Raw genomic sequence first — 72089 nt, 5'->3', positions numbered from 1 at the left:
GCTCGCTTGTTGTATTGTAAAATATAAACCATGAAGTCATCAAACATATTTATTATACCTTATGTAAGATTCTCGCCTTATTATTGGTCAATTCCTAATCACATGACCTGAAACAATATGCAGTGTCAGAAACAGCGGTCAACATTGCCGTGGGATATTGCAATGTTCCCCGCTCCGCCCGAAAACGCACGATTGTTTCTTACGGAAAATCCCGAACATTGAGAAGGGAGACAATTCTTACAAACGCAACAGTGACACAGACAACTTGTAAACATGGAGCAGACGTCCAAGAGGATTGCCTCAATATTTGAGGAGGATATCGATAAATTGATATCTCTTCGGTATAATAAAATAAATAGTGCCCTTGTCTGAGGGGAATATGGAGGATTGTTTCCCCTCGAGAACATTATCTTCCCTCGCCTATCGGCTCGGGAAGATAATGTTCCCTCGGGGAAACAATCCTCCATATTCCCCTCAGACAAGGGCACTATTTATATAACATACACACACCACATTTCTCCACTAAGTTGATAGAGACAGTTACAATTGTAGGTTACCCGTGCCCAAGAATTTCAAACCAAAACAAAAATGTTAAAATCGTGTTAATTAACAAAGCCATATGATACGACAGAACACAATATCTTTGTAAAAAACGTTGTTTTTTTTTGTTTTTTTTGTTTTTGTTTTTTTTTTAATTTTTATCAAGTTTTGTGGTGTAGAAAATTGGGGGATAAATAATTAATCCTAACAACATATATATTAATTCCTTTTAAATGTATATCATTCTTAGAAAATTCTAGTGTCCAGAAGATGTGATACAAAATCCGTTTGACTATACGCCGGAGTAAAACTGTATTGAAATATTCGTGGAACCAGGATCAGGTTAGTTTTGCAGACAGGCAGCTTTATGGTTTAGTGTTTTACTTTGAGGACTGAAACGATTGTTCTTTAATGTTTTCCTATATAAACAATTCCTTCTCCGCTCTTGCATGATTTGTAGAGCAGTAGTATATTTTTCTGTTCCGCCAAGTACAATATGTTGGTACACACACGTAAATACTGTAAAAAATATAGTTAAACAAAAACAAGTGTTTATTTAAGGATTGAAAAAAGTTATGTTGAGGTGTATGGGGGTATAAACCTCAATAGGTCTTGAGACAAATTCAATGAACTGCGAAGCAGTTCATAATAAATTTGTCTCAAGACCTATTGAGGTTTATACCCCCATACACCTCAACATCACTTTATTCAATCCTTATATTTATATTTTTTTGATATTTTTGTATAATATTTTGTCCTTGACAAATAGGGACTTGTGCAAGTCTACCACGGAACTTACCGAAATATGGTTATTACTTTCAGGATTTCTTTCATGAACAAACTTGATAACGAATTAAAACAAATATGATTTTTAATGGAATTTATTTCATATAAATATGATCATTTTTGAAAAGGAATTAAAAAATATAGTCCAAGCTCGAGAAATGTATTCCTACGCCGGACTTGATATAGTTCATTGAAAAATGACTCGAGTTAACTGTGGTAGGTTCATTGAGTCTGAATTTAGTGGAAATATAAATATTGTAAGTTATACTTTGTCGTAAGGACCGACAGACTTCAGATAGTTCATGTTTGTATATATATTAACATTTACTTTTTTAGGTTTCAGATCAATACCATCAAGCAAGATATGTTTAACGATAAACGTGTCACAGTAATCGTACAATCTGCGTTGATCTTTATTAATTTTATTTGAATGATGACCAATAGGCCTCCGGAAATTCAGTTTGATATACCCATTAAATGAAATAATTCCGTTAATTGATCAAGTTTCTATGCTAACATTTAAATTGTACTTCTAAGCTTACATTGTACCTTTGACAATCCGCAATGAGTTTGATGTCCGGTCAAGCCAGAGTCCTTTTTATACTCTTAATGGACCACTTAACATGTCACTGGGGCCAGCAAAGGGTTGGTTTGAACTGTTGAACTTTGTTATTTGCAAAATGCAATTAGAGATATGGCTATGTATATATTGAGAGTCAAACATTGCCTATATCAGGTTAAGTTATTTGAAACTGATGACAATATATAGAGGATATCTAACAGTGTCTTCAGTAATATTAAATATATTTCACGATTGGGGCTAATATTTTGATATTTTTCACGAGTGCGCAACACGAGTGAAAAATATCAAAATATTAGCCACACGAGTGAAATATATTTGGTATTACTGAAGACACTGTCAGATATTCTGTTTATTACATTTTTTATCAACGAAAACCCTATCCCGTATGCTAACTAGGAATACAGCGATAATTTGTAAACAAAAAAAGTAGTTTCCACTGTCCAGGTGCTGACATATATGTCGGGCTTTCTGATTGGTCAATTATTTTGGTATTTTCTAATCATTAATTTGATTGGTCAAATCAGCAAAAGTGATTTTTTTCACTAGATATTTTTCACTAGTGAAAGATATCACTTTTATAAAATGAATAATTTTTGATATTTCACTGGTAAAAATGTAATAAATACATGTATATAAGTGTAATTGTATGCCTTGTGCGTCTGTTCCCACCGCACTTTATTTCCATGCACTTTTTATTTCGTTCGTATTTTATCTCGTTTTATCAATTTTCTAGTTAGAATTTCGGTTTCTTCTAGATGGGAAATATTTCCCGCTAGATCACTCCGAATGCTTAACACAACTTTAGGTACAGGCAGGAAACATAGAATAACGTTATTTATAGAAAATTACTAAAGTTTTAAAGTGCCAATCAATGCTTATATCTAGAGAAACAATCAAACCAACCATTCGATAAGTGATCAGAGGCAAAACAGGTCATATTCATCGATACATCAAATATTAATAATGTAAACAATATTATGAATATACACCGGGACAGTCGAGTCTTAAACAGGAACCTATCAAAAACGCCTCCACGAGCATGAACATAAATGCCACATTTAAACAAGACACATGTGTAATTGTGTTTCTCGCCGTCCCGCTTTGTCAATAAGTAAACTCCAAAATTCACATCAACAAAAAATCAGTATTTTTTGCAACATCAACCAAGATACATGTACTTGATAGTATGGGAAAATGCCGTAGACGTTATAGAAATATAGAAATATATTGATGCACTGCAAAACTAATTCAAAATTTAAAATCACTACTTCTCAAAATGTACCTAAAAGTACCCTACAAGAGGGCAATACGCCTTAACCGTCACCGGAGTTCTGAAATATTTCAGTTAATTTTACCCTCTTTGGCCCCGCCTGGACCAATATAGGCCAACATGTGCATACAATCAAACTGCCATCGCTTATTGACAACTCGAGCGAAGTTTGCATTATTGTATGGTAATTTTAGACTCAAAAATGTGATTTTGAAATTTTAACTACAATAACATTTACTCCCTTCCCAGGGCAAAATTAGGATATCAGGTTAATGAAATTCACTGTTTTGTTGAAACACACAAGGACCCTTCTATATTTCAGGTTTATTTGATTCTACCTTATTTAGGTAATTTTTTTTGTATTTCAGGTAATTTGACCCTTTTTGGCCCCGCCTATCAGGCCCGGAGGGACAGCCAAGACTACCATGTACATGTTATCAAACCACCATTCCATATTTTATTATTCTATTAAAATTCATTTAATTCCAAAAGAAATTCAACAAATTACAGTCTTGAATCCACAATTTTGGTTTTTTACTTTATCATACCTTTTTTGGGTGTGGAGAAGACTCTTCTTGAGATCTTAGTCATTTTGATAAAATCCCTGGGGTTGCAACCCACGTCATACAAAAGTTTGGTTTATTTTGGTAATGAACGGTTTCCCGCAAAATTTTATCAAAATTGGTTCAGGCTTTTCTGATAAGTCGAAATCACAAATTGCTTACGGATGCACGACAGAGGACTGATGACGCAGGGTAGAGCACAAAAGGCGATCAGAATATAGGTCACGTTTGTCTTCGTCTCGGGTGATCTTAAAATCACTTTCTGAAAAGTGAGAAAAAAAAACCAACGAGGCATAGGTCCTATCATAGAATCGATTTAAATTCGAGTATAAACTTATTTGAAAAATGCTTTTATTTCCTTATTCAAAATCTAGGATGTTTTACCCCAAATTACACCAAACAAGAAATATCTTTAAAAAAGATAAACGGCATAGTTTTAATGCTGGTGGTTATAATGTAAAACTACTGGTGAAATAAATTAACGAACTACGATGTAATTAATAAATGCGCAGTTTCAGCACGGATAACAAAATTATATCAGTTTGAATCATTTTTGGTGATAATAAGACTACAAATGTGTCATTTGAATAGATGCATCCACTTATTCAGCTTGCATTCAATTTAAAAGGGACATCACGGTAAAAACGTTGCAATTTTCACTGAATGTACGCGTTTTGTTCCTTTCCAGTTATGTTTCTGTGCTGTTCCAATGTTCACAGTCAATCCCTATGTCCAGCTTGACCACTCGATTTAGTTGGGAATCCCCCTCTAAATTTAGCGCGGAAATTATTTTTAGATCATTACGTGACTGTTTTGAAATCGTGGCAACACAAACACACGATAGTTTACAAGGCGATATCTATATTCCATCTGGGTTAGTTGGATAACGATATTATACACAGTGGTTTAAATGTTAAATAACACGTTCTGTAAATATTACGGCACACATATTTATGTGTAAATAAGTGTAAACACTGGTCATATAGTATAGTGACAGTAGCGATGTACTGGTACAGACTGTATTTGTGTAAATATTACCGAGATTATCATGACCTACTATCAAACAATCAAGCAGAATACGAGCGGCGTCCGTATTACTGCTGTATTGTACTGCTTCCCAAGTTTAATTTTAGGATTGTGTTTGACCCATTTTCCTATTATTCTCGTCATTGCGGAAGCTGTTATAGTTTTCAACCGCAGTCGATTCACATTGGAAGCCATTTTTGTTTCCGTATATGTCACAACATTTGCATATTCAGCATTTTGCATTGACCGCTACATTGACCAATCACATACTTCATCTTGACCAGAACGCCACCTGTCGCGTCATATCCGGGGCCAAAACCAAATTCGACGGCTATGCCGAAAAATAAGATTAATCTAATTTTTGTTGTATGTTGTGATGTACATACTACATTTTGCAACTATGTTCTAAGTATGGTTGGAAAAGCATTCATACTCTTTTTCAACTTGGCTAAACAACAAATCTCTAAGTCCAGATTCCCAAAATCCCTAATCTTCTGAGCCACATGAGTAAACCATGAATTCTGGATGATATTCCGATAATGAAAGGTGTCCTAAGATATCCACTATATGATCTAACTATATTATACTTTTAGATCAACGGATTTTAACGGAACAAACCCTGGATGTCATCTGTTTCTGTTTTCAGAACTACACATTCCGTGTATTATAAACATCTAAATAAATCTGAATGTCTATAAAGCCAGCCTTTCTCCGGTTCAACAAATGACATTTCAATCCAGGTTCTAAGTATGTTTGTATCGCATGTTCTACACACGTGAAGTCTCTTAAAGCGATTTATCAAATAAATCTTCATTTCCGTGTTATTTGATTGTTAGGTTTAAATATTAATCCCGTGATTTTCTAGATAACAACAGATCCCAGAGCGATCTGGGCGCCCATCATTGAATGATCCATATCAGTCAGATGAAAGACCGTTCTTTTCTCTTCTTTTACTCTCCCGTCAAAACATTTCATAACTTTATATAACACGATATAGCAGGAGCAACCCGCAATTGTCAAAATCCAAGATGGCCGCCTGTCAGTCATGTTTTCTGATCGGTCCCAAAATGCAATATGCACAACTAGGTACCAAGGTAAACTTGCATGTGAAACTTGGGAAAAATCCCTTTAGTACTTTCTGAGAAATAGCGATGATAAAAATTGTTTTCGGAGAGACGGACGCACCAAGGACGCAGGGCGATTAGAAAAGTCCACCATGAGGGTTTGCTTAAAATATATATACATGTATAAAAAAATTCTCCCATTAGTAAATGATATTGTGACGGTCAAGTGGTCAGGACTCTGTATCCTGACTCAGCTTGAAAATAACCTGTGGTAGCGTGGCTACCGCCACAATAGTATAAAGGACGGGTAGGAGACTCTTGCCTAACTATCCTAAACTGACGACTCAGTTTGCACCAATTAAACACCTGAATAGCTTATAACTTCTAAGAGACAACCAAAATCCAAATTACAGTACGATTAGGCATTTATGTATGAGACATAAAAGATTCCATTTATGACATTAATTTCATCTTCTCTTACATGAAATTGTTTCTTAACTCACATTCTTAACTACATATGTATATATATCTGTTCCACAATGAATTATGTATTCACTAATATCCTGAATCACTCTCTAAAACTGTAACACTTACTGACTGATAACAACAATAAATATCTTATCTGGCAAATACAAACTTTCTATTAACATGGGTATTTTAACACTAACATTAATATGGTAAATAATCTACCACAGGAATCAAACTACTGAACTAATGTGTAATATCACTCTCAACTAGTATTTGTAGAAATAAACTAATAAATAATTCTCACTCATTTTTAACCATATGTGTATGGAACTACATGTATAATCAACATCAGCAGAATAAATCCTACCTAATAAAACTACATGTACTTAAACTTTGTTCATAAGAACTTCAAAGCTCCCAGAAATCTGTGAAAATACAACAATTTCCCTTAATATTTAATAATAATAATTATTCTAAAATATTCCTTAGATAATCCCGTAAATTCTGCTATTTGTCTAAATAATGATAAACATCTAACATTAGATAGGACACCAAAAACCTCAGCAGCAGATCCTATCGGAAACTCACTTATTTTGTAAAAATGCCCCGTCCGTCCCAACTAACAAGAACAAATCCCCGAAAATCCCACATTAAATTACATAAACCCATCCCCACACATAAAGACTATACCTAACCTAACACATAAATACATGACAAGCTTTGGAACTGAGGAAACACCTCTTTGTCCATCGCTTAGACACCCACTTAACCAAACACGACTGACTACAGACGCAGACGAACGCAGACTGCCTGTTTTGAATCGCCCGCTAAAATAGGAATAAAGTCGCGTGAAGCGATTGCTGGTATTCGCTGGTAATTGCTGGAATTCGCTTGATAATTTCGAACACATATAAACAATGGTATAATAAATATTATTTAAGTTCTATAAACCCTGCGATAACTCAACAACATAACTCTATTAACTCACCTTTACCACGCACAGAAGAAATATCGTCTGCAACTCGTAAATATTACGGTAGTAAAAAATACGAAACTACGCACACGTAAACAGTTCACATACATGCTAGCTTTACGGCTGTCATATAAACATCATGGCTGCGCTCTGTAGCGGGAACATGTGTTTCAATACACGAATTACCTGACGACTTACACGATAAAAACTCTGTAAGTAAGATTATTAACGGGAGTATTAAGTGTCCAACTGATTAAAGCAAACCTACACTATTGAGAGAAATAGATTCACATCGCATGTGTGACAAAATCCCGTGTTGTCACAATATAGAGATATTAACTTTCAGTAGAAATTAGTTTAGGTGGTTTAATCACCAATAAAGCCGATATTGCAAAGTAAATATTTATTTACCACTTTATTGATAAGCTTGTGTAAATCCAAAGTAGCGATAGCAAACACGTCTACCATCGGGGTATACCTGTTAACTGGAGGAACTATCATGTATATGGAATATCGCGGTAGCCACTAGCATTTAATATAATATATTTATTACATTTTCAGTCTTTTTTTATAAGATACCGAATATTTACATCATATCACGTGTTATATCATTGAACATCGTATTGAATCATCAACCGAGGGTTAGACGTTAGGTCGCGTAATTCCAGATTTGTCACACACATTTCATCAAGTTGCGAGAGAGTGCAATATTCTTTTTCCACTGTATTGATAACGTTCTTGTGAATATTATGGAATAAGATGGTAGTTTCAATGGCATTGGATCACGCATTTAGCATTTCGTTTTGTTCGAATGGTCTCCTTGCTTCAGAGAAAATCGCCGAGACCAGTCCTGGGATGGGCCATACATATACGAGGCATTCCTACTTATTGAAGCCAGAGGATCAGCTCCTGTGCATCGCGTGCAACGAAACACTTTTTGTCCTATATCGTGTCGTCATTTGCACACTTTTTTCATAATTTTTACTCACCAATAACCTTTACAGTGTTAATTGGCATTTAAGAAATAACTTTATGACGCATAATCTCAGTCGATTTTTCGTTCAATATATCATTATACTTATAGAAAAATAAGTCATAATTGCATAATACATCCGTATTTTGCAAAAGTTATATGTCAGGTTTCGTCTAAATCAACCCCCTATACGTTAAAGGTCGAGTCAGATTTTGGTTTTATTTGAGTTTATGCGTTAACTCAGCTCAGTTTGAATATAATATTTCATATGAGTCATTTTGAATGATTTTGCAAGCCTTTGTACATGTTCTTGGCTATTTGCCGACCTCGCTTTTCACTTCAGATGTCTACCCGTGGTTAGATTGAAATCTTGATGTAATAACTGTATATTGAATTATCAACAAATGTAAGTACATGTATCACACTACAAAGTACATTTATGTCTCAAACGCCGCTGGTCATTAAAATTTGTTGCGATATAAATTGCGTCTACGACGAACCTACCTGGAGGCTTTTTGTTACCAAATATAAACAAAATTTTCTCGAAACCTAGACTTTTAAGTTCGCTCATCGTCCATTTGGATATTTTATCACAGATAGCTCATTGGACTTTGAAGGATTCCCATCTTGAACGGTCTAGACTAAAAATGACTTCCATAAAGGTAAGGCTGCCTGTATTTTATTGGTTTGAGATAGGTAGGGCGCTATATCCAACCAGGTAGAAAAAAGTTACAAATGACCAAAGATGACCCGGTTACAAAACGTTCTTAATATTACATTTAAATATATTTACTTTTCAGAACTTGATTGCCTTGTATGTTTTCTGAAAAAAATCATTAACGTTTATTTTCAAAAAGACTTTACATATTCCGACGCATAACTATTATATTTTGTGTAACATTTTATAAAACGCTAGCTTTTCTTCAAATTCTGCCAATGTTAACAGTTTGGTGACATATTCAACACGCTACCTAATGAATTCAGTGCAATGATATACAATTATGTCGTTTTTTCTATTTATGGAGTGAAGAAATCCAATATCGAAGTGACATGACTGTTTTATATGATTTCAGTATTAAAACCTGAGCATAAATTGTTTAAGATAAAATCCCATGCCATTCAAACAGTGATGTGCTCGTTAAGATTCACCACAGTGTCATAGATCCCGAATCTTTGATGTGTTCGTTAAGATTCACCACAGTGTCATAGATCCCGAATCTTTGATGTGTTCGTAAAGATTCACCACAGTGTCATAGATCCCGAATCTTTGATGTGTTCGTTAAGATTCACCACAGTGTCATAGATCCCGAATCTTTGATGTGTTCGTTAAGATTAACCACAGTGTCATAGATCCCGAATCTTTGATGTGTTCGTTAAGATTCACCACAGTGTCATAGATCCCGACTATTTGATGTGTTCGTTAAGATTAACCACGGTGTCATAGATACTGAATCTTTGATGTGTTCGTTAAGATTCACCACAGTGTCATAGACCCCGAATCTTTGATGTGTTCGTTAAGATTCACCACAGTGTCATAGACCCCGACTCTTTGATGTGTTCGTTAAGATTAACCACAGTGTCATAGACCCCGACTCTTTGATGTGTTCGTTAAGATTAACCACAGTGTCATAGATACTGAATCTTTGATGTGTTCGTTAAGATTCACCACAGTGTCATAGACCCCGACTCTTTGATGTGTTCGTTAAGATTCACCACAGTGTCATAGATCCCGAATCGTTGATAAACCATTGGATTGCACAACACAAAACTGCGGACAAGTGTCAATGTAAATTCAAAATGAGTGACAGATAACTAAAATGGCGCCCGTTTAGGAAATTTTATTAATGTCTTTAAAAATCTTAAATAGCAATTCTTGATCCGTTGTCAACCTGAAACATATCATGAGAGCAATTACCAAAAACAGCCCTGTCTATAGCCAGAACGTCGAATCGGTTTGTAATCCTACCAGGACATGCCCAGTTACATTTGTGAAATATCGTTGTCAGATAAATGCAATGTTCCTACAATAACATGATCAATTTAAGCTCTTAGGTGCATTGTTTTGGACAGTAGCGGTTGAAAAATTTTGTCTTTCATATCATGTCATGTGTTAGTAGTAGGAAAGGGATGGGTCAGCTGCCCCTCCCCCCCTCCGGCCCCTCCCAAATCCGCGGGAATGTATTTCCCGCCATATCCCTGACCAATATATCCCGCCATCTTTGAACCTAATCCCTGACCAATATTTCCCACCATATCCCTGACCAATATATCCTACCATTTTTAATACCATTTCGCGGAAAAATTAAAAGGCAAGGTCATTCAGTCCCCTGACCAGTATCTCCCGCCATATCCCTGACCAGAATATCCTACCAGTTTGAATACCATATAATTCTATATCCTTTAAAGGTCCAGGGGATTAAGTTGTACAGTCATTGGCCATTTAAATATCCGACATATACACTTATTAACAACATATAACAGACATAAGCCAAATCATTACACAAGATCAAATTATCCACCGAAAACAAAACAAAACCGCAATACAATTAAAAACCTGACCATCCATTCTTTACAGCTCATTAATAAAGTCATGGAGGAAGTACACAGACAGGTACTAAGAAAGAACCGGGTGTTGCTGGTAGAACATTTACCGACTCTAGAAGTTACAACCCATTTATTCCAAACCAACATTTTATCTAAGTACATGGTAGAAGATATTTCCGTAGAGCCAAACAAGTTTGACAGGGCAAGAAAGTTGCTAGATATTTTACCACGTCGGGGACCAAAAGCGTTTAAGGAATTTTGTAACAGTTTAGAATTATTGAAGCAAACTAAAATACTGTCTACTATAAATAATAATCATTAACAGTCATTGCTTCAGTCACCAAGTGTCATCGATACCGACAACATGGACCAGAAGGATTGTGAAAGTGTTATGATCACTACAGGTTTATCCACCAGTCTCGACAGCATATCGGACAGATACAAGATCCATTTTACGATACTAAAGCTAATGGGAGTCATCGTTTTGCTATCTATTACCATTACCAGCTTGTGTATATCTACCAATACCCATAGCTACGATACATCAGATTGTAGAAAGATAGAAGCATCCATACCATTTAATTCAACACCCTGTTCGAATTGTGAAAAGATCGAGCCACCCATCCGGTTTAATTCGACGCTCTGTACCTATCTAAAACAATACCCTTTACCACGCGGATCCTATGTGAGTATTTGTCGCTTTCAACACCAAGTAAGAATCGACATCAGAAGATTCATCAATGGGAGACCAACCATCAAGGGGATCGTTTTTAATGTTTCTCAGTGGAATTATTTGCATACATTATGGGAACATATAAATATAGCAATATCAGAAGCCTCACAAAATTAGACTTTTTCCCCGCCAAATATTATTTCGCAGATTTTTGTTTCCCGCCACATATTTCCACAACTTTCCTCCTACTTAATTTTTTTCGCGACTGATTTCGCGGATTTTTGTTTCCCGCCAAATATTTCCACAACTTTCCTCCTGCTTAATTTTTTCCGCGAATTATTTCGCGGATTTTTGTTTCCCGCCAAATATTTCTACATATAAACCGACCATTTCGCATCAACCTCACCAGTTTTCGACATGGAACAGAAGTATGCGCACTATATAGACAGCGAGTGGAAGATTGTCTACTGCGAGGCCCTAAGACGGAATATCCAAGAAGTTGCCACCACAAAATGTTACGGCTGTGAAATTGACCACCCCAGCCAAAGACAACACTCCTGTCTCATGCACAATGAAGAAGATAATCTCTTCTTCTACTTTGCCGACGCATTACAGTCACTGGATGAAGAAAAGGTATTAGCAGAATTTGAAGAACGACTATTAAAGTCTCACATACCTTCAAACTTTGTCATCATCTATAAACAAAAGTTTTATTCCAAAGATTGGCGCGAAACTACCTGAAAATCAGACGATAGCCAGTGCGACATTTTCGACACCATCCACCGCCTGATCAATCTAGAACGTGTTTTCTAAGACTATGGAATGGACATACACTGATATCAGACCAATTCATTCAGACTACTTGTTCCACCAAGACAGAGTAAAGTCTTTCCAACACTGGCCTCCTCAGGTACGACAACAATCCATGGAATTAGCATCTGCAGGGTTTTTCTACTCTGGGATCTGTGATAACGTCGTTTGTTTTTACTGTGGTGTACAAATATCACAGTGGTCACCCTACCACACCCCTTACGTACAACACAAACAATTTTCACCAAACTGTATCTACCTGAAAATCATCGGACCAAGATGGAGATAGTGTGTAATGAAGTAGAACGTCAAGATGTGTTGGAGGACATGTGGCATTCCTTAATCACTCTTATCGTGGAAAAACTCATTATGAATATTTCAAATTCGGTTTGTTGTGGCATGTTAACAAGAGAAGAACACATAGACTTTTATTTCGATTCGGTCTTATCAGACATTGATTATGATTATGTTATAGAGATATGGACACAAATGTATCTCACAAGGGACTTAATCAGAGCAGATGTTTTGTGTACATTTTGGAATACTGTTCTATTTAATTTTGATGAATACTCTACGTACTTACAGGAACAAGTAAAATCAATTTATCTACACCAATAATGTAAATGTATATAAATATCATGTTGTATATATTCTGCTTATGTTGTAAATAAACATGTTGTCATTCTATTTCCTCGTTCTTGTTTTCATTCTTATAATAGATGTTCTTTTCGTTATAACATTCATTCCATTTGAGACACGATGACGAGACAGTTGACAAAAGACGATGTAGAATATCTCAGAAAATTTTATTACAATTTAGACAATCCAGCAGCTTACAGTGGTCCACGGAAATTGTTTCAAGCACTTAAAGGTTCATATAGTTACGGGCAGATCAAACAGTTCCTTCAGAACGAGGATGCATATTCACTGCAGAAACCAGTCCGACACAAATACAGGAGGCAGCGGGTCATTGTCACTCACATCGATGAAGAATTCCAAGGTGATCTCCTGGACGTCCGAAACCTAGCAGAACACAATGATAAAGTTCAGTATTTGATAATGGTCATCGACATTTTTTCTAAATTTCTTTGGGTACAACCATTATTGGATAAAAGATCAAAGAGCATCATAGCAGCATTAAAGCTAGTATCTAAAAACTGGAGAATTCCGGAGAAGTTTTATACAGATAAAGGGAGTGAGTTTGAAAATAGGTGGGTTAAAAGCTATCTTAAATCTCAAAATATACAATTTTTCACTTCCCAAAATACCGAGACTAAAGCATCTGTGGTGGAGCGAGTGAATAGAACGTTCCGTGACAAATTGTTTCGTTATTTAACCAAGAATCATACCTACAGGTACATCGATCACATACAGGAGTTAGTAAACAATTATAACATTACACCACATAGGTCTCTCAATGGTCTAAGTCCAACACAAGTCTCCCATCAAAACGAGGCAGACCTTTGGGCTTTCCAATATTTACGAACTAAACTGAACAAGACGAAATACATTCGATACAAATTTAAAATAGGGGATACGGTAAGACTGACTCATATCAAGCACCCATTCAGAAGATCCTACCAAGAACAATGGACAACTGAACTTTTCAAAATTAGCCAGCGATTTCATCAACAGGGCATTCCCATATACAAAATCAGAGACTATCAAGACAAATCTATAGAAGGAACATTTTACCAATCGGAATTACAAAAAGTTCAAAAGAATGAGGATGAATTATGGAGGATCTCTAAAATCCTAAAGAAACGAAAAAGAAACGGGAAAATAGAGTACCTAGTACAGTTCGAAGGGTGGCCGAAACAATTTAATCAATACGTACCAGAAGAAGATATAAAGACACTCGACTAAACTGAAATACACCATTTGAACCATGGACCTCTACCTGTATCTAGATAGTACACAATGTCTAGACGTTTATCCAAACAACACACCGTGGTCCTTTAAAGTCCAAGTCAACAACCCCATGGATTTAAGCGGATTATGGATGATAGCTCTAACAGAATTTCACAACAAAGGAACCGTGACGAACCTACCATTAGTCGTGCATTGTGACATATGCGATGTGAGCATTGTGGGAAATCTACAGTTACCGATTTTAAGGCGAATATTTCATAACGAGAATTCATTCGAGAACCTGTATTACCGACGTATTAATTTAAGACACGTGTCTAACATCGGTATCGATATAAAGACCACAAACGGCGAACCTGCCTCATTCTTGAGTGAGACGAGCTACATGACACTTCACATAAGACGCTACCCGTTTCTGCGATGAATAAACTCTACATTCCCGATACCAACAAATGGGTAACTTTTTACAGGAAATTAGCCAACGGGGAGATCAAATTACGTTACGATAACTACAAAGACGTACAATCCGGAGGCAATCTAGGGGGGGACGGTGGTTGTGGGTCAGGCATGATTTGTATAGATGATTACCTGACTAAAGACGACATCAAAAAGTCTCCCGACGATGTCAAGGTCACCATGGTCTCCCCCGCTCAGCAAGTGGTGGAACAGGCTAAATCAGAGCTGAAACGAGAAAAAAAGATAAAAGGAAGCAGACTCGGTAAAAATGGTAGTATCGAGAAAGTCACCGGTAGGGGTAAGACGTATAAGAAGAGCTCACCGAAAAATACAGCATTTTAAATATGGCAATGTTATCTACGACTAATTTTCAAGAAATGCAACCTAAGGAGTTAGACCTGTTTACTATACCACATACACAGACTGCAGTAGAAGAGATATTTTATCAAGACTGCCGATCCATATCTCAAGTGTCCGGTCAGTCTCCGATTGAATTTCATCTATCCGGACAGAATGGAATGGAATATTTGGACTTGTCCCGCTCTCGTTTATACGTAAGATGTAAAATCAAAGGCGGTGACGGTAGCAATCTCATAGCGGATGAAAAAGTGGGGCCTACCAACCTATTTCTACAAGGTCTCTGGAGTCAGATCGATGTCACGTTACAAGGAAAACTCATCACTTCTACCAATAACCACTACCCTTATAAAGCGATGATACAGGCTCTGTTGAATTATGGTGACGATTGTAAACAGACTCAGATGACGTCACAGTTATTCTCTAAGGACTCCCCCGGGTCTATGGACGCAGCCAACCCAAACGGAGCAAACAGTGGAATTTAAGAACGCAGTACTTATACCAACCAAAGTAAATCTGTAGATATGGAAGGAACTTTATTTCAAGATTTATTCAAGATCAAACGTTACATCTTGAACCAAGTAGATGTGGGTATCAGGTTGTATAGAAGTTCTCCAAATTTTTGTCTCATGTCTGAGGAAGTAAACGCTAACTACGAAGTCGTCATAGAAGACATTATACTGAGGGCCTGCAAAGTAAGATTGAATCCAGCAATCATTTACGGTCATGCCGAAGCTTTACAGAAGATGAATGCTAAGTATCCTTACGATAAATCGGAAATCAAGGTTATGTCTGTACCACAAGGTCAATTGAGTGTATCCTGGGACAACATTTTCCAAGGGAGTAAACCAAATAAGATCATCTTGGGACTAGTAAGCACCGTAGCCATGGCTGGAAGCTATACGCTAAATCCTTACAACTTTAAAAACTATGACTTACGACAGATCACTTTATTATGCGATGGTGTACCTGTGGGTGGAGGACCATTGAAACTGAATTACAGTAAAAGTCAGGGTGAGACCGTCATTCCAGCCTATATCAGTCTGTTCCAAGTCAGTGGACAATGGATGCAAAACGTGGGGAATGGAATAGACCGAGATGAAATGGGGTCTGGATACGCCCTTTATGGATTTGACCTACAACCGACCTTCCAACGTGAAGATTATCTCAATTTAGTCAAGCAGGGGGTCATTCGACTCGAACTACAATTTGGAACACCACTACCCGAAGGAGCCTCCATCATTATATACAGTGAGAGATCAGGTTACTTTGAAATCGATCATTCCAGAAATATCATCACCGAAGGATGAACACAATACAGTTAGAATGTGTACTTCGTTGCGATCCTTATATGAACTCTTATGCATTAGGAGTGTTTTCTAGAGACCACTTACCTATTGTGACATCTTATCCGTGTTGTTTCATTCTCAATACAGACATATCCGTGGACGATGGAACTCATTGGTTAGCCATTTACATTGATGTAAAGGGGTGCTGGGAATTGTTTGACAGTTACGGATATCCACCCCCATTCTATGGACTCACGCTGAAACATTATAATGTAAATAGATTGCAAAGTAGTAGTAGTATGGTTTGTGGTCAATATTGTTTAATGTATCTCATGTATAGATGTAGAGGTTTTACTTTATCTGATTTTATCGACCTATTTTGTATCGACTTTCATGTCAACGATGTATTTGTATATGATTTCATCATGTATTCATTCCCTTACTGTTTGAAATAAATTTGAAAAGCAAAATGTGATTTTGTCATTTGTTAACACGATGCCTTGGTGGGAACACGAAAGTCTGATTAAGCTCACCTGGCCCAGTAGCTTTTTAATTGTAGGACCGAGTGGTAGTGGTAAGTCTGTATTTACCTCTAAAATTATTAAACAGTCAGATGGCTTATTCGAGACAGCGCCTAAGAGGATAATCTATGCTTATAGCGTATGGCAACCACTATTCGACGATTTACAAAAGGAGGTCCAAAAGATAACCTGTCACGAAGGGGTGCCTACAAAAGAAGATTTAGAAGATTGGTGGTCCGACGGCTTACCTCTGCTACTCATTTTAGATGATTTAATGGCAGCGGTGTGCAACAGTGTCGATGTACAAGATTTATTTACAGTCGGCTGTCATCACCACAATACCACCGTCATCTTTTTAACCCAAAATGTATTTTCTAAGGGGAAGTGTATGCGAACGATATCCTTGAATAGTCATTACATCGTTTTATTCAAAAACAAGAGAGACGAACAACAAGTGTATACTTTGGGCCGACAAATTTTTCCTACCAAAAATAAATTTTTCACAAAAGCTTACGAAATGGCTACAGCAGAAAAGTATGGATATCTCTTGATAGATATAAGTCCACATACTGACAAAAAGTATCAGTTACGTAGTCATATATTCGTGGGAGAAGACGTACGTATTTATTTACCATTATGAGTCGAATCATGCCGCAGGAAGCCGATTTCTTAAGATTATTAAGGTACACGACAAGGGGGCAAAGAATGGCCCTTATAAAAACAATCACACCTCATCAGTTGAAAGCGGTGACAGAAATATTCTTAAACATCTATCATTTGCATGTTAATGCATCACCTGCATGTATAAAAAAGATGGTTAAACAGAAAAGATTCATTTTACGTTTGATTGCTAAGGAAAGTAGTCGTGATACGAGGCGAAAAATCTTGTTGAAGTTAGAAAGAATTTTACCATTAATCATCAAACAAGTCCTACATTTACTATAATGGCTAAAGAATTCATACTCGTACCAAGATCGAAATACCAATCACTCTTAAACCCTAAAACGGAGGAAACAGGACCTTCCGCCACTGAAGTAGAATTCCCAGATGCTGCTGACAACATACACCGTGCCATAGAATTAGCTTTACCAAAAAATCGGAGGGGGAAGGGATTAAATTTATATGAGTATCTAAAGAGGCAAGACAGAACTGTGCTAGACTGGACACATAATGGCAACGTTATTTACAAAGGACAGATAATAACCCATTCACACATAGCAGACCTGATAAGAGACGCAGTGGTGAATACAAAATCTTCACCTGTAGGATTTACAGAATTCTATCAAGCCTTAACAACATTTCATACACCACGTGGGCTGATCGCTAATCCCCTACGCAAACAGTACGAACTAGAATTAGATCACAATGACGTGACCAAGAAAAAAATTACGGGAAAACTTTCGCGGGAAAAAAGTAGCAAGGAAAAAGTACGGGAAAAGTTCCGCGAGAAAAAAATTCGTGAAATGTTTGGTGGAAAAACTATTTACGCTAAACCTAAGTGGTGCTCTATAAAGGTATAAGTAAACTTGAACGCTTCATATTTGATCAGTTTGATTTTTGTCACCATGGAAAGAGTATTCGTTTGTGATGTCTGCCAGAAATCTTACACAACAAGTAAACATCTCACACGACACCAGAAGAGTCATGAAGAAGCTACGTATTCTTGTCATATTTGTCAAGAAAAATTCGTTAGACAAGACAATTTAACTCGTCATTTACGAAACGCTCACAAGATCTTGAAAAGATCTGCTGTCGACAAACCTGACGTTCCTGCTGCCAAGAAGATCCGTTGCGACGAATGTCCAGCGTATTTCGACTCACGAAAAGATCTGGAAGACCATCAGACACTCCACATACAACAGGGAGGGAGACAGCCTCCCCCAGTACAAGATTTACCACCACCACCACCACCACCAGAAGAACCCATGGAAATAGAACAGGAAGCTATCAATGGATTGGTTAGAGAATTTCTGTATGTACCAAAACCTGGGGAACAGTATGATTTATTGAAAGCCTTCCAACAGTCCAGGAACATGATCAAATACATGTTAACATCGGAAATCGGTAGACGAGGGCGAGCTATTAAATGGTACCTTAGCGTTCAGGTGAAGTTGGAAAAACATTCACCCGAAGGTATCGTAGACAGAGCAGAGCCACACTTTAGATCCACGAACTATACCTACATGACCTCAAATGATGTCAACGATCACGAATTGAACGAAGCTTACCAGAAAATGTATGCCAGCTTTGAAGAATTCATCAGACACGGGAGTAATTGGAGATTAAAGAAAGTGATAAAGTTGAAACTACACGTACTACCTTACAGACCCCTCGGTGGATCCAGTTACATCGACCTCCCGCACACTCTACGTAAATCAAAGTGTATTACCAACATTCAAAACACCGACGAGAAATGTTTCCTATGGAGTGTGCTTGCTGCTTTACATCCCGTAAGACAAGACCAACATTTATTGGATCACTACAGACCATATCAGGACGAACTCAACATGACGGGGATCACCTACCCAGTAACAGTACAACAAATTGACAAGTTTGAGGATCAAAATAACATGTCAATCAACGTGTTTGGATTTGACAAGAATATCTACCCACTGAGAATTTCTAAGAGCAATGACAAGTTCCACGTGGATTTGTTGTTGTTGACGGAAGGAAAGAAAACTCACTATTGTTTGATCAGGGATTTAAACCGCTTCCTGTCCAGAACTAAAACTCGACAGAACGAACATTTCTTTTGTCCCCTTTGTTTGCACGGATTTAGAAGAAAGGATTTATTGAATGCACACAAGGAGTACTGCGGAAAGTTTGGTACCCAGAAAACTACTCTACCCGCTGAAGGCAGTATGGAGTCGGTATTGCATTTCAAAGAGATCCACAAACAGATGAAAGTACCTTTTGTGATATATGCCGATTTTGAATGTTATTCCGAACCTGCACACATCTGTTCTCAAGATCCATCGGAATCCAACTCAACCGTAACGACCAAATTCACACCCTGTTCATTCGGATACGTGCGTGCTTCAATCGACGAGCGTTACGACAAACCGCCCATCATTTATAGAGGGTCTAACGTCGTGGAAACGTTTATTAACTATCTCATGGAGGAAGAAAGAGAGATCCAACATATCTTGGAAGATATAGAACCCATGGTTATGACCCAAGAAGACCAGGAAACTTTTGACAACACAGCAAAATGCTACCTTTGCAACAATTACTTTAAAAACAACAAAGACAAGGTACGAGATCATTGTCACGTGACGGGAAAGTTTAGAGGGGCTGCATGCAACAAATGCAACTTGCAGTTCAAACAACCTAAACACATCCCGGTATTTCTACACAACATGTCCCGGTTCGATGGACACATACTCTGTGATGCCATAGGGAAATACAAAGAACAAAATATCACATGTATAGCACAAAACATGGAAAACTACATTTCTTTTTCACTCGGGAATTTACGTTTTCTGGACTCGTGCCGCTTCATGCCTAGTTCACTAGATACTTTGGTGACCAATCTCAAAGACAAAGGACATGACAATTTCAAATATTTCAACAGAGAGTTTACGCTACCGGAACATAGAGAAGTCTTGCTCAGAAAAGGGGTCTATCCATACCAATACCTGACGGACTCTACGAAATTCTCAGCCACACAATTACCGTCAAAGTCATCTTTCTATAGTGAACTATCTGAAGAGGATATTACGCAAGAAGATTACGACCATGCACAGAGAGTGTGGCAAGTGTGTGATGTTAAACACCTGGGAGATTACACAGACTTGTATTTAAAATGTGACTGTCTATTATTAGCTGACGTGTTTGAAGCTTACAGAACTTTAAATCTCGACAATTACCAGCTCGACCCCTGTCACTTCTACACTTCCCCCGGATTAGCGTGGAGTGCTGCCCTTAAAATGACTGGCGTGACCTTGGAGTTATTGACGGACATCGACATGCACCAAATGGTGGAAATGGGTATCAGGGGAGGTGTGAGTGGTATCATGCACCGCTATGCCAACGCCAACAACAGATACATACCGGAAACTTACGACCCCACTAAACCGACATCTTACATCACTTCCTATGACGCAAACAACTTGTATGGATGTGCCATGAGTGAGTATCTCCCCCACGGTGGATTCACCTGGTTGACTGACGTTGAAATTAGTCAATTAGACATATCAACCATTCCAAAAGAGGGTCAATACGGGTACATCCTGGAAGTGGATATGCAATATCCCTCACACCTTCACAGTATACACTCAGACTACCCTCTGGCACCAGAAAACAGATGTGTAAACAAAGATGAACTGTCTGACTACAGCAAGACCTTATGGAGAAGTTTGTCAGAATGTGAACACAAGCACGACTGTTTGGACCATTATCATTCTACACAGAAACTCATTTCCAATCTACACGACAAAGAACGCTATGTTGTACACTACAGAAACCTACAATTCTATTTGGACCAAGGTATGATACTCACCACAATACATCGTGTCATAAAATTCAAACAGAGTCCGTGGCTGAAACCCTACATTGAATTTAACACCAACAAGAGAAAACAGGCTAGCAACGATTTTGAAAAAGATTACTATAAATTAAAAAACAATGCAGTCTTTGGGAAAACAATGGAAAACTTACGTAACAGAGTCGACATTAAACTAATTCATTCGGAAGACAGACTTTGTAAATATTGTGCTAAACCATCATTCCAACAATGCAGGATTTTTAATGAAGATCTGGTTGGAGTACAGATGTTGAAAACTAACTTACTACTGAATCGCCCCGTCTACGTGGGATTTACGGTCTTGGACTTGTCAAAACTCATCATGTACGATTTCCATTACAACTACATGAAACAAAATTACGGACAAAATACAAAACTTTTATTCACGGACACAGATTCGCTAACCTACTTGACCCATACTGACGACATCTACGCAGACATATTTGTAAATTTAGATTTATTCGACACTTCCAACTACCCTATAGATGATTTATTATACAGCACAACAAACAAGAAAGTGTTGGGGAAAATGAAAGACGAAACAGGAGGAAACCCGATCAAGGAGTTTGTTGGCTTACGAGCCAAAATGTATTCCTATGTGTATGGGGACAGACAGAAACGAACTGCGAAAGGAGTTGCACGTGCCGTCATCAAACATTGCCTACATCACCAACTTTATAAGGAATGCTTATTTGACCAGACAGTGTTTTATGCCAACATGCATCGCATCCAATCCACACAACATCAACTTCATATCGTCAGCCAGAACAAAGTGACTCTGAACAGTTTTGACGACAAGAGATATATACTAAACGGAATAAACACACTACCTTACGGACATTACAAAATTGGACAATGAGACGTTAAGATAATTATATATATATATTGTAAATAATTTGTATTTGAACTAATGTTTAATTTGTTTTTTGCTAAATTCATGTTGTGATGGTAGTACTTTTTCATGTGTGTTTTGTAAATAATAGTATCGCTGAATTCATTTTAGTCTAAACACTTTTAGTAAATAGTTTTCGTTCAAGTTTTTGATATAACTATTTTTGTTGTACGTGTAAAAAATACGATCGAGTGTACATTTTAGGGTAGCAAATGTAGAAGTTTGTTTCAAATATGTATCACAATATGATGTATAAAGCAATAAAATATGAAAAAAAAAGAAACTTACCTTTGTTATGATTTATATATATCCCATTAACTGATGGGGATGGTTGACCGCATGGTCTGTAGGTGGAGGGCATGCTCAAACAATCATCGGAAATGCTGGGAGAAGTTGACTGCGCATGCTTCGACGTGAACGCCATTTGGTGATTCTCCTCAAATAGTCAAAGTATTGTACAATAGACTGACAATGGTCATTCTTACCTGTGTAATGGTCTATTGACAAAAGTACTTAGTCTCAGTCGACTACAGAAATGCCTTACCTGAGTATTACTAGTTAAATATAGAACAAACACGTATTTTACGATTCGTTTCATTTATTTTGGAGATCTGAAAAGAGAGAGAACAAATATTTTACCACAGATATTTCAATAAAAGAAAAAATCGGATTGTAGAAAATATTAACAATTATTCAAGTTGAAAAAGAGTTAAAATGAAAAGGAGAAAACTCAGTTACTCACTTTACATGTCTAATGAGGTAATAAGGGCCTTGAACATTTCCTCATCTATGGATACTGTGTGGAAGTCAGATGTCAGCTGAAATGAGAATGGTTTAATAGGAAACATGTCTTAAAAGTTGTGGAGGAAACTGTAAAAATCGTACAAAATAGCTATACTTACAACGTCGATTCTTTCAGGCGATTCCAACCTCACCCTCTTTCTCTACAGGTCTTCGGACTGGAAAAACATACATTTATATATTAAGACATGGGAAGTAAATGTGTGATAACGACAAATCGAAATATGATAGAGTTAAAATAAGTATACTTACTGGCTCTTCATCCCTCTTCCTTTTCTGTAACAGTAAAACAAATTAAGTTATTCGATGTGAAACAATATGATGGAAATATGAAATGCTATATGATTAATGCGACAGTATTACAGTAATGCAAAGAAAATAGCACCTTTGTTACTGGTGGGGTCACCAGTTGTGGTCCCAATGGGACCGGTGTCTGTGGCGGCGGTGGTGGTGGTGCTGTCACCAGTTGTGGTCCCAATGGGACCGGTGTCTGTGGCGGCGGTGGTGGTGGTGCTGTCACCAGTTGTGGTCCCAATGGGACCGGTGTCTGTGGCGGTGTAGTATCAATTCGTTTGGAAGACTCCTAAACATGGAAATAATTTAATCATTTATAGTATCAGGATATACAATCCAAAACATCATGTTAATTGCTTTGACTAGTTATTTGTTTTAAAGATGACATTATTTTCTATTCTTCAATTTGTGAGTTAATGAAAAAATGAATTTCATAAAGTAACTTTCATACGTACCTTTTTTATATGGGACTGGATATCTGCCATTAGTGCATAGTTCTGCACCATGTCCATGAATTCGTCCACACTCACGGTGGTGCACCTGTTATTGCGTCCATTTATATGGACATAGGTTACACCCCTATATACTGACAACTGGACATATTGTCCATTTCCGAAGAAATGTCTCGATGCCATCATTATTTTCAAAAAATAAAATCTCTTGAGATGGTCAAGCGATTGTGAGGAGAATAGGGTTGTAGTCTCTTTTATAGTGCGGGGGATCTGGAAAACGATTGGTTTGGATAGAATAATAAAATTTTGGTAATATTCCACTACTTCTCCTGATATTACAGGAGAAGTAGTGGAATTTCTAATTTACATATTGCGTAACGGTAAAAATTTGCATAGAGATGACGCTACTTTAATCCCTATTATGATAGTTGTTTACATTGAAACCAATTTGATATGTAGGTGTTTTTCCTTTAAACGGTCATATTAATACGTAGAAAGCGAATAACAAGAAATACAAAATCTGAAAGATATCGAAATGTTACTTTTTTTTTTTTGGTGCTTGTGTGTTATATATTTCGTCTTCGTGGGGCAGTGAAATGTGCTTTACCGTCAACCAAGGTCAAATGCTGACACAATGGTGTTACCCAATTAAATCGAGGGGTCGAAGAAGTTTCTTCAAGATTTCCGGTAACGGTAAAATTTGTATAGAGATGACGCTACTTAATGTCAAAACCGGTACATAAGTATTTAAACTCTGTATTATACTACACAGAATATTTATAAAAGAGGTAAAGGAGGGGTGTTGTGGTCAATAAATCACTTAATCATATTACGATCCGGACCAACAAAATCAGTGGACGCGTGTAACATGGATCGATTTGACAAGAGGGGGATTAACACTGGGTGGCTGAAACTGGGAAAACTAAAACTATTCACAAAGATGTTTATCACCTATACTAAAAATGTGTATGTAAATGGGAAAGACACTTCTCAATAATTGCTTCCTTAATTAATTGTCGATTATGATACATAATTTTTGACAACAGCATCCCTACTCACCCTTTAACTTTATGTCCAGCGGGGTCAGATTTGTTACGTAATGGTGCTGACCGAAATAAACATGTGTTCAAAATAAATGGTTGTCACGTGTTCGGATGGTGATAAACGGGGCATGGGTGAGGTGCTGAGGTAAAATTCATACTAATGGTACTGTTCGCTGTAAACATTGATCACGTGAAGATGAGGTGAAATGTCACACGAGGTCACTAACCCCAGAGATGCTGAGGTCAAATTCTTACATAATGGTACTGTTCGCTGTGAACATTGATCACGTGATGCTGAGGTCAAATACTTGGTAACTGGACCCATCTTCATCCTACGTCGATGTTTCAGTGTACATTCTTCACGATGACGCTGTTAATTCTGCTCGTACTTCTTCCACTGGTTGAAACAAGTAACTTTCCTAAAAGTTGTCATGTAAAAAACGGAGTAATTGATTGTAGCGGTGTATCCATGCGGGATGTGCAAGTTGAGAAAGACAGGATATTCCACCAAATCCGTAGGCTGTACTTCAAGGATGTGTTGCATTTCTATCTCACCTGCAGCCAGTTTCCAAATGTTGACTTTTTAAGGATAGAACACACGCCTTTACCTTGTGACCATTTTCGACTGTGCGGAGGAGTCAATATTGTGTTGAATAGGATAGTGTGTGATCGGGTGAGTTGATTTTAATCTAATTTTAATTTGATTTGTAAGAGTATAGGTTCGATTAATGAGGGTGACCATTCGACAATATATATATAGAGTTTGTATCGTATCCGATATGTTGCGGTTATTTTGTTAAAATTTTATTTTTTATTGTTGTTAGGATGCTACTACCACAATGTTTCCAACTTCCGGTGAAACTTCTCCGACCACCACCTTACGGACCACAATGTCTCCAGCTTCCGGTGAAACTTCTCCGACCACCACCTTACGGACCACAATGTCTCCAGCTTCCGGTGAAACTTCTCCGACCACCACCTTACGGACCACAATGTTTCCAACTTCCGGTGAAACTTCTCCGACCACCACCTTACGGACCACCTCATCCAACACACCTGCTTCCATATTTGGTATGTTTAGATTTTGTCTAATAATGATACACACTATACTGTAACGTCCGCTGGGACGTATTAATGGTTATTCTGGATGTTGTGCGATAAATAACACAAAAACCCACCATTACTCACCTCTTTATCTATTAACTACATACCACATTCTATCCCTTAACTATGATACAAACCCCACCCCCTATCAGTAAATTTCATTTGAATTGCAGGAGAAGCATGGAAAACCGCATTCATTGTAACGATTTCCTTTGCGGCTCCAACACTTTTGATTCTCTGCATGATCATGATTTTGAGGAAATATAAGAAAAACAATAAAGACGGGTCCACAATAGGATTGCAAATGAACAGTTTACCAAGATTTACAATTGACGATGAATCGGTGTGTGAATTAAAACTAGACTAATTTTTTCGCAGTCATGCTGCTGATGGTTATGCTTGGTGGGATAATGTTCTGTATGCCAATAGTTGATGCTATGGCCAGAGATGTGCGCGAACATTTTCACAGATTCTCGTATTACCGTGACCCACGACGTCGATCCACAAGGATTCGGAGACCGCCCTCACGTTATGGATTCGAGTAGAAAACAATCTTGTAGAAGTGTTAGAAAAATCTTATGTATATTTTTAATTATTTAAATATAATTGTTGAAGTTTGTATACGGGTTAGAATTTACATATCATAAAAAATATATTTGAAAGTGTGAGTGAAGAATCATATGTATATTTTTAATTACTTAAATGTAATTGTTGAAGTTTGTATACGGGTTAGAATTTACATATCATAAAAAATATATTTGAAAGTGTGAGTGAAGAATCATATGTATATTTTTAATTACTTAAATGTAATTGTTGAAGTTTGTATAGTGGTTAGAATGAATAAAATTGTTGAAGTTTATACGATGTGTTTATCGTTTATTGAATAAAAGTTTTTGATCCTGGGTTAAATTGTGTGATCGATAATTCTAGAAAGGAACTGTACAACTTAATCACCTGGACCTTTAAAGGATATAGAATTACATGGTATTAAAACTGGTAGGATATTCTGGTCAGGGATTAGGTGTTAAAGATGGCAATAATGATGCACGGATTTAATCTCCAGAGTAAATGAAGGTTTGGATATAATACCTTAAGATTGACTCGACTATTTGACACGTGTACACGATGTTAAAGTACACATACATGCGTGTATGGCATGTAAATATTATTGGAGCTATAAAAATGTGGACAAATAACATAATTACCCATTATCACCAGGTCGAGAGAATGGAACACTCGCTAGTCTACGGGCGGATCTATTTTCTCAGAGAACTTGGTATTACTAGAGTACGATATAGGAAAGCCATGATACGAAGCATGAACATTAATCAGATGAATGCACTTGGAAAAATCATACAATTCATGTTAAATGGTTCCCTTCAAATATTACATAGAGATTCTGAAATACTGAGGAACCAAATCGATGTCCTGAGACAACTTGTTAACCCAATAGCAAGTTTGGCAAGAAAACGAAACCTGTTGCTGAGATTCCATCGTTTATTACCGAGATTATTACGAGAATATTATCTGAATCAAACGATCATTCTTGAAATTAGGGATGTCGATGAATAGATTGGGATATGTATAAGGTCAATGCGTGTATACTAAAACAACGAAGTCCGACTTAAACAACGTTGGCTAATCAAAACCTCAAACATGTACCTTCTAAAATAAAATTTGAATTTTTTTAATGTTCTGGTTGTTCGGGTAGTGTGATGAAAGCCTAGGTAAAGTAAACGGAAACTGTTGACTGTACAACTTAATCCCCTGGACCTTTAAAGGATATAGAATTATATGGTATTAAAACTGGTAGGATATTCTGGTCAGGGATATGGCGGGAGATACTGGTCAGGGGACTGAATGACCTTGCCTTTTAATTTTTCCGCGAAATGGTATTAAAAATGGTAGGATATATTGGTCAGGGATATGGTGGGAAATATTGGTCAGGGATTAGGTTCAAAGATGGCGGGATATATTGGTCAGGGATATGGCGGGAAATACATTCCCGCGGATTTGGGAGGGGCCGGAGGGGGGAGGGGCAGCTGACCCATCCCTTTCCTACTACTTTCAATATCCAGGCTGCAAACATTGCATGGCAGTGTTTATAGGTGATTAAATTCATAGTTCAGTATAAAAATTTTGTTGGTGAATCTACACTTCTTATGTATTAAAAACCACTTGTTTAAAATACTGTTGCAAACTCAGAAAACCTACAAAAAATCCAAACAAAATCAGAATTTAATATGCAAAACGTAAGAGAACAAGCGGCATGAACCAGAAAAATTGTGTCGTCATTTGAGACGAACGGAAGCCAGGCCTAGATATTTAAGACATTCGCCCATTAATGTTTGAGCTAGAAGTTTTCATTTGCCATGTACAGAATAAATAATTTAACTATTATTAAAATGGATTTCGTGTACAGGGAAACTCTCATTGAAATAGCCTATAGTTAGTAAGGATTGGTTTCTTGTCAGATGCACAATGTTCATTTAGACCCCATTTCACAACCTATTCAGCATGTTAAGAAGTGATTGAATCTAAAACCTATCAATGTCCTTTTCTGTGAAAACACCAACCGGCTTGTAATTACTTGGACGGAACACAAAAAGCATCATTACATATGTGTTGGAATTTATTCCTGTCATTAGAATTATGCAGAAACTTTTGAAGCTATGCACATTTTGATATGCAGAATTGGATAAAAACATTTGCATAGCAACTTATATTTACATATCGCACAGACACCTAGCTGTAATGCACATCTTTGTTAATTGTCTGTACTTCTTATTATGCACATTGAACAGTGATCATTTTCCACATCTGAGCTTTCTAATCCCAACCCGTGATAAAATATAATCACATCATACTATCCTTACAGAGCATGACTAAATAAATAATCCAAAATATCCAAATTCTTAGTGTTAAAGCCGTTTTTTCATAATGGGCGATAATATTAATATATGTTGTACAAGTGATATTGCTGGTTAAACAAATAATTAATACCACTGTTGCGGACATTTATCGGTATAGATTGTCAGGCAATACCTAGACGGTTGGTAATGCATTACGTGAGGTTTGACTTAAACTGTTTGACTTTTGGATACAATTTGGCTTACTTGTTTCAAAATTATAATATATAGTAGTGATAAAAGGCAGATAGCCCTTGCAGAAATGTAAGTTCTATGTAGCTCTAGGCCTATGAAGAACTTTCTGGAAGATACTATGAATATCGTTTTGTTAACAAGTGTTTACTGACAAGTGGTTGTTAGCCAAAAGTGTTTAAAAGAAGTCCAGAAAAGAGATGTTTGAAGAATGCACTTGAAACTTTTAGCAATGTAGTACCACGAGAAACAAATTGTTTTTTAAATCTGGTTTACAATTGTCATAGAGGGTTAAATTAATTATGTTGGAATATCAATTGCCTGAGTTTGGTTAGGTTTGGTTTTATTTGTTTAACAGCAAAGGTCATTTAAGGACGACCCCCCGTGTTTGCGATATACATGCGTGTGGTGAGTGCGTATGTGTGTAGGGAGGCTGCGATATGTACCTGTTAAGTCTCCTTGTAATTGACCGGAATTTTTTTACCAATTTATACTACTACTTCACTGAAGCATACTGCCGAAGACACCCAGAAGGATACCCCATGCGGTCACATTATACTGACAACGAGCCAACCAATCGCCCCAATCCAAAAATTCTGAGCGGTAAGCAGGAGTAGCAACTACCATTTTTAATGACACTGGCATGTATCGGCCAGGGGACAGAACCAAAAGCCTTCCTTACGCTCAACTGAAGACCAAAAGTGAGACATTGTCAAGGGAGACATTAGGAAGAAGAAAGTTGTTCAGAAAGAAGAGAAAATGATAGATCCTAAATTTAGTCGCCTCTTACGATCATGCAATGGGGGCAGCAGGTACAATTCTTTCGCCCTATTTGCAGGGCAGCTGATACTGAGAACTGATGTTCAACTGTTAAAGAGAGCTTTATGAACTCTGGCGGATTATGCATCGCCTGGAACTGTGAAAATAATATATGATACTGGCTACGTGGGGTCAAACTCCCATGGTTCTCTGCCCCGTTGGATACTAGCAATACTAATAGTGTATGTGATAAATGGTGTCGGAGCTGCCATGCTATATCAAACATTGTACATTCTTCTTATGCCTCGAGTGGATCTGACATTGTGCAATGTCTATGAGTGCCGATATATCCATAGTCAGTATCATAACTGAGGTGCACGCCGATGTGTCTAGTTGCCAGTGATATTTGATATGTGCCACAGGAGATAGTCCGAATGTATCCCATTTCTAACTTTGGAAAGTCACACTCATCTATATTGCATCTAGTTTGACAAATGGTGACTTTACCCTTCTTCAAAGTTCCGGCCTATCACAAGGAGACTTAACATGAACATACTGCAGCCTCCCAAAACACACATACGCACTCACCACACACATTCATGTCGCACGCACGGGAGGCCGTCCTTAAATGACCTTAGCTGTTAATAGGACGTTAAACAAAATAAACCAAACCAAACCAAACCCTTCTGGTAAGATCTTGCTTATCTTTCACACAATAAGCTAAGGTGTTCAGCCAAGGGAACCACCTTTGATGGCACCACCTTTGATGGCACAACGCAATGTGTCGGCGAATCATTTCAAAGTGAGACTTCAGGCAGACCCCCTAGGGGAAATTATTGACTTATTCTCCGATGACGTATTACAGGGAAAGGTTTTCATTGTGTCACTGCATATACTCGTTGTGTGATATATATTTACAGGAAATGGTGCTCGTCCTCCTCTCCTTTGTCATCGTGTTTGTCATGGTCCGCGGGGAAGTATGCGACAATCCGCCACACTCTGATGGTTGCAATATAGCAGAACAATTCCGGATTGATAGACCGGCGTTCACGACCTCGTGCAATCGCCATGATATTTGTTACAAATGTGTAAGTAATATTAATCACATGCACATTTCAAATAAGTATATAACACGGGTATACATCGTGTCAAAGGACAAAAATGCACGTATATAAAGGGAGGTAAACAAACCCTCGTTAAAAAGTTAGATTTGCTTTTAATTTATCTTCATAACAAGCCGACAATCAGTTACAATCGTCAATTTAGTGGGTCAATCTTCAAAAGAATATACTGCTCTAATTATTGTGATACTATGCCAAACATAACATACTTACCACTCTCAAAATGTTACATACTTAACGTTATGAGCGCATTCAAAAATGAAGATACTTCATGTAATTATTACCCTCCAAACGCTACACAGTTTATACTACTACAACCTTCCGAATGTTACATATTTTACGTGTGTACATTAATACTAATTCCTATACAGAGAGACATTCCGTCAATGTATTATTTCTAGTTGCCAGGACAGTTTTCGTGGACGTATCAGATTTGTCTTTACTATTTCAGTTCGCAAGGCAAATCAAGCAGAAAATAATATAAGAATTTCGATAAAGAAAATAAAGAAAAATTCAGCTTAAATTAGCATAGCCGGAAATAACACTAATTGGACAGGATCCAACTTCGACTGGTTTTTTCTATGTAAGAGAGAATGTTTAACAATAGTACTCTAACGTGGTTATTTTTGCGGGGGGTTAATTTCGCGATTTCCATATGTAAACTATACGCGTGGGGAATTTTCGCGATACAAAGGACTCCGTGTTATAAGCGTATTTCCACGTTGACAGTAATTGAGTTCATCTTTTGTCTACTTGATAATTATTATTTTCAAGTGTAAAATGCTTTACCCACAATGGGTATAGATTTGGTCTTGGAAAGCAATTCCCCCAATTCACCTTTATCATGACGATGTGCGTAAAAGAGATAGGTGACTTTTACAGTCAGGAATATCAGCTATCACTTCAATGAAAATACTTCAGACGGAAAACCACACCACCGATGACCTGATACTTTCATTGGTGTAACAGCCTTATGCAAAGTTTCTTGATCGGCAGATTGCTGATCATATTCGGTGTGATACATTATTGTTGAATATAAAATTATATGCATTCATACATTGTATATTGGTCGTTTCGGAGTCGGTATTGATATTAAATATTATTATCATAATTAGTTTTCTACACCGTAAGAATCTCGATACACTTGATTGAGGCGTTTGTTACAATAAATAAGCCATTGCGGAAATGTTTGAGCAATACAGCTTTAATACGCGTGTAACCACAATCACATCATAATAATTCAAAGGATAGCCAAACTACTTTTACGTGTTGCTATGAACATATAAGAAGTTTAAGTTAATGTAACGTTCTCAAACTGAGAACTCGTGTTGTGGAAATGGAATACCAAGGCATAGGAAATGGCATGGAACACTTACAACCTCATACTGCGCAAATAAAGAGATATTTTCCCTATGATATCGAAAAGCGCATGCGTCAATATGCCATAGTTAAAGTGTTGCTTTGAATAAAAACCTGAAAGAAACTGATAATAAGGAGACTTGTCTCTATATCTATATTTCATGACATGCTTCAATGTAGAAATGTCAAGTGCATTAAGAGAACTGGAATGGTTTCATATTTTCTTCAAATCTTGTATTCTTAAGCTTTTTGTGCCATCTAAGGGTATGTTTGGTAAATTATGCCCCGACGTTATTTTTGTTATTATTCAGGCATCGCAACACAATACAACAAGAGAGCAGTGCGAAAACTACTTCCGTGTCAGCATGTTGAAAGCTTGCGTCTCCACGTTTAAAGGACTAAAGTTCATTCAATGTATTATTGATCATAGAATTTACTACACAGCGACCTCCTCATTTGGAACACAGAATTTTGTCAAATACCGTGAACAGAACCTCCCATGGTGTGCTGAGCCGTGGGTAGCCAGCTGTTTCTACTAACTAGTGGATGAACTCATGATCAGAAGTAGTGACAACTGGGTGAATTGAAGAAAATAATTAGGAAAAGCTCGGTTGGTTCTGGAACAATCTCAAATAAAAAAAAAATCCAAGAGTCCTCGCTATATGGTTAGTCATTCAATTTAGTTCAACTCGAAGTTTCTACACTGGATCATTTTTTTTTTATTTTAGAAATATCCTAAAATATTCTCCTGAATAGTATCACATCGTTAAGAATCTTTATCAAATTCGAAAAGGAAAAAAAAACAAAACGAAAGCTAGGGAATAAATATAACATCGTAAATCTGTAACTCAAAACCGATCGGTGAATGTTTCGTTCTGAATTGTTTAACTTCCTATCAAAAACTAAGGTCAACTTATAACGACATTCTTTGAGTGGAAATTGCGCCGGTTGGTTTGGTTCATTAGTGTTTAACGTACTATCAATAAATCGTCATATAAGGGAACCAGCAACCAACAGAAAAAAATACATATTTCTGAAACATCCCCAGTGTATAGAAAGTTGAGCCAACGATAAAATGTCTGGCAGCCACTAATTGTCCAGTATGTTATGAAGTAAGAAAATAGATATGTAGCCTGAAAGGTAATTTTCCATAAGAAATGTTGATATAAATTTCGTAAGGCCGATTGATTTTTTCCCAAAATTTTAGGTAATAATAATTAACAGGTAAACATTTCAGATTTTTGAGAATTTTTACTGCGAAATTCACCCATTTTCAAAATGGAGAAAATTTCAGCTGAAGGACACATTATTTTTTTGTTTTTTGTTTTGTTTTGTTATATGAGAACCTAAACTAATTATAAACCATAACTGTGATATTGAATTCAAGAATTTGAATGAAATAATCCAAACGTTAACACTTAAGTCTATGGAAATCAATCGGTTGGTTGGTCCCTTAAGGACGACCTCTCGTGCGTACATGCATGTGTTTTGTTTTGGAGGCTGTGGTATTTGGTATGTTCGTATTAGGTCTCTTTGTGAAAGTTCAAAACTTAAGCCATTCTTTCATTATTAATTTTGTTGTTTTTTTATTTTTTATTTTTTTTTTTTTATCTTTAAGTCAACTAAAATGTCAATTACAAAAAACAAAAAACCTACCCCCAAACTGCAAAATCAAATGAGGCTATATTTGTTACTGCCAATCCATATTAAATGTGTTTTATCAGCGTTAATGTTAAGCCTATCTTCCTGGTTTGTAATAGAAATATCTTTCTGCAGCATTGGACTTCATTTTGAAGTGTATTTAGTCTTAAAAATACAAAATATCGGTTTCTCATCCTCCTCCATCCACTTCGCCCTAGCCGTAATGATACCTCCTTTAATTTGTTTTAAACGTAAACTTCTAGTTCTTTCATCTTAACTTGGGGTTAGCACTGGCTTCAAGTATTTCTCTCGAGATCACTTTCTCTAAGGTTCTGATGTTTTTTCCATCAGCAAACACTCCAAAAACAGCTGATCATCAATCACAAAATAATAAGACTATCAGGAATACGTAAAGGAGAACGATAATTGAATAGTTGAAAACAGTATTGTAGTTTATCATTTTCAGTGTAGAATGATTGGAAGCCACTATATTCTGACTGTAGGTCTAAAAATGGCGAACGAAAGACCTGAGGGTCAGTATCAGATTTAATTGTGTCATGAAGGGAAAGGTCAATTATCGGTAATTTTAAAGTCCATGAAGATATTTTGATTGTTCCGCAGGATGCGATTGAGTCGACATTAATTTTGGCAGTTTCTAAAAGAGAGGACATCCGTATTCCAAACGATAGAATACATTTTGGTTTATTATGGAACAAATCCTTTTAATTTCGATCGAATGCAAGGGAATAGGAAGGGTTTTATGGATTTGATTTTAATTGAAGTGCTTGTTGCAGTGAAAGTTGATTGCGACGATTATACAGTGATGGTTTGTTTGCCTCTACATAGAGACTCGCAGATGGTGTGGTTTTGATGGCTCCAAGAGCGAGTCTCAGACACCCAGACCCTAAAGTATCTAATATTTTCAGATACGATTTTCTAGCGGAACCATGGACAATGGAACCGTAGTCCAATTTCGACCTAACAAGTGCTCTGTAAAGTCTTAGTATAACTTTCCTATCAGCAACCCAGTCAGTGTGGGACACTATCTTTAGAATTTTAAGTGCTTTAAAACATTTAGCTTTCAGGTGATTTATATACGGAAGAAACGTGTAAATGTCTATTGATAGCAGCATACATGTTTTTTGGTGTGTTTTTGTGGTTCTCCTGTAGGGCTGGTGTCCCGGCTTTCTGGTAATTTTGTTTAGGACAAGCCTCACAATAAAATTTTGACATTATAATTGCCAGGCTATCACTGTCAATCGTATTGAAATGATCCTCGTCATCGGGCATAGCGCCGGCTGGTTCCATGGCGTCAGTATGTTGCAAACAACGAAATTTTATTAACGAGTTCGTTTTTTATTTACCGATTGTTTTTGTTTTCATGAACTCCATATATTTTAATGTTGTTTTTGTAAGGATTGACATTTTTCTTCAGCTTTTTTAACGACACAAAATATAAATTGAATTTTCAAGCGTTGGCATCTTCAAGACAGGTAGTTATACTAACATTTTATTTGATATCGATGCGCATGCCTAATCACCAAGCGTCATTATCGGAAATGAATAACATTTGGCTTGAAAAGCGTCATCTAGTGACAATGCAACGCAAGTGTAAATATAATAGTATGAAAACATAACCACTTTTTATTTTGAACCACAATAGCTTTTTAATATCAAACATATTAAACATGTAGAATAAAAACATAGAAACTTCTATTTAATACATTTTACAAACAAGACTAAGTACTAAATAAAATAAAATTTTAACAAAATCAATGTATGTTTATTAAAAACCAAGACAACTCTTTATTTGATATGTAAAAAAAACTTGAAAAGACTTGATTTTAAAAGAAATGTATGTCTTTATAGATAATATATATATATATAAAAGGACAAAATAATAAATATATAAACCTGAGAAAATACATTCTGAAATTATAAACACATACTTACCATATATTTTAAGTTCAATATTGAAATATATTCATGATTTGAAATTTAATCTTTGAGACATTAACTGTACAAATATCGGGATTTGAGATTTTAATAACAGAAAACGAGATTATTAACACTGGTGTATTTTGTCTGGGTCCATACCTCCAAAACCCGTTTAAGTACCTTATACCACAAACTCACATTTATTTTGACTATCTTAAACTTTAAACTTCAAATGAATTGTTTACAACATGACAACTGTTCGATGGCATGTAACTTATTTCTTTGGATTTCGTTTTTGAGTGTCCTTTCCCACCTCTTCATACATATCGGCAACACAATTCGATATTTCTTCATCACGTCTTTGTCCTGACAAGCCGGTTCCTGGCCACAGTGGCAGCAAACTGTTTTGTCAACTCGGCACGTGTTGCTCTCCGAGCAAAAAGCAAATTATATGGGCGTTCCACCGGAAAAAAACATGGATATTAACGTGTATATATATATATATACATTTTCAATAGCATAAAATTAGTAACAAAAATAAACAAAATCAGGTACGTTTTATGTTTTGGCAACAAAACATCCAGATTTTTTTTTATTGACAAAGGGACCTACATTGTACGTGCCTGTGACTGAACTGGATTAATACTTTATCTTGTTTGAGGCTTCAAGCACAACCTGATATAATGTAAGTTTGAATACACACTAATATACCTTTCGACTGGACATAGGGACCCACGCGCCTATGTTACCAGATTGATAGTGATCTACATATGTAGTAGGCCTAGTGTCTCTACAAGACTAACGAATAATACAATAATAAACAATCTGATAATCATGTAATGACTAGAATTGATGACTTTAATTAAATTAACAGAACAAAGATATCTGTCTATCTAACATTTCAGTAAAAACATCTCGTAAGGCTTGACATCATGCTGCTATCCAACATTATAGGTACTAAATTTGATATTTCATGGCATAGTACATTTTTTGTACGTGTTTGTGATACATCTTTATACTATGAAAAATACTATTATATAGGTTTATTTTTGGTTAAAAAACTAAAGGAATTTTCTACTTTTACACTCTTTTGAAAATGAAACAAATTACGTTTTTAAAATCTTGTTTTCAAATAAATGTATTGCTTTGATTAGTCAATGCAGTACGGGGAAAGTGCCTTTTAATTTCTTTTTTCCGTCCGATCTTTTCTTCGTCGTTTGACTTTCTTTATTTTTTTTCTCTTCAATTTCAAACTCGGATGTTAGCAGTCTATGACTCGTAACCCGTTTTTTCCCTTTTTGCTAAGGCGTATTGACCTCCGATGTGGATGTTGCATTACGGAAATTGAATAAATTGTTCAACATGTTCCAATCAGGATTGAGTGTGGCAGCTTCCCTTATCAAGGACCAAAGCGGGTCTAAATGTGCAGTTGGAGAGGAACCTACATTATCGGCTAATTTAATCGTTGATGGTTCAGTATCTACGGACAATTCAGAACCCAAGGAAGTTTGTGAAAGTAACTGCAGATAAGAAAACTCATCTTCTGAAACCTCAGAAATAGGATCAACTGCGACTCCAAGTGGTGCCTCCATTCTTGACCGGGTATCATGCGGAGCGTAATGAAGGGACAATGGCATCTGCCGGTATGGCCGGCGGATTCAAAGGGAAAATCCCGCACGACTTGAAACCTTGTTTCATATAATCTGCAGAGAAGGCCGATTCGTTGGCCTGTTTCAATAGGCTTGGCCATGTCCACTTGATCACTATATTTGCCGGAGACGAGGAGTGAACTCGGAACATACCTTGTCAAAGTACTTTTTAAAAGGTCCAAATATGCTGATTTCATTGGATTTTGCTTCTTCCAAAAGCTCTACTGCCTCATGGGAAATGTGTTGGTCCAGTATTAATAACTGCGGTCGTTCGGGACCGATATCTTTAAGATTATATATCTCTATGCCACTTTAGTGCACCTGCTTCATCTATCCAATCTTTGGCTTGGAAAGTCCAAACTACATTGGTGGGCCCCTCATCTGTATTAAAGCCATTCAGTGATTTGGATGTTTCCCCCCTTACAATAGCCATGGGGACAGTGCTCTTCCTGCCGCATTTAAAAAGGGCAAAATTGTTGCACTCTCGCGAGAGTCTCCAATAGCACCCGGGACGCTTTTAGATCCTTTCCTCGAAATTACAGATATTTGCAACCCGTTTTATCCATGTTCCATATCTTATGTGGAGAGTTCTGAAGATTCAATTCATGGACGATTGCAGACAAGTCTCTGAAATAGAGGCCGTCCTAAATGACCTTAGCTGTTAATAGGACGTTAAACAAAGTAAACTAAACCAAACTCTGAAATAGTTAGATATTGTAACCGCATTCATATTGCGTGCTCTTACGCTTTCAAGCTTTTCCGGTTTTCTGAGAGTAATGGACGGATTCCTCCGACAAAATTCGTCCCACCACGCTTGCATTTGGCATTTGCCAAACGGGCAGCTTTCCTAACCAAATCCTGCACTGGCTCTTGATTCGGTCATTTCAACCATGTCCTTCTCCACGTCTGGTGGGAAAACTGTTGTTCTTTCAAAATGTCGACCAATTACTTCTTTTGCAGTTAAGTGTTCGGATAAAGTAGATTTAAGAATTATGAAGGCCTCGGTGGCTTTTCTGGTGCTCATGCCCTTATCTTCACAACGTTTACCGCCCTGGACATGCGTTCATCGTTAATTTTCTTGTATATCCATTTGGATTTACGTGGCATCCTGCTAAAATAAATGCTGTGTACATGTATAAACAACTTACTGTGATAATTAAGAAACTGCATCTGTGCCTTTTATAACTTTGATTTATCAAATACACTTTGTAAGACAAAAATCGTTTGTTCACATATAAAAATATCACGGTGGTCACTGGTTCAGTGGATGGCGCAATCATATTTCACCAAGGCAACAGGAGTTTGGCGGCCGGGCGTAATAAGATATTGGTCACCTGTCACACCACGTGTTTTTTTTAGGTTACTCCGATTTCCTCTCGCATTAAGACCCATTGCGCGTTTTGATCCGGACCAACAAGTAAAACAACTTACTGTAAACATTGAAATTTACGCGCACGGAAAATTTACTCTAATTACGCAATGACAAATCGACCGCGAAATTTCCCTATGCGTTTTATTATGTGATATACATATAAATGGTATATAGAAATCACTCGAAGATATTCGATCGCAATTATTACTCCCACGCGTACAGTTTACCTATCAAAATCGCGAAATTAACCCCCGTGGAAATAACCACATACAGTATAAATCTAATAACTTGTTTCATGGTTGCTGTATACCAATTAGGTTCAATTTAATTGCTTTCACTTCATACAGTTTCTCATTTGTACCAATATCGGAACTCTTATCAACAGTACATGTTATTTATGTCTGTGATGGACCATTTATATTAAGCATATGAATGTTTTGTCTCCGTGAGAAAAAAAACCCAATCGAGTCGCTTATTTTTTTTAACTTTCATTTTTTTATATACTTGATTACATAATGTATCGATCAACTATCAGATTGGAAGGATCAACAATATGTTATGATTTTACTAGCGCATTTTCACTTCAAACTGGAAACCACAGGCTTCAAGCAAATCGGTCGCTTGTCTTGATTTTGCGTCCTGTATTATGCAGGCAATGTTGCATCTTTGCTAGGAGCCCACTCTTCTGCTTCCTACAACGGCATCTTCCTTGGGTTTAAGCCGCCATGTGTTATAAATGTTTGATTTTAGTAATTTAGAAAGGATAAAAGCATAATTTCTGTTCAGATATCTGACTTTAACCCCTTGGTCTGTAACAGCAATCGCATCCATGTCTTTGGGGGTTTCCGGCTGTCTTTCTAACTTGTACATCTCTCCAACAGTCAGCTGCCGAGAACCCCAGTAATGCATCCCTACCATCCATATGCCTGGTAGGATCAGATACTTCATCCTATAATTTTAAAATAAACCAAATCGATGTAGTCACTTAAAATATATATCAATAACAAGAGTTGTTGCAATGTATACGTCAAGGGTGCAGTGGTAGCGCACTCGCCTTTCACCAAGACGACCGGGGTTCGATACCCTACCGGACGGGAATAGGTTTGGGGTCACCTCCCCGATCACGTGGGTTTTCCCCGGGTACTCCGGTTTCCTCCCACAATAAGACCCTCACGCGCTTCCATTCAGGCCAAGAAGATCGATTAATATAAGTTTGCAACTTGTTTTGAAATTGTTGATAAATGAATGAAGATTATATAATGTATACGTCATCCCCCAAATAACCCGCGAAATGACAATAGTTTTTGTGAGCAGCAAATCTAAAAAGAGTCTTAAAACGTTAAAAAGGACTGTGCTCGCAACTACCTAATCGACAAGTAGATCTACTCACTAGATAAATCGATCTCGTAATAATGAACCTATCTATCAACGTAGAGAAAACGGAGTGATAGAATATAACCATGATCACAAGCAAATGAAAAATACAGAGGTAAATTTCTATATAAAAAATGTTCAATGTTATATCACATACATGTAATTATCATATTACAAAAGCTACATTGAAATAAAGAAATGGAATACATGCGCAATGTACACATAGTAGAAAAGGTGCAAGAAAATCAAACGTAAACAAAATCACCAAACCAAACTAAACTCGTATTGTCAAATACTTTTTCGACATTCTATCTCCATCGCTACAAAACTATTCAGGTCAGTAAGTACTTTCTCTCCTCACCATGGAATTTGGTGATTGAACGTCAATGAAAATGATTAAAATGTGAAATTAGATAAAAAAATCAAAACAACTTGTTTGAAAATGCGAAATCGCTAAAACAACAACTAAATTAAAATCAAACAAAACAAATTTGAAACTGAACGCTTGCTTAATGTAATCGTTACTTGGCAAATCAAAATAGTTCTGGAATCGACCATACAAAGTACTTCAGTAGCCTTGTTAAAACTTGCAAAAAAGGTTAGTTAATGCAAAAGCGATCATTTTGAATATATATAGCTGCTTATTGAAAGACACTTTTAAGTGTAATGATACATTATTCTGTAAGATACTAGTTTTATTTACAAGATAGTTGTCCTCCCTAATTCCCCATTTATGTCCGAATTTCACCGTATAGTTGAATTACTATATGGGGAAATTCGGACACTGTTTACAAGGGAATATCTTTTATTTAAAAGGAAAAAAAAAATTATTTTGTTATGGAGTATATGCTTAGAAACATGTTCATAAATAACAATTATAAATCTTACACTTAGTACACGTACCAGCTAGCTTCAGGTTTAATGGGCCTTGTTGGATTTTCGTCTTTGTAAAGTTGACTGAATGAATCGAGTCGACCTCGAAATGGGCGGGGTTAAGGATTAAGGTAGAGTATAAAGGGAGGCAACTCGTAAATGTCTTGGCAATTCGTGATCATAGACGTTTGAAACGCATTTGCGTAATGATGCTACGTTGTCGTACTGCATACAAGAAAGAACTCTGGAGACGAAGAATTTTTTGACCATCCAAATTTCCCCATTGTCCGGATTTTCGCATGTTTAGGGTTGTACTGCGAGGTGTTGCCAATGAGGTGGCGATATACACCGACAAAAGACCCGGACTAACACAAGGAGCCTTGACACGAACATACCGCAGTTTACCAGGATACACATCTGCACTCACGTCGTACGCACGACAGTCCTGAATTGCACTTGGCTGTTTATAGGATTGCGCAGAGGAACGATCATGTCGCCTTTCAGATAACTCCTCAGAATCCAGATGATTTCTGGCTATGTTTTGCCCATCCAAACAAATTTGACCATCCAAAATCTGCTAAAAACTTAGAAATTGTAATTGTATTCTATTGATCATTCTCAGTAATCAAACCTTCCCGATATGAATGCGCAGAGGAACGAGAATATGCCGCCTTTCAGATAGCTCCTCAGAATCCAGATGATTTTTCGCTATGCATTGCCCATCCAAACAAATTTTACCATCCAAAATCTGCATTCTCAGTAATCAAAATTTTCCAAAAAGGAAAGTCGGACCGCATTTATTGGATTCACTTCCAAGATTCCGAGAGATTGGCCAATCCAGAAGGCTAACCCGCCGTAACCCTTTATGGGATGTTGTTAGATGTCCATGCAACGAAGTGAGAATGACCATCTTGATAATGGGGGGACTATAGGTTTACCCTCCGTCCGTCTGTCTGTCCGTCTGTCCGTCTGTCTGTCTGTCACGCAATAGTTGTCCGGACAACTCCTTCTAAAGTACTACTCCGACTTTAATGAAACTTCGTATACATGATCAGTATAACATGTAGTTGTGCATCCCACATTTTTTTTTTCGAAAAACCAATTTTCTAAATGGCCACCGACTTCTCATTTGTTGAGGCTTGTCCGGACAACTCCTCCTAAAGTACTACTCCGATTTTAATGAAACTTGGTATGCATGATCAGTATAACATGTAGTTGTGCACCCCACATTTTTTTTCGAAAAACCAATTTTCAAAATGGCCGCCGACTTCTCATTGGTTGAGAGTTGTCCGGACAACTCCTCCTAAAGTACTACTCCGATTTTAACGAAACTTGGTATACATGATCAGTATAACATGTAGTTGTGCCTCCCAAATTTTTTTTCTTCAACAATTCATTTTTCAAAATGGCTGCCAGCTTCTCATTGGTTGAGGCTTGTCCGGACAACTCCTCCTAAAGTACTACTCCGATTTTAACGAAACTTTGTATTCATGATCAGTATAACATGTAGTTGTAAATCCCATATTTTTTTCCGAAAAAACAATTTTCGAAATAGCTGCCGACTTCTCAACTACAACATGTAGTTGTACATCCCAATTTTGCATCCCACATTTTTTTATTCGAAAAACCAATTTTCAAAATGGCCGCCGACTTCTCATTGGTTGAGACTTGTCCGGACAACTCCTCCTAAAGTACTACTCTGATTTTAACGAAACTTGGTATATATGTTCAGTATAACATGTAGTTGTGCATCCCACTTTTTTTTTTTTTCGAAAAACCAATTTTCAAAATGGCCACCGACTTCTCATTGGTTGAGAGTTGTCCGGACAACTCCTCCTAAAGTACTACTCCGATTCTAACGAAACTTGGTATGCATGATCAGTATAACATGTAGTTGTGCATCCCACATTTTGTTCTCTCGAAATTCATTTTTTAAAATGGCCACCGGCTTCTCATTGGTTGAGGCTTGTCCGGACAATCCTAAAGTACTACTCCGATTTTAACGAAACTTGGTATACGCGATCAGTATAACACGAAGTTTAAAAAAAAAATGGGAAATAAATAGTTACACTCCTGGGTCAGGCCCCGACTTTGTATTGCTGTTGCAATTCTATCCATCCTTGTTTATATTGTTTTGACATGGACACGGCATAACATCATCGTCGTGAGCATGGCCATATACATTTTATCACACTCTAGTTATATATTTAAATGGTTGCTTTGTTGAAACCATAAACAAATAAGAGTGCAGTATGCTATCTTCCATTAATTACTGCGTTGCATACAAAATGTCATCCAAACATAAATGTATATAGTTGCTCACAAGACATTTTTTTTATTATTTATTTATTTTTATTTTTTTTCATTTAATTTTTTTCATTGTTTTTTATTTTTTATTTTTTTTTTCATTTTTTTTTTTATTTTTATTTTTTTTTCGCAATTTCTTTAATTCATCATATCGTGATTTTGTACTTAGGTCAATGCGATGGCAGAATTAACAACTCCATGCATCATATACTTATTTTTTGGAAAACATGCTTCATATGGATTAGTAGATGCTAGGTATTTTCTGGGATTTTTTCCCTTAAGCCTCGCCCTGTAACTTGTTGTCCAATGTGTTGGCATGTTGTGTTCTGCAGAAAAGGCATTTACTAATTGACAATAAAAAAAAATAATTAATGAAAAATTAAGTTATACTTTTCAGTTCTTTGACAGTTTATCAATTTGAATGACAGCATTTTGACGATAAAAGGGGTGCATATATATATATGTGTGTGTGTGTAATTGAAAATTGATGAATTTCATCTCTTCTTTCTCCACAACTTGAAAATGTCTCACATTTGGCCTTTAGTTGAGCGTTCGGCCCAGTGAGGAAGACTTTCGGCCCTGGCCGAGATAAATCAGAGTCTATAAAATGGTAGTTGATACTCCTGCTTAACGCTCATGTTTTTCAGAAGAAGTACGGCTGGTTCGCTCGTAGGCAGTATAATGTGTCCCGATTTGTTATCGGTGGCATGCTTCAGTGAGCTAGCACTATAAATTCGACATCATTTTCGCGCTATATTTAGGAAACAAACATACCACAGCCTCCAATAACACGCGTACATCTCGCACACGTGGGAGACTATCTTTAAGTGACTATAGCTATTGATAGAACGTTCACCAATAAAAATCAAACCAATGCTAAGAAATCAAAGACAGCCACCATGCCCACATGCGGTATTGCACAATAACAATGATTGTCAGTAGAGCTGTATCTCTACTATGTATGCTAAAATATACATTAAAGTACTAGGTCCTTAAAGTCATATGACCGTTAAGGCTAAGGGCCACTTGTTAGTTGTCCGTTGTATGTTATTGAAACACGTATATATTTTTATTTACGTGACATACGATACAGTGAAATCCAAGCTTCAGTTAAAACAGCAGTAAAAAAGAAGCGTATTGTTCCACACGCTAAATGATTTGTACCATCGTAAATACGTATCAAAGCCACATGTATCTGCACATATCTCCAATATTCCGGAGAGAGTCATTAGTCATGCAGATTAAAGAGTGTATGTATGAATTGTGCCAAGCGCAGTCACGTGTCGTGTGTAAACATGATCCTTAAGGAAGTGAACACTCAACTTATGAACCCAAACGCTATCATACAAAAACAATAATCAATGTTCACCAATAGCGAGAACCGTCGAAGTAAGAGGTTGACCATGGTTAATTGTGAAGTTTAGCAGTCCTGGTGAATGATAAATCTGTCTGGCTATGGCTTCCTTAAAGGTGAGGATCCGCTTTTATTTTACTGCATACTTTTTTAAACGATGTACCATATATATAAGTGTTTTCCCACTACTTACAAGAGAGAGTAAGTTCTTTAAAAACTGTAAGCATACACAAAAATTTGAACTATCAAAGCTGTTGGTCTGCATGAAAAGATTTCAGTTGACAGCCACTTTTTTAACTTAACGTGAGTGTACCCATATATATTTACATGTTCGTGTGTTTGATGGTGTATCGTCTTTGGCCCTTTTTACTGCCCATAGTTTGACACTAATGACCTTACAGTGTTGATGGGCTGTTAAGAATCTAAAACTAATAATATGTTTAGGTTAACAAAGTGTCTACTTCAAAACAAGAATTATGAGTGTTTAAACATGTAAAGACATTTTTTATATCCCCGCAACAAAGTATACTGGATCAGATTGTCTGTCCGTCCGTCTGTCTGAAGACACATTTATCCGGACAACTCCTCCTAAACCGCTGGGCCGATTTAGACGTGTAGATGTGCATCTCAGTTTCTTTTCCTCAAAATTATGGTTACTATGACAACTGGTCACTATTAACAGGTTTTCCGATAAGAACCATAACTTTAAGTTTGTCCAGACAACTCCTCCTAAACCGAAGGGCCGATTTCAATGAAACTTCACACAAATATAGAGGACCATGTGAAGATGTGAGTATGACTGAATTCTCTTTATTGTGAAAATCACATATTTCAGACATTCTGAATTTTAGAAATATCGGCCTGCACTGGTTATCTTACTTAGCCTCTAATTAACAGTTCTAATTCACCACTGACTCATGCAGATTGCGGGGGTTTAGTCAGCCATCCTGGCGTCAGTTCTAGTATCATTTCCTTTAGCATGATTTCCCGCTAACAACGTCGTTTTTTTCCCGTCTGCGACGAGCTTTAATTGAACTTTGTATATAATTAAATCACAAAGTGCATGTCTCCACAAAGCCTTCATTTACAACAAATCATCCAGAAGTTATTGTCCAGTAACTCAGAAAATTAGATATGGTTGGAATTTGAACTTTAATAGTTTTGGTTTCCGTTTCTCAAACAATAGTATACTAAAGTATACATATTTACACACGCCCTACAGATTAAATGGATTTTATATCTTTGTTGTACTAACCTACCTAGCCCTTAACATGCAGTTGGACGACTGATTAGTCCATTGTCAGTACAGTGTGACGAAATGGAGTTTTTGCCGGGTGTCTTGGACAGTATGCTTCAGTGAGGTAGCACTATAAAGCCAAGTTCCAAACCATCACCACAAGGAGATAAACATACCGTATCGGGCCATAACACACTCAATACATTCATGTATCTCGCACAGAAGGGAGGACACCCCCAGATGACGGTTGACAAAGCTGTAGATAGGAGGATAATCCAAACCAAATAAGAAAATAAAATTGATATAGAATATTTACACACTAGTTTATTGACAAATTTAAATGAATTCTATAGTATATCGGTGATGTTTGGTGTAAAACATATTTAGGTTAATATTGAGAATTAGTAATATTTGTTTTGTAATTTTATAATTACACATGTCTGTTATACAAATGTATATAGCCGAGACCGAAATAGATCGGCCAAAATTGCAACGCTTGGGATCTGATTGTTTTTTTCCTTTCCTTTTCTCCCCACTCTGTATTTTTGTGTTTTGTTTTCTTACACTAGGTGCAGTCATCGTAACGTACTGATAATGAGCCTTTATAATTTAATTAGTATTACTCTAGGTGTCTCATTGAAATCTGTCCTCAGTACCCAACACCGAAATCACGGCTTCTGGTAATTTCTTTTAACGAAATATTAACATGGCAACTGAAAATTCCATGTATTCGCTAACGTTTCAAAGCCTTACGACTTTAACCAGGCATGTATGCCAGTTACGTAACGTTGTAACGTTCTTTACGACGTTATACTATTGTTCATTATACGGGGTAGTGATACATTGTAATGGTATTATTGTCGTCTCGGTCCTGTTGTCCCGTTGTCAGTACAATGTATAATGTGACTGGGTGTGGTGTCCAGCTGGGTGTCTTCGGCAGTATGCTTATAAATATGTAAAAGTTCCCGACTATCACAAGGAGACTGAACATACCACAGCCTCCCAAAACACATACGCAATTACCATTCGCATGAATATCACACGTACGGGAGGTCGTCCTTAAATGACCGTACAATAATGTAGCTGTTGACGGGACGTTAAACAAACCAAACCAAACTGGGAATTAGTAACATCAATGAGAGGTTTACTCTATTTTAATGGGTTACATGCACCAATCTGGATCGCCGTCCTGTGGTATTCCTGCATTTCACTTTTATCCCTTTTGAAATTGATGTTTGACCTAGAATTATACTGTTCAAAGACTTTCTATGTTGAAGTAATTAGGATTGGTAAGATTTTCTAATGCCTCGCTTTACAATGCCGCACATGTGGTCTTCAGTTGAGCCTTCGCCCCTGTAAGGAAGGCTTTGGGTTCTGTCCAAAAACCGTGACTTACCAGATTCTTTAGAAACAGTAGTTGCTACTTTTGCTCAGCGTTAAGCATTTTTGAAGGGCCCGACTGGTTTTCCCGTTGTCATAATGATGTGAACGGGTGTGGTGTCCTGCTGGGTGTCTTCGGCAGCATGCTTCAGATAGTAGTAGCACTATAAACCGGCAAAAGATCCGGACTATCACAAGGAGATTTAACACGAACATACCGCAGCACTACGCACTCCCACACGCATGCACTTTGCACTAACGGGAGGCCGACCTTAAATGGCCTTAGCTGTCGATAGGACGTTAAACAAATAGTTCCAAACCAAATCATTTGTTTTATACCTTTATGTGTATAAGCGTGTTAACATCGGTCTTCTGCGTTTGTGTGATATTGGAAAGTACATCGGTACTGGCTTTTTCTTATTGTTCTGTTATTTTCATACTTTAACACCGTATATTGACCTCTAATGACCTTTTCTGTGTTGATGGACTATACTAGTAGCATACGAATTTTGTTCGAATAATGCTTGGTCAGCCATAAAAATAGAAATATAAATATTTGTATCTGCTCTTTTGACTCATTTGATTTAAAGATGAAAGCAATTTTCATTTTTATGAACGTTTATATCTTATAATAACGTGTGTTTTTTACACAGCTGATCGTACTGGCGTGTGTACTCTTCGTCAGCGTCTCCAGTCAGAGATACACTTGTGATAATAATCCGTTTAACAACGGGTGTACTATTCCATTCGGCCTCGACATCCCCTTCAGTAACTCATTCCTTCCGGCCTGCAGGCGGCATGATATCTGCTACAAATGTGTATGTATACTACAGCTATTAGACAGCCAGTGTCTTGATTGATTGATTGATTGATTGATTGATTGATTGATTGATTGCAATTGATTGATTGATTCGGTGTTTTTTTTCATTTTTTTTTCTAAGTTTCCACTGTTCATGAAGCTATTGATTCTAATCACTTATGAAAGATAATTTCAAAATAAATATCAAAATAACGCGAAAAAAACCCAACAAGAATATTTTGGTTAGCATGTACTCTGATAAGCAGCTGATGAAAGAAGACATATCAATCTTTTTTTACAACAAATATTGTTGACCGCTATGTACATGCTTGACTCGTACATGTCATGAGCAGATCAAGCTATATTTTAGGAAAATGCTCTTTTGGAGTGTACTTTAATCTCACAGAAGTTTGTTTTTTCTCTAAATTTTTAGGGCAACCATCCAATGTACGTAGAACGCGATCCAAGGCAGCGATGTGATCGTATCTTTCGCCGGAATATGATGGCAATTTGTAGGCGACGAAGCTTCTTCCGGAAGCTGACCTGCCAGGCTAATGCCCGTCTCTACTACACAGGTGTTCGTGCGTTGGGCATCGGCCGAATGAAATCCCGGGAACGTGTTCCAAGCTTTTGTACCCAAAGCTGGGTAAATCCATGTCTCCAGTGACGTGTACACAGCGACATGTCGAATGAGGTCGGCTACCTTCGGATGTAGACTACGGAATCAGCCGAATGTTGACTAGCGCCATGTATCGACAATCAACTTATAATATAATATTGAAACGTTGGACTTAACTATAAAAATACATACATTCTTAGATAAATATATATCATATCAGCAGTAAATCAATAGGGCTACACGGTTAAACGATTAGACATTTCATCTGAGCGAACATATAACTCCGTTACTGTAACAAACAGACTACGCCTACAGGCCTGTTGTAACAGTTACAGTACAATACAGACTTGCCTACCCGACAGATTTGTCATTTGTCATTAAAAACATGTAAACACACACAATCACCTGGCAATGACAGGAAATAAAATAAAAGCCATACATAAAAAAATATAAAAAAGAAAATGTCAAATGTCACAACCTATGAAATGGTTCCGTTTGCGTCAGCAGGGGGCCCTGGAATTTGTTTACTCTACTGTACTGTCAGTAACTGTTAGGCCTACTCAGTAACCTGTGTATTTGGAAGTTGGGAATTGGCTCTTAAATGAACGAACATTCGGTAAAAATGACACCCCTCGATGTTCATATACAAATATTTATTTTAATTGTAACTCAGAGTCTATATTTGTGTAGAGTAACCATGAAAACTAACTGCCATCCTAGCCTTTCAATATGATCATCGTTAGCCTATCGACTGACCTACCTTCGTCATTCCATCAAGACAACCGGTTAAACACATATAATCCTATGTCACAGAAAAGATCGAATACTCGTATAGAGTCACCGTTCGCTGGTTCACACACGAAGTTGTCAAAATCACAGTGAATTTAAAATTACCAGCCACGAAACATCGCCGCGTCATGGCGATCGAGATCGCCATCACTCTCAATATCCTTGAACTATGAATGGAATTCCAATGACAGTCGTGACGTCATGCAGTGACGTAGTGTTTTATAAAAAAAATTTGACTTGACATTTAAAAGTACAGTGTGTTCTGTGAAATGATTTAATATGTCGAGGTGCAAATCAAATTATATGTGAAGTTGGAAAACTCATTTCAGCGTTGGCTTTCAGTATTGTTGATAGAACTTCTTTTTCTCGATCTTCATAATCGAAGACTCTTCGTATGTGTGTGTTTCTATTGATGACATATAAATAATGCAAAAATAAACAATGCAAAATATAATGGTTTTGTGTGATAATAACGAGGAGCGATCAGATTGGTACCTTACGTTTTCTTATTTCATTTGTCATCTATTCGCAATTTTCATTACTTTTTCTTTTTTTTCTGTTGACGTGGCTTTATAATTGTATGACTTCCAGTCTTTCTAATGGAGTAGAGGTCGTCGATAATATAACTTTCGCCATTATCTGTTTCATAACTAAACGACTTTTATAGACTACGGATTTTCTTCTATATAATACATGAAAAGGCGCACAAGCATATATAACCAGACTCTATTCTGCAAGCAATGACCCATTTTCAGTTAAACACTTTCTTATTCGATCGCTTTGATCTACCACCTACTGTAAACGAGAAAGTTTTCACAACAGAAGAGCAAGTCTATAAATTATTTTCGAAACTGTTGACATACACAAATTTCGAATTATCTAAAAACTGTTGGTTTGTACTATATCAAACTTTAAACGCAAGTGAACTTTATTTTTACAATATTTACCTGTTGCTTGTATCCTTTCATGCCAATTTTCACTCACCATTTACAGTGTTGATGTGTCATTTAGAATTCAATATCTAACGTGGACAACTTCACGGAAATATCAAATTAGCAATATGCTTTACGAAATGGAAGGGATATCATTTCTTTCAATATATGCTTTGTAGTTTAGTCCTACGTTATATGACTAAAGTTATTGCAACTTTGTTGTCCACAAATTAACATGACGTGCAATCAATTAACGATTTGGCCAATCAAAAGGATGGAGGGTATTTTATGTAATTGATTGATAAAACATCTGGTACGTACAAGAGTTTAATTGATTACCTCCGATTTCTCTGAACACATAACACATTGGAAAAGTTTTCTGGTTTTCTAACCTACAATAAAGGCTGATATACAACATTTCCTTGTCGAGCACATCCTGAAACTTATAATTCGATACAACCTCGGGGTTATCGTTCCTGCTACAGTGAGGGTCGTTAGTGAGTGGAAGGGCGACAACTCTTAGATATTCGTTTCGATGATATTGTTCATTAATGTTTTGTTGTGCTGCTGACTTAATTAACATCTGAATAGAGGAGGTTATGTCCAGTTCCACAAAGTCATTATCAAAAGCTGTCTGTGGCGTGTCAAGCGTTGTAAAATGTATCATTTATCAAAAAGCCCGTGCTAGATGATTGACTAAACTTCCGCTCTTAGTTATTTAGACGGAAGTCTGTATGGAGATTATTACTAATAATGTCAACATTTATTTTATGAGCTATGTAAACTTGTATTTTCACTTGGCCCGAGTGGTCCGGTATGTGACCCGCTATATTTGAATTTTCCAATGCCGCCTAGGTAGAAAAATGAAGATGTTACCACCACTCAGCCACTGGACCCACAGATAATTTGAATAAAGTAAACAAAATTGAAATTATTGGTAAATTTATTACAAATTCATATCGGCCATTGGCAATAACAGGTATTCACTTCACATACTGTAGTTCAATGTAATCTGTCAATGTACAATCCGGATTCACTCATTGTTTAGATTATATGTACGAGACATTAAATCGCCTTTCTGATTGTGATGAAAACGCAATAAAGTTGACATTCAAAGTCGTCCTTCATTTCTCATTGTCATATTTTAGTCTCATTGTATATTTAAAACGGACTGCTAGTTAAATATTGACCCTGAAAGAGAAAAAAGGCATTGTAAGATGAAATGAGTAATTAGATTCAAACAAGAATTTAAAATATGGTACATGTGGAAGTATAAGGTTTGGTACAAGACGCTCAATGACAATATTACTAGGTTTATGTAACCAGGACATAACAAGATTTTACTGTACAAACAATGACAATGTTACTAGGTTTATGGAACCAGGACATCACACGATTTTACTGTACAAACAATGACAATATTACTAGGTTTATGTAACCAGGACATCACACGATTTTACTGTACAAACAATGACAATATTACTAGGTTTATGGAACCAGGACATCACACGATTTTACTGTACAAACAATGACAATGTTACTAGGTTTATGTAACCAGGACATCACACGATTTTACTGTACAAACAATGACAATGTTACTAGGTTAACTAACTAGGAAATAACAAGGATTTACTGTACAAACGATGACAGTATTACAAGGTTAACTAACTAGGAAATAACAAGGATGTACTGTACAAACGATGACAATATTACTAGGTTATCTAAACAGGACAGGATAAAGGTGCATTAATTTACGATTATCTACTACGTAATGATGGCAGTTTAACCCTGTACTGTTTAATCCTTGTGGCAGTACAGTGTATAACCCTTATACTGTATAATAGTGCCCTGCAGGTAGGGCGTACGAATTGTACCACAATGCATGATCGTATTTAATGACTTAATTATGGATCTATCTTTTCTCTTTTTTTTAACAACTTCTTCCTATATCTCCCTTGACAATGCCTCACTTTTGGCCTTTAGTTGAGCGTTCGCCCCTGTGAGGAAGTCTTTGGGTTCTTTCCCCTTGCCGAGACACACTAGAGTCTTTAATAATTGTAGTCGCTATTCTTGCTTAACTCACAGCATTGTGGGATTGGGATGGCTGGTTTGACCGTTGTCAGTATAATGTGACCGGTTGGTGTGTCCTGCTGGGTGTCTTTGGCAGTATGCTTCAGTGAGGTACATGTAGCACTATAAATCGGGAGAAGTTCCGGACTATCAAAAGGAGAACATCCGAACATACCACAGCATCCCAAAACACACCTACGCATGCATGTCGCACGCACAGGAGGCCGTGTTTAAATGACCTTAGTTTGAAAGGACGTTAAACAATAATAAACCAATCTAAATAATGGTAGAATTATAACAAGGTTTAACTGTACAACGGGGGCAGTGTAACAAGGTTTTATTGTGCAACGGGGATAATTAAACAAGGCTTTACTGGACAATGCTGGCATTTCGTTATAACAAGGTTTTTCTTGGACGAATTGTGGCAATACCACAAAGTTGCAATGTAAAATATCGATAGTTAAACAAAATTTTACTGACTAATGGTGACATTATAGCAAGGTTTTACAGCACCGAATTGTGAAGATGAAAAAAGTTTACTTGAAAAAAATGATGAGAGTATAACAAGGTTTTTACTAGACAAATGATAACAATATAATCAACTCTATTTAGAATTATGTCAGTTGTCCTGAGAAACAATATTGTCACATCTAGGACTTACCGTCCACCCAATTGCTCTTGCTCAGTCCCAGCTCGCTGTGGATATCACAGCGACACGAGGCTTTATTGTAGACGGTCCCCGGAGCACATTTCATGGTAATCCATCGGCCAGCAGCGTACTGCTGGTAATGTCGGGGTCCTTCAACGGACTCCCTCATCCCGGTACACTCTTAAATATAAACATATAAGTGATCGTCCGAGACACAAATGTAAACATATCACTGATCGTCCGAGACAAATGTAAATATATAACTGATCGTCCGAGACACAAATGTAAACATATAACTGATCGTCCGAGACACAAATGTAAACATATAACTGATCGTCCGAGACATAAATGTAAACAAATCACTGATCGTCCGAGACAAATGTAAACATATAACTGATCGTCCGAGACACAAATGTAAATATATAACTGATCGTCCGAGACACAAATGTAAACATATCACTGATCGTCCGAGATACAAATGTAAACATATAACTGATCGTCCGAGACACAAATGTAAATATATCACTGATCGTCCGAGACACAAATGTAAACATATAACTGATCGTCCGAGACACACATGTAAACATATAACTGATCGTCCGAGACACAAATGTAAACATATAACTGATCGCCCGGGACACAAATGTAAACATATAACTGATCGTCCGAGACACAAATATAAACATATAACTGATCGTCCGAGACACAAATGTAAACATATCACTGATCGTCCGAGACACAAATGTAAATATACAACGTATCACTGATCGTCCGAGACACAAATGTAAACATATCACTGATCGCCCGAGACACAAATGTAAACATATAACTGATCGTCCGAGACACAAATGTAAACATATCACTGATCGTCCGAGATACAAATGTAAACATATAACTGATCGTCCGAGACACAAATGTAAATATATCACTGATCGTCCGAGACACAAATGTAAACATATCACTGATCGTCCGAGACAAATGTAAACATATAACTGATCGTCCGAGACACAAATATAAACATATAACTGATCGTCCGAGACACAAATGTAAACATATCACTGATCGTCCGAGACACAAATGTAAATATACAACGTATCACTGATCGTCCGAGACACAAATGTAAACATATAACTGATCGTCCGAGACACAAATGTAAACATATCACTGATCGTCCGAGACACACATGTAAACATATAACTGATCGTCCGAGACACAAATGTAAACATATCACTGATCGTCCGAGACAAATGTAAACATATAACTGATCGTCCGAGACACACATGTAAACATATCACTGATCGTCCGAGACACAAATGTAAACATATAACTGATCGTCCGAGACACACATGTAAACATATCACTGATCGTCCGAGACACAAATGTAAACATATAACTGATCGTCCGAGACACAAATGTAAACATATAACTGATCGCCCGGGACACAACATAGGAACTTGGAATGACCCGCTGTCCATATATATGTATATGTATTACATGTTGAATCCCGTTACTCACGGCGGTCCTTCTATTTATGGACCGTTGGTTTGGAATTCGCACCAAGTCCCTTGGAGATAGCAATTCAAAATGACATGGAAACATATAAATCTATGTAATTTGGATTACAAAGGGGATATTACATAAATTTCTTCTAAACGCCGTTTTGAAATATAGTAAATTATTTGAACCTATCTTAAAATAATTGGACCTAGGTATAATCAAGATTATGTACAGTTGTGATCAAATATTGAAACTCTGTATCAATGAATATAGATACAATTCAATTAAACCCAATGATACAGCCGTTGATACTTGTACCTGTAGGACGTTAAACAATAATAAACCAAAATCCAGATCTGCTTGATATGAACCTAGGTTCATTTGATTTAAATGATTCATCGTGTCTTGGAAATACAAGTATATGTGTCACAGTTACCTCCCTTGGACCTTATCTACCTTACAAATAACGTAATGTCCCGATTTCTTTTTTTCTGTAACGAAAATCGTTGATTTGTCTCCCCCTGTGTTGAACTCTCCTTTCACAATCTTTTTTGCTTGATCATTTGCAGACAAATTGATTTGATCACATGTTGATAAGTTAACTACGGAAGAGCATTAGGGCCATGAAGCAAAAAAAATGAATTCATTTTTTCGTGATAATAACTCGAAATTTCGACTTAATAACTCGAAATTTCGAGATAATAACTCGAAATTTCGACTTAATAACTCGAAATTTCGAGATAATAATTTTAGTTATGGAGATTGGTAATGCACTAGATTTAGTGAAAAAACATGTTTCTCTTAATGTCACACTACTGTAAATATCATGTTTTTGTCTGCCAAATAGGACATGATATTAAGAGGAATGCACTGCATCTGTACTTGTAATTCCATGATTTGTCTCAGACTGAAAACATAGATGAAAGGCCCCTCCTTATAGTCATTATTACCTCCACTATCAATTTACTATAAGCCTTCTTAGTTCTTGGCCCCTTTTAAGTGGCCTCCCACATACATATATACACACAAGAATGGGAAATCAACTTCATCTTCTCTATCAGTTTAGGTCAGGATGATTTATAGCCAATTCCTCTTAATAACCAAAAGTAAAATTTGTTTGCTTTCGTGGGATGCCCCTTTAAGTGAATATGATAGATTGTGTTGAATATACTTATGATTAACATAGAAACACAAATGATGAATAAAGACACTAAATCTAGTGCATCACCAATCTCCATAACTAAAATTATTATCTTGAAATTTCGAGTTATTAAGTCGAAATTTTGAGTTATTATCTCGAAATTTCGAGTTATTATCTTGAAATTTCGAGTTATTAAGTCGAAATTTCGAGATATTATCTCGAAATTTCGAGTTAGTAAGTCGAAATTTCGAGTAAGTAAGTCGAAATTTCGAGTTATTATCTCGAAATTTCGAGTTATTAAGTCGAAATTTCGAGTAATTATCTCGAAATTTCGAGTTATTAAGTCGAAATTTCGAGTTATTATCTCGAAATTTCGAGTTAGTAAGTCGAAATTTCGAGTTAGTAAGTCGAAATTTCGAGTAAGTAAGTCGAAATTTCGAGTTATTATCTCGAAATTTCGAGTTATTAAGTCGAAATTTCGAGTTATTATCTCGAAATTTCGAGTTATTATCTTGAAATTTCGAGTTAGGAAGTCGAAATTTCGAGTTATTATCTCGAAATTTCGAGTTAGTAAGTCGAAATTTCGATTTAGTAAGTCGAAATTTCGAGTTATTAACACGAAAAAATGAATTTTTTTTTCTTCATGGCCCTTATGCTCTTCCGTAGTTAACGGACACTGATGGACCCGAGACCACATTTCTTTTGGAGGGAAGGTTAGCGGTGGTATTGAGCTACTTTAAATACATTTCAGTATTGAGGACTTACCGTCTGGAGGAAATGCGCATGCGCAATCAACTTCACTGAAGATCAGCCTATCAGGGCATTTCCGTTCAAAACGTTTCCCGAATGATTCCCTGTGGTAATACATATTGGGCATCTCGTGTCGCTCGAGTGGACAGTTTCCATAGTTACCGATGTTGTTGATGTTGTTTGTGTCCACGTTGTCGATGTTGTTTATGTCCAGGTTGTTGATGTTGTTTGTATCCACACTGTTGAGCATGTTGGTATTACCAATGTTTGTAACCAGAGGTGCATTTATATCTGTATAAAAAGAAGGAAGACAAACTGTCAATAACTGAATCCAGATAGTACTTAAAAACTAGAAATATTAATTACCTAAACAATTGTAAGAGTATTGAGACTATTATGAGAGAGACAAACTGCCAATAACTGAATCACAATACAGCTTAAACTAGACATGTTCATCACCAAAGTTATAGTATATGTATGTAGTTTAGTGTATGAGACAATATGTTAATAACAAAATCCAAATACAGCTTAAACCGTAACTAGAAATATTGATTACCAAAACAATAGTATATGAATGGAGATTATTGTGAGTGGGACAATCAGTTAATAACATTATCAAAATACAGCTTAAAACATAACTAGAAATATTGATTATCTAAACAACTGTATGTGTATTGAGACTATTGTGTTTCAATCCTTTAAAATATTAAACTTACTTGTGACAGGGTAAGCATTGCTCACCTTAACTCTGACCAGTCCGGTCCGGTCATAGTGAACTAACGAAACCTGATAACAAAAGCGATGTATTTCCTATACCTTTAACAACTAAACTAAATGTAGAGTATTTCCAGGAACACACTTATCAAATACTTGTATGATACCTACACTGTGGACCGTCCTGTCCTTCCACTTTGTTAAATGGCCATCTTGCCCTTGCCTGTTCCAGTCCATCAGTTAAACTAGCCACAGACAACCCCAGCAGAACGGATAGAACGAGAGACAGTGTCATGACGTCAGTTTAGATGTTTGTAAGGTTAAGCAATGTTCCTAAGAAGTGTCACTGTAAAATATTACAACAGGAAAAAATAATATGTATTCCAGAAAGATCGTAAAATGTCAATCAGACATAACATTATACACAAATATACTATACATACGATACTCCCACAGAAAATAGTTGTGAGATTCCCCCTCGTCCTCATAACAGCTATAGGTTTCATCATTCCCATAACTATAGAGGCTTTATTAAAGGCCCGGGCAAGCCCCCGGAGCACATTTCATGGTAATCCATCGGCCAGCAGCGTACTGCTGGTAATGTCGGGGTCCTTCAACGGACTCCCTCATCCCGGTACACTCTTAAATATAAACATATAAGTGATCGTCCGAGACACAAATGTAAACATATCACTGATCGTCCGAGACACAAATGTAAATATATAACTGATCGCCCGGGACACAAATGTAAACATATCACTGATCGTCGGAGACACAAATGTAAACATATAACTGATCGTCCGAGACAAATGTAAACATATCACTGATCGTCCGAGACAAATGTAAACATATAACTGATCGTCCGAGACAAATGTAAACATATCACTGATCGTCCGAGATACAAATGTAAACATATAACTGATCGTCCGAGACACAAATGTAAATATATCACTGATCGTCCGAGACACAAATGTAAACATATCACTGATCGTCCGAGACAAATGTAAACATATAACTGATCGTCCGAGACACACATGTAAACATATCACTGATCGTCCGAGACACAAATGTAATCATATAACTGATCGTCCGAGACACAAATGTAAACATATAACTGATCGTCCGAGACACAAATGTAAACATATAACTGATCGTCCGAGACAAATGTAAACATATCACTGATCGTCCGAGACACAAATGTAAACATATAACTGATCGTCCGAGACACAAATGTAAACATATCACTGATCGTCCGAGACACAAATGTAAATATATTACTGATCGTCCGAGACACAAATGTAAACATATCACTGATCGCCCGGGACACAACATAGGGACTTGGAATGACCCGCTGTCCATATATATGTACATGTATATGTATTACACGTTGAATCCCGTTACTCACGGCGGTACTTTTATTTCTGGACCGTTGGTTGGGAATTCGCACCAAGTCCCTTGGAGATAGCAATTCAAAATGACATGGAAACATATAAATCTATGTAACTTGGATTACAAAGGGGATATTACATAAATTTCTTCTAAACGCCGTTTTGAAATATAGTAAATTATTTGAACCTATCTTAAAATAATTGGACCTAGGTATAAACAAGATTATGTACAGTTGTGATCAAATATTGAGACTCTGTATCAATGAATATAGATACAATTCAATTAAACCCAATGATATAGCCGTTGATACTTGTACCTGTAGGACGTTAAACAATAATAAACCAAAATCCAGATCTGCTTGATATGAACCTAGGTTCATTTGATTTAAATGATTCATCGTGTCTTGGAAATACAAGTATATGTGTCACAGTTACCTCCCTTGGACCTTATCTACCTTACAAATAACGTAATGTCCCGATTTCTTTTTTTAGATTTCTGTAACGAAAATCGTTGATTTGTCTCCCCTGTGTTGAACTCTCCTTTCACAATCTTTTTTTGCTTGATCATTTGGAGACAAATTGATTTGATCACATGTTAATAAGTTAACGGACACTGATGGACCCGAGACCACATTTCTTTTGGAGGGAAGGTTAGCGGTGGTATTGAGCTACTTTAAATACATTTCAGTATTGAGGACTTACCGTCTGGAGGAAATGCGCATGCGCAATCAACTTCACTGAAGATCAGCCTATCAGGGCATTTCCGTTCAAAACGTTTCCCGAATGATTCCCTGTGGTAATACATATTGGGCATCTCGTGTCGCTCGAGTGGACAGTTTCCATAGTTACCGATGTTGTTGATGTTGTTTGTGTCCACGTTGTCGATGTTGTTTATGTCCAGGTTGTTGATGTTGTTTGTATCCACACTGTTGAGCATGTTGGTATTACCGATGTTTGTAACCAGAGGTGCATTTATATCTGTATAAAAAGAAGGAAGACAAACTGTCAATAACTGAATCCAGATAGTACTTAAAAACTAGAAATATTAATTACCTAAACAATTGTAAGAGTATTGAGACTATTATGAAAGAGACAAACTGCCAATAACTGAATCACGATACAGCTTAAACTAGACATGTTCATCACCAAAGTTATAGTATATGTATGTAGTTTAGTGTATGAGACAATATGTTAATAACAAAATCCAAATACAGCTTAAACCGTAACTAGAAATATTGATTACCAAAACAATAGTATATGAATGGAGATTATTGTGAGTGGGACAATCAGTTAATAACATTATCAAAATACAGCTTAAAACATAACTAGAAATATTGATTATCTAAACAACTGTATGTGTATTGAGACTATTGTGTTTCAATCCTTTAAAATATTAAACATACTTGTGACAGGGTAAGCATTGCTCACCTTAACTCTGACCGGTCCGGTCCGGTCATAGTGAACTAACGAAACCTGATAACAAAAGCGATGTATTTCCTATACCTTTAACAACTAAACTAAATGTAGAGTATTTCCAGGAACACACTTATCAAATACTTGTATGATACCTACACTGTGGACCGTCCTGTCCTTCCACTTTGTTAAATGGCCATCTTGCCCTTGCCTGTTCCAGTCCATCAGTTAAACTAGCCACAGACAACCCCAGCAGAACGGATAGAACGAGAGACAGTGTCATGACGTCAATTTAGATGTTTGTAAGGTTAAGCAATGTTCCTAAGAAGTGTCACTGTAAAATATTACAACAGGAAAAAATAATATGTATTCCAGAAAGATCGTAAAATGTCAATCAGACATAAAATTATACACAAATATACTATACATACGATACTCCCACAGAAAATAGTTGTGAGATTCCCCCTCGTCCTCATAACAGCTATAGGTTTCATCATTCCCATAACTATTAGAGGTTGCCACACCCCCGAACTACTATAGAATGTATTGCTTTCATATAACTGTTAACGATTTCATCTCTACTATAAATCCTACAGATTTCATTACTCCCATAACTGTTAAAGGGAACAACCAACCAATTGAAAAAAAATAGATTTTTGAAACATACCCTGTGTATAGAAAGTTGAGCCAAGGATAAAATGTCTGGCAGTCACTGATTGGCCAGTATGTTATGAATTAAGAAAATAGATATGTAGTCTGATAGGTTGATTTTTTTTCCAAAAGTTCAGGTAATAATGATTAACAGATAAACATTTCAGATTTTTGAGAATTTTTACTGCGAAATTCACCTATTTTCTTAATGGCTACCCTGGAGAAAATTTGTGTTATATGAGACCCTAAACTTTTGTTATAAACCATAATTGTCATATTGAATTCAAGAATTTAAATGAAATACTCCAAAACGTTAACACTAAAGTCTTTGGAAAAACAATTGGTTGGTTGGTCCCTATAGGTGTCATAACTGTTATAGGTTTCATCACAGGTGTCATCACTGTCAAAACTGCTATAGGTGTCACCACTCTCATTACTTCTTAATATGCTACAGGTTTCATTACTCGCAAAACTGCTATAAACTTTACCAGACCCATAACTGTTATAGGTTTCACTTTTGTCATGACGATTTTGGTTTTCCTCACCATTGAATATTTTATTTGCTTTGTTCTTATCATTATTACTATTTCACTTTATTTTGGTCCTCGGCGATAGCCGTGGGCCTGTAAGCATAACAGACATAAAATTTGCGAATTATTGCATATTCACTTTTGGAAAAAAACATTTGTGCATGTCTAACCCTAATTAACTTATTACACATTGTTGTAAATGTTAGTTACAAGGTATAACATGCAGTGGACTAGTTGGAGGGGAGAACAAGTCTCGCCAGCCACACCCGTTACAGCTTGTATCACTTAAGGTTGGGTTTCCAAATGGCCTAAGAAACCAATACAATAGCTTCTAAGTGCTATTGGTAGCCACTTCTGTCCTACGTTTACGAATAGACATTTAAGTCCAAATATGTACATACGCATGAATATAGTACCCTTTTCGTACCGAAAAATGGTTTCAGGAGAAATTGCTCAGTACAATTTCTTCATTTTATTTATCTATTTATTTATTTATTTATTAGAAAACTAACATAAACATGCTGATACTAACATATTAGATATCATATCTGCAAAGCAAAAAGTTACATTTTTGAATACATTAGGAACAGGACATACAAATGTAATGGATTTTGAGTAAGACCATGCTCTTTTACATTCAGCAAAATTTTCTAAAGGTCAAAAATACAATTTTCGTTTGCAGTCCATCCAGAACTATGTGCTTAAAACATATAAAACCAGTATCAAATGAATAATTAGGAATTTTGTGCAAATTAATTAAAATCGATTGACAATAATGCTATGTAATTTTTAAAAGAAAAACGAGCAAAAGGGGAAATTTATTTTGCATTGACTGACGTATACACTAATAGCCCCCCCCCCCCAAAAAAAAAAAAGAATGAAATTTCCACTTTCAAAATGACTCATGTTTCTCGATAACCGCAAATATCTAAAACTGGTGAATCAATTTTCTATCACAAACATTACATGATAGATGTTGGTTTACATATTAAATCTGGTATCTGGAGTCTAATACGGCTTCCTCGTCCTAGAATCTGATTGGCCATGTCAGTGTTGGTGTATCTACATCGCAGTTCTACTTGTCCAAGTCGGCGATACATAATACATGGTAGCGAAATCTGCATTACTTCATAATCGTCTTACACCTTTTGAGTTATGGATGCAAAGGCTTACTGGTTTCCAAATACATGTAATATCCTAAATGATATAGGATAATAGCTACGTTGGCACATACTCCCATGGACCCCTGTCTAGTCGGACACTGGCAATAATAATCCTTTATTGGATTAATGGTGTCGGAGCTGTCATGCTGGATCCAAACATTGTACTTTACACTCTTCTTATGCCTCGAGTGGATTTGACGTCGTACAATTTCCCGTGAATGTCAATATATCCAGATCACTGTAGTCACCATCATCACTGAGGTGCCCACTGATGTAACCAGCTGCAAATGTTATTTGGTATATGCCACAGAGTACTCTCCGAATTAACATGGCTTTGGATATCCCATTACCCGCATTCGCATCTAGTTTAACAAATACTGACTGAATCCTTCTGGTAAGATCCGTCTCATCTTTCACACACTAAGGTGTTGTGAACACTAAGGTTTTTATTTTGTCTGTCAGTGCACAATCCTTTTTATTATACCTTATGTAAGATTCTCGCCTTATTATTGGTCAATTCCTAATCACATGACCTGAAACAATATGCAGTGTCAGAAACAGCGGTCAATATTGCCGTGGGATATTGCAATGTTCCCCGCTCCGCCCGAAAACGCACAATTGTTTCTTACGGAAAATCCCGAACATTGAGAAGGGAGACAATTCTTACAAACGCAACAGTGTAGTTTTACATAGATAAAGAGAACTGTACCAGATAAAACAGATTTTTTCCAAGAACATTTTTCTATTCGGTATAATAAAATAAATAGTGCCCTTGTCTGAGGGGAATATGGAGGATTGTTTCCCCTCGAGAACATTATATTCCCTCGCCTATCGGCTCGGGAAGATAATGTTCCCTCGGGGAAACAATCCTCCATATTCTCCTCAGACAAAGGCACTATTTATATAGTGTCTCACTCTGGTGTTCTAACATATATGGGTCCTCGGATTCTACAGAGACTGTAACTATTCTAACGAGTATCTCGATGACATCAGGGAAATCGGTGTGTTTTATTAAAACAGTCATCGGTTGAATCGTCCGTAATATGACTCCACTACCCATCTGGATTTAGTTATGAATCTATCAGGGCTTGCTTGTAAGTCGGCATGTTTAGACTGCCCAGGATTTAGGCCAGACGGAATCTTTGTTGTTAAACCAATTGATTCCAAATCCGGCAAAACATCCCCAAACCGTGGATCAACAACGGCACTGTCACCATTCTCAAGCCCAGAGAGTGCTGTGTCCAGAATGTAACCATCCGGCAGAGCTATGCATCTGAACTTAAAGTAGTTCCGCTTCTTCTGGCAGAAGACGCATATTCTCCGGAGCTTGTTATCAGAACGCTTAGAAATATAGTTATATGTACCGTCAAATATGACAATAGCTCTCTTGCCAAAAAAATGCTTTGCAGAACACTGTGTTGTACACCAAACCAAGCCCTAACCCAAGTTTTCTCTTGTCAGATGTCCACGTCCAAGAAACAATGGAAGTTTAATTATGTCTAATGCTTTTACTATTGATTGAAATGTTTTCGATATATTTATTGGTAATTGACGTGTTTAAAAGTGTTTAACACTGTTTCCATGGTGTGTTCGTCTTCACTTTAACCAAGAACAACAGCAGTGCGTCTGCGTGGTTTTCAGTGTTAAAACTATTATGAATAGAGGACGAAAAATGTTAAACAATTTCTAGGAACTGTGTTTTTGCCCAACCTGCCTAGGCTTGACAAGATGTGTAAAGGATGAATCCTGCATTGTTAGCATAAGTGATATTTCCAAATGATCATTGATAATTTCCTTTGATATGAAAGGTGGCTGGGAATTGATCCTTTCTTTGTCATCAGTAGGAGTTTCAACGTAAGGTTTAAAATATTTCCATATTATGATGTAAGCAAATACGTGAGGACCAAGAAAGCCAGAGTTTGTGATTAAAAAAGGTAAACAGTTTTGATCATTCGACAAGGTTTGTGTAAGTGATAAAACTCTCAATACGCTAAGCTATTTTGAATGAATGAATATGAATCTTTTGGTATTTAGTTTTTGGTTCAATATTTCCTATTTCGCTAAAATATCTTTTTTTTTATCTGTTTTGTGACAATATGAGTGCTTAGTTTAGTGATTTAGTTACGAAACTAGTTAATCAAATTCATCTATGAATTTTGATTAAATGTATAGCCAAGGGAACTAACTTTCATGGCACAAAGCAAGGTATCGATGCCTCTAAGGTTAAAAGATTCTTTAGGACGAACCCTGAGGGGAATTAACATTGCTGGAAACCCCAACTTTTTGCACCGGCTGATTCGTAACAACATATGTGTATATTGTACCGGTGAATTCATGCATTTAAAAATACATCATACATTTTCCCGTCTAGTACTACCATGATTTAAAAGTAGCTAATATAAGGATATAAGGATATAACCCTTATATTTAAAATGAAATTAAAATCGAACCAGACTATAGATAACATGTCGTCAACACAGCAACGGGTTCCTGAAGCTAATCTCGGTCTGGTAAGAAGGGGTCACATATGTCCTGCCAGCATGTCCCGTTATAGCTCATATCATTTAATAATTATTTTGATCTCGAATTTATCTCATTACTAAATTAAATGCATGTATATGCACCGTTTAGTTAAGATATTTAACAATATAGTCGACTTTGTTCGTGTCGACGTCTATTATGACCAATTAAATCGTAATAAATATATAACAATAGTTATACATGCGTAGTAGACTTGCACATGGTATAAAAACGGCGTGGAATATCGAACTGACAATAGTCTTTCACAGCAACATACCTCATCTCTGTAGGAACTTTATCTCAATCAGAAATTGATAACGTTCTTGCATGAATTTTAACAGGTATTCAGTCCATTGGATAATTGGAGTATCATTTAGAGCCCTCTCCTTTCATATTTATTGCTTTGATTATTTTTTTTACATTTTGATGTAGACAGTTTTTCCTGTGTTTTAATTAATCTTTAATTAATCTTTCAGTCGGATCGTGAAGACATCAATATATCTAATTCAACATCCAAAAGTTTGAGTATCTTTTAAGCAGTGGACCTTTTTATAAGACTATCTTAATATTATTATTTTAGTTAGAATTAAACAAAGAAATACATAGATATGTATATATTACTTATATACAAATTTGACATTCATTTAGTGAAATATGAATAAATCTAAGGTAGGTTAGGTCTTTAAAAATTAGGTTTATTTGATATTTTAACAAAATTAAAGATTCAACATGAATAAAATTTCATCAAACGAGCTTTGTGAGAATAGTGAATGTGTTTTATAAGTAAAAAAAATAATCCGTAACACGTCGTGCTTGTGTTCTAATAAACCAGGTTTACTCACCTTATGCTATGTGACCATCTACCTGACATTCGCTCTGGGCGAAACTACACTGGATTAGTTTTTACGCAGCTTATAATTAGTTTGGATGCAGAAAGCTACCATTGTTGTAACACGTGCCTGTTCTAATTAAGTAAAATGAACCTAAGAGCCAAAGTGTTAAAACATATACTTACCAGAAGGGGGTTTTCTAGTCCATATATCAGTGTGAAATACGAGTCATCATTCCCAGCTAACGATATGTGATGGCAAAAGACCTTTTTTTCTGCGGTCACTGTGTGTGATGAATGACCAGTTTGACCGTAAGTGGACAGGTATTCTGACAATTGCGAGAGGCCGGAACACGAAACCGTAAAAAGTGGCTCAGGTATTACCAGGAAATTGTAAACACTGGAACATCGCTATGTAGTTACCAGAGGTGGGGTCGGAATCATATTCACAACGGCGAACCAATCAAATCCACGCAAACAAGGGGATTTGTTTTACGACATTTTTCTTTTAAAGTGTTTTATCCTCACAGGAATAGGTGTATTTTATGCTCAAATGTATGTATCGAACGTGCGCGTTCATGTTGTCAGTACAGGTGTAATATGTACTAAATACCATAAATAAGACATAAAACGTCTACATAGCCGGCGTTTACCTGTACCGGTATATATGTACTGTATAGATGGATTACGTTCCGTGACATGACTCTAGGGGTCAACAGTACGGTTACTCTTGTCATATAATCCACATAAATCATGATTACACGATATCTACTATCTCGTGATCTACTTAATAGGGCTATAAAACAGTCAGAAAAATATCCCATCCGTGTAAACAAACTAGCATTATATAGTTATAGTTCAACATAAGTAATTGATAGAATTATATATATTCATAGTTCAACATAAGTAATTAATAAAATTGTATATATAGTTATAGTTTAACATAATTAATAAGATTATATATATTTATAGTTCAACATAAGTAATTAATAAGATTATGTATATTTATAGTTTAACATAAATAATTAAAATGATTATATACATTTATAGTTCAACATAAGTAATTAATAAGATTATATATATCTATAGTTTAACATTAGTAATTAATAAGAATGTCCTTATTTATAGTTCAAAATAAGTAATTATTAAGATTTTATATATTTATAGTTTAACATAAGTAATTATTAAGATTTTATATATTTATAGTTTAACATAAGTAATTATTAAGATTATATGAATTTATATTTCAGCATAAGTAATCGATAAAATTATTTATACATGTATTTATATTTCAACATAAGTAATGGATTAGATTATATATATTTATAGTTCAACATAAGTAAATGATAAAATCATATTGTTTTTATAATAAACATATGCAATTGATTAAATGATACTTATTTGTATAGTTCAATTTTCAACATAAGTAATTTATAAAATTATATAAATTCATAATTCAACCTAAATAATTCAATGAAACTGAAGTTATTGGTAAAATTAAATATAGTATAATTCAACATGAGTAATTGATAAGATTATATTTATACTTTAACATATAACTGATGAAATTATAAATGGTTTCTATGTTTTAACTAATTTATTAAGTTTAATGAAACATTGTTATTAATTATAGTTAACCTTTTATATTAAAGATATAAATTAAATCAGTATACAGGAATTCCTCGTGTTTCCTTTATACCGTTCAAAGTTTTTTCTGGGATAGACCCGGACATCGGATTACTGTCCAAGGGTTTTCTGGGTTCAGACCCATACTTCGAATTACTGTCCAAGGGTTTTCTGGGTTCAGACCCGGACATCGGATTACTGTCCAGAGGTTTTCTGGGTTCAGACCCGGACTTCGGATTACTGTCCAAGGGTTTTCTGGGTTCAGACCCATACTTCGAATAACTGTCCAGAGGTTTTCTTGGGTAGACCCAGACTTCGGATTTCTTTCCTACATTTCTGTGTATAAATCGATACTAAGCCATCTACATTCAAGGTTAAAAACTACTAATAGTATTTAAAAATTTGAGTGTGGGTTTACAGCTTTCATAGGAAATGTAAGTCAGGTCTTCATGGATTTAAAGTTCCGGCCTATCACAAGGAGACTTAACACGAACATACCGCAGCCTCCCAAAACACATACGCACTCACCACAAGCATGCATGTCGCACGCACGGGAGGCCGTCCTTAAATGACCTTAGCTGTTAATAGGACGTTAAACAAAAGAAACCAAATTCATGGAATTGAGCTGTCCGTGTTCTCTGCTCAATCCAGTAGAATTATCGACCCCAAATGACGTAATTGTCCTTCCTAGTTTCAGCAGTGGGCGAAGTACTGGATGTGAGATATTGATAATGCCTCGAAAATCAGGAATGAACCTAAGCGCGGTCACGACAGTTGTCAATATAGGCACTGGTCATCAGCTATTGTCAGAAAGAATTATTCATACACCAATACGCCATATTGTTTTGTTCCCAGATGATTAACATATTTATTGTTTCATTGATAAATATTCCCAGAGGTTATTGCGTTCATACTTTATACTATTAAAGACATTACGTAGACGGACGGTCTAACATGTATTCAGGAGAAAAGTATGCATTACGCCCCGTTATACCACCGCTAGGGGGCGCGCGATTCAGTCTTTGATGCACCTGTAGTTGTTAATCACTTTTTAATGTGTGTTTGACGCACACTAACTTATGTCTCCGTAATACACTTCACCCTGTAAACTACTCAACTCTCTTTCCATTTTAAACATTCCAGATAACATTAAAGGTTAAATGTCGTCATCTTTGTAGCTAGAACCCCAGGCTCTGGACCTCCCATGTAAGGAGGCGATGTATTACACCTGCGCATTTAACACGAAATGGAATGCTGTACTTATGTAAATATAGAGGTGAGCCGAACATATTATTCTGGTTATCTCCCCTTAGCGGAAAGGTTATCTTCCATTAGCGGATAGGTTATCTTCCCTTAGCGGATAGGTTATCTTCCCTTAGCGGATAGGTTATCTTCCCTTAGCGGATAGGTTATCTCCCCTTAGCGGATAGGTTATCTTTCCTTAGAGGATTAGTTATCTCCCCTTAGCGGATAGGTTATCTTCCATTAGCGGATAGGTTATTTTCCCTTAGCGGATAGGTTATCTTCCCTTAGCGGATAGGTTATCTCCCCTTATCGGATAGGTTATCTTCCCTTATCGGATAGGTTATCTTCCCTTAGCGGATAGGTTATCTCCCCTTATCGGATAGGTTATCTTCCCTTAGCGGATAGGTTATCTCCCCTTATCGGATAGGTTATCTTCCCTTAGCGGATAGGTTATCTCCCCTTATCGGATTGGTTATCCCCCCTTATCGGATAGGTAATCTTCCCTTCACAATTATTTAGGCTGGTTTACTTGTTTCGTGTTTCTACTCTCTGCAAGACTTCGATTCGAAAAATACACCGAGCGCTACTTAGCATAAACAAACGGTACTAGGGAAGACAATCTAGTCTGTGATGACTCATCTAGACATACATCATAGAACTGGTTATATTCCCTTACCTGATAAGTGATCTCCCCTTTACAATTATTCAGACTGGTTGACCTTCACCTAGACATACTACTGGTCATGTCCCCTTCGATGACAGAGAATAATGCGTTTCTCTCCTGAGCAAAATAATGTTGTTGTTTTTTTTAATCCTCCAAGTGGACTGATTATGTCCAACTAATTTTGACAATTGAGTTATCCCCTCTATCTAAATTACCGCCCCTAGCCGGCACACCTATAAGACACAAATGATGCTGTTTACCATGTGAAAATGTACAAAAAAAACATTGTTGATTTTACGATATACGTAGGTTCGATATTCCCCTATTGACTGAAAATTTATACTCTTTTGCTCCACCGAGGAAATCGACAACAGATAAAAAAAAAAAAGGGGGGGGGGGGGGGGGGGGGCAATACATAATAAAATTGACCTTGTTTCATTTTTCAATTACTCACTGATAAGCGTATAAGGGACGCGCTTTTCTCGTCTGTTAGTTCGGTAAGCGTTTGGGAGACCCTGTTGTGTAATCCGGCCATGTATATAAGGATGAGGACTACATAAGTAGTTAGATAGAACGGCCCTAACACTACACAAGGTAAGTGATACAGTTATGTATTTTTGTATTTGGTATCTAGAGGTTATCCTGAAAGTATATGTCATATTACCCAGTCTTGAAACTTCAGATGATAGAATATTTGGCTGGACCAAGGGAAATTTCTCGGTGAATATTTTGATTTGCAGAGTTTCCGCCATCCTCGCACATTAAAATGCGTTTGGATAAAACATTTCATATCTTAGCGACTTTTTAATATTCAATATAATTGCATTTATCTGCCTCTTCAAGCCTTTACTTTGCATATCAAAATATTTAAGACACCTTATGTCGCTAACCATAGCATCTTTTGTCAATATAAAGGGGAAGCATTCGAAGTAGCTGATGTATTACGACTTGCAGGGGTTTAAAATGTTAAATAAAGTGAATATAATGTTGCTTCAAAATTATCTTTAACTCTAGCTTTACATACGTCTGGAACATACAGAACTCAAACATGTCATTTGTGACTTTCGAAGGGAACAGATAAATATGTCATATAAGACAGTCTTAAACTACAGTGTTACCATCCCGAGAAATGTTATTTTTGCTCTCAACTTAAGGTTAACACATTTAAGAACATAGTTACAACTTATTAGGTAATTTTATTATTGTCACCAACTCTAGGTTAACACACTTTAGAACATAGTTACAACTGTATTAGTTAATTTTATTATTGTCCCCAACTCTAGGTTAACACACTTTAGAACATAGTTACAACTGTATTAGGTTATTTTATTATTGTCCCCAACTCTAGGTTAACACACTTTAGAACATAGTTACAACTGTATTAGGTAATTTTATTATTGTCCCCGACTCTATGTTAACACTTTAGAACATAGTTACAACTTATTAGGTAATTTTATTATTGTCCCCAACTCTAGGTTAACACACTTTAGAACATAGTTACAACTGTATTAGGTAATTTTATTATTGTTCCCAACTCTAGATTAACACTTTAGAACATAGTTACAACTGTATACGGTAATTTTATTATTGTTCCCAACTCTAGATTAACACTTTAGAACATAGTTACAACTGTATTAGGTAATTTTATTATTGTCCCCAACTCTAGGTTAACACTTTAGAACATAGTTACAACTGTATTAGGTAATTTTATTATTGTCCCCAACTCTAGATTAACACTTTAGAACATAGTTACAACTGTATAAGGTAATTTTATTATTGTCCCCAACTCTAGGTTAACACACTTTAGAACATAGTTACAACTGTATACGGTAATTTTATTATTGTCCCCGACTCTAGGTTAACACACTTTAGAACATAGTTACAACTGTATTAGGTAATTTTATTATTGTCCCCAACTCTAGGTTAACACACTTTAGAACATAGTTACAGCTGTATTAGGTAATTTTATTATTGTCCCCAACTCTAGATTAACACTTTAGAACATAGTTACAACTGTATTAGGTAATTTTATTATTGTCCCCAACTCTAGGTTAACACTTTAGAACATAGTTACAACTGTATTAGGTAATTTTATTATTGTCCCCAACTCTAGATTAACACTTTAGAACATAGTTACAACTGTATTAGGTAATTTTATTATTGTCCCCAACTCTAGGTTAACACACTTTAGAACATAGTTACAACTGTATTAGGTAATTTTATTATTGTCCCCAACTCTAGGTTAACACACTTTAGAACATAGTTACAACTGTATTAGGTAATTTTATTATTGTCCCCAACTCTAGATTAACACTTTAGAACATAGTTACAGCTGTATTAGGTAATTTTATTATTGTCCCCAACTCTAGATTAACACTTTAGAACATAGTTACAACTGTATTAGGTAATTTTATTATTGTCCCCAACTCTAGGTTAACACTTTAGAACATAGTTACAACTGTATTAGTTAATTTTATTATTGTCCCCAACTCTAGGTTAACACTTTAGAACATAGTTACAACTTATTAGGTAATTTTATTATTGTCCCCAACTCTAGATTAACACTTTAGAACATAGTTACAACTGTATTAGGTAATTTTATTATTGTCCCCAACTCTAGGTTAACACTTTAGAACATAGTTACAACTGTATTAGGTAATTTTATTATTGTCCCCAACTCTAGGTTAACACATTTTAGAACATAGTTACAACTGTAATAGGTAATTTTATTATTGTCCCCGACTCTAGGTTAACACACT

The 72089-nt window shown here is 36.4% G+C and overlaps 6 protein-coding genes and 1 long non-coding RNA gene across 9 annotated transcripts in view; 5 read left to right on the top strand and 2 right to left on the bottom strand.

The window, feature by feature from the left end:
• The first annotated feature begins 15479 nt into the window (after positions 1-15479).
• On the top strand, positions 15480-16265 carry LOC117344074 (uncharacterized protein F54H12.2-like). Its single transcript, XM_033906725.1, has one exon. The coding sequence runs from the start codon at positions 15480-15482 to the stop codon at positions 16263-16265; it is 786 nt and encodes a 261-aa protein (XP_033762616.1).
• Positions 16266-18330: 2065 nt separating this feature from the next.
• On the top strand, positions 18331-22149 carry LOC117344073. The gene has a single exon (XM_033906724.1). It carries the CDS (start codon positions 18331-18333, stop codon positions 22147-22149), a length of 3819 nt encoding a protein of 1272 aa, XP_033762615.1.
• Positions 22150-22859: 710 nt separating this feature from the next.
• LOC117343760 lies at positions 22860-23652 on the bottom strand. The gene is made up of 4 exons (XR_004536077.1): positions 23369-23652; positions 23236-23259; positions 23085-23141; positions 22860-23000 (listed from the first exon to the last, which is right to left on the bottom strand). It is a non-coding gene; the product is annotated as an uncharacterized LOC117343760 (long non-coding RNA).
• A 49-nt stretch (positions 23653-23701) lies between these two features.
• On the top strand, positions 23702-26870 carry LOC117343756. 2 transcript variants are annotated; one of them, XM_033906242.1, is made up of 3 exons: positions 23702-25445; positions 25597-25843; positions 26255-26870. In XM_033906242.1, exons 1-3 carry the CDS (start codon positions 25113-25115, stop codon positions 26419-26421), a joined length of 747 nt encoding a protein of 248 aa, XP_033762133.1. In that variant the 5' UTR covers positions 23702-25112; the 3' UTR covers positions 26422-26870. The 2 variants fall into 2 exon arrangements, with proteins under 2 accessions (XP_033762133.1, XP_033762132.1); XM_033906241.1 differs by having other exon boundaries at positions 26050-26870.
• Positions 26871-44708: 17838 nt separating this feature from the next.
• LOC117343758 lies at positions 44709-50002 on the top strand. Its single transcript, XM_033906246.1, has 4 exons — positions 44709-44840; positions 47995-48159; positions 48574-48917; positions 49918-50002. Exons 1-3 carry the CDS (start codon positions 44826-44828, stop codon positions 48805-48807), a joined length of 414 nt encoding a protein of 137 aa, XP_033762137.1. The 5' UTR covers positions 44709-44825; the 3' UTR covers positions 48808-48917; positions 49918-50002.
• Positions 50003-51405: 1403 nt separating this feature from the next.
• On the bottom strand, positions 51406-66306 carry LOC117343757. Of its 2 annotated transcripts, none has more exons than XM_033906243.1 (5): positions 65982-66306; positions 57473-57647; positions 56603-56878; positions 53212-53379; positions 51406-51671 (listed from the first exon to the last, which is right to left on the bottom strand). In XM_033906243.1, the coding sequence occupies exons 2-5, from the start codon at positions 57594-57596 to the stop codon at positions 51655-51657; spliced, it is 585 nt and encodes a 194-aa protein (XP_033762134.1). In that variant the 5' UTR covers positions 57597-57647; positions 65982-66306; the 3' UTR covers positions 51406-51654. The 2 variants fall into 2 exon arrangements, with proteins under 2 accessions (XP_033762134.1, XP_033762136.1); XM_033906245.1 differs by lacking the exon at positions 65982-66306 and adding an exon at positions 65809-65907.
• Positions 66307-69898: 3592 nt separating this feature from the next.
• LOC117343759 overlaps positions 69899-72089 on the top strand; it is a 7867-nt gene continuing 5676 nt past the window's right edge. Inside the window, exon 1 of the mRNA XM_033906247.1 lies at positions 69899-69924. The gene's annotated coding sequence lies outside the window, so the exon portion shown is untranslated. The remainder of the gene's footprint in view (positions 69925-72089) is intronic.

Source organism: Pecten maximus, chromosome 15 (assembly GCF_902652985.1).
Source record: "Pecten maximus chromosome 15, xPecMax1.1, whole genome shotgun sequence".
NCBI lineage: Eukaryota > Metazoa > Mollusca > Bivalvia > Pectinida > Pectinidae > Pecten > Pecten maximus.
The sequence above is the reverse complement of the archived record's forward strand: the minus strand, read 5'-3'. Positions and strand labels throughout refer to the sequence as shown.

Bases quoted from the DNA above. Each gene is read 5' to 3' on its own strand.
- LOC117343757 (XM_033906243.1), bottom strand. From the start codon at position 57,596: ATGACACTGTCTCTCGTTCTATCCGTTCTGCTGGGGTTGTCTGTGGCT. The intron at 56,879-57,472 runs GTAGGTATCATA...CTTTTTATACAG, and splicing joins AGGACAGGACGGTCCACAGT to ATATAAATGCACCTCTGGTT. The intron at 53,380-56,602 runs GTAAGTCCTCAA...TTTATATTTAAG, and splicing joins ATGCGCATTTCCTCCAGACG to AGTGTACCGGGATGAGGGAG.
- LOC117343756 (XM_033906241.1), top strand. From the start codon at position 25,113: ATGTTTCAGTGTACATTCTTCACGATGACGCTGTTAATTCTGCTCGTA. The intron at 25,446-25,596 runs GTGAGTTGATTT...TATTGTTGTTAG, and splicing joins ATAGGATAGTGTGTGATCGG to GATGCTACTACCACAATGTT. The intron at 25,844-26,049 runs GTATGTTTAGAT...TTTGAATTGCAG, and splicing joins CACACCTGCTTCCATATTTG to GAGAAGCATGGAAAACCGCA.
- LOC117344073 (XM_033906724.1), top strand. From the start codon at position 18,331: ATGGAAAGAGTATTCGTTTGTGATGTCTGCCAGAAATCTTACACAACA.
- LOC117344074 (XM_033906725.1), top strand. From the start codon at position 15,480: ATGGAAGGAACTTTATTTCAAGATTTATTCAAGATCAAACGTTACATC.
- LOC117343758 (XM_033906246.1), top strand. The intron at 48,160-48,573 runs GTATGTATACTA...CTAAATTTTTAG, and splicing joins ATGATATCTGCTACAAATGT to GGCAACCATCCAATGTACGT.